This window comes from Oncorhynchus masou, chromosome 32 (assembly GCF_036934945.1).
Source record: "Oncorhynchus masou masou isolate Uvic2021 chromosome 32, UVic_Omas_1.1, whole genome shotgun sequence".
NCBI lineage: Eukaryota > Metazoa > Chordata > Actinopteri > Salmoniformes > Salmonidae > Oncorhynchus > Oncorhynchus masou.
Window position 1 is genome coordinate 16,316,688 of NC_088243.1, and position 72,089 is coordinate 16,388,776.

General features: G+C 45.6%; 1 protein-coding gene and 1 long non-coding RNA gene across 2 annotated transcripts; one reads left to right on the forward strand and one right to left on the reverse strand.

Annotated features, from left to right (window-relative positions):
• Nucleotides 1-5,752: 5,752 nt before the first annotated feature.
• Nucleotides 5,753-14,484, reverse strand: LOC135526927 (uncharacterized). Its single transcript, XR_010453367.1, has 3 exons — nucleotides 14,323-14,484; nucleotides 7,049-7,150; nucleotides 5,753-6,625 (listed from the first exon to the last, which is right to left on the reverse strand). It is a non-coding gene; the product is annotated as an uncharacterized LOC135526927 (long non-coding RNA).
• Nucleotides 14,485-41,862: 27,378 nt separating this feature from the next.
• LOC135527155 (uncharacterized) lies at nucleotides 41,863-42,912 on the forward strand. The gene has a single exon (XM_064955796.1). The coding sequence runs from the start codon at nucleotides 41,863-41,865 to the stop codon at nucleotides 42,910-42,912; it is 1,050 nt and encodes a 349-aa protein (XP_064811868.1).
• The last annotated feature ends 29,177 nt before the right edge of the window (nucleotides 42,913-72,089 follow it).

Here is a 72,089-nt window from a genome sequence, read left to right on the forward strand (position 1 = left end):
CCCTGTCTCTCTCTCTCTCTCTCTCTCTCTCCCTCTCTCTGTCTGCTGGAGCATCCAACCCTCCAACCCCCTGTTATCACAGTTTCTCTCTCTCTCTCTCTGTCTCTCTCTCTCCCTGTCTCTCTCTCTCTCTCTCTCCCTCTCTCTGTCTGCTGGAGCATCCAACCCTCCAACCCCCTGTTATCACAGTTTCTCTCTCTCTCTCTCTGTCTCTCTCTCTCCCTGTCTCTCTCTCTCTCTCCCTCTCTCTGTCTGCTGGAGCATCCAACCCTCCAACCCCCTGTTATCACAGTTTCTCTCTCTCTCTGTCTCTCTCTCTCCCTCTCTCTCTCTCTCTCTCTCTCTCTCTCTCCCTCTCTCTGCCTGCTGGAGCATCCAACCCTCCAACCCCCTGTTATCACAGTTTCTCTCTCTCTCTCTCTCTGTCTCTCTCTCTCCCTGTCTCTCTCTCTCTCTCTCTCCCTCTCTCTGTCTGCTGGAGCATCCAACCCTCCAACCCCCTGTTATCACAGTTTCTCTCTCTCTCTCTCTCTCTGTCTCTCTCTCTCCCTCTCTCTCTCTGTCTCTCTCTCTCTCCCTGTCTCTCTCTCTCTCTCTCTCTCTCTCTCTCTCTCTCTCTCTCTCTCTCTCTCTCTCTCTCTCTCTCTCTCCCTCTCTCTGCCTGCTGGAGCATCCAACCCTCCAACCCCCTGTTATCACAGTTTCTCTCTCCCTCTATCTTATTCTCTTTCTTTCTGTCTCTCAATTCAATTCAAAGGGCTTTATTGACATGGTAAACATGTCTATTTTGTCAAAGCAAGTGAAATAGACAATAAACAAAAGTGAAATAAACAATAGAAAATTAACAGTAACCATTTCTCTCACAAAAGTTCCAAAGGAATAGAAACATTTGAAGTGTCATATTAGGTCTGTGTACAGTGTTGTAACGATGTGCAAATAGTTCAAGTACAAAAAGGGAAAATTAATGAACATAAATATAGCTTGTATTTACAATGGTGTTTGTTCTTTACTGCTGGTTGCCCTTTTCTTGTGGCAACAGGTCATATTTCACCTAATAGATATGGGAGTTTATCAAAATTAGATTTGTTTTTGAATTCTTTGTGAGTCTGTGTAATCTGAGGGAAATATGTGTCTCTATTATGGTCATACATTTGGCAGGAGGTTAGGAAGTGCAGCTCAGTTTCCACCTCATTTGGTGGGCAGTGTGCACATAGCCTGTCTTTTCTTGAGAGCCAGGTCTGCCTACGGCGGCCTTTCTCAATAGCAAGGCTATGCTCACTGAGTCATAGTCAAAGATTTCTTTAATTTTGGGTCAGTTTATTTGTATTTTTTTATTTCACCTTTATTTAACCAGGTAGGCTATTTGAGAACAAGTTCTCGTTTACAACTGCGAACTGGCAAAGATAAAGCAAAGCAGTGCGACAGAAACAGTAACACAGAATTACAAATGGAATAAGCAAACATAGAAAAAGTCTATATGCAGTGTGTGCAAATGAGGTAGGATAAGGGAGGTAAGAGGTCAGGTATTCTGCCACTGTGTACTCTCTTTTTAGGGCCAAATAGCATTCTAGTGCAAATAGCATTCTAGTTTTTTTGTTAATTCTTTCCAATGTGTCAAGTAATTATATTTTTGTTTACTCTTAATTTTTGTTGAGTCTTATTGTGTTGCTGTCTACAATAGGGTTCCTGTCACTGCAATATGTTGAAAAGAGACAGAGAAAATAGAAAGAGATAGAAAAGAGGAGAGTACGACAAACAGAACGGGTGAAACTGAGAGAAAAGTGAGAAGGTGAGAAAAGAGAGAGAGATACAGAGCAAAAAGAGGATTGAGACAGAGAGGTCATTCACCCTGTCCTCCACAAGACCGTTAATCCCAGCATTCCAGCACCCCCTGACAACCAGGGATCAGAGGTAATGTTAACCCTGGTTCCATCTCCAGGGTTGACTCCCCCGACCCCTCACCCCTGTGATGTCAGACAGGGACCCGAGGTCACAGGAGGTCACACAGGGTCACGGTCAAGACTTCTGTCTGGTTATCATCTTATTGTCGCTGTGTTGTGTGTGTGTGTGTGTTTGTGTGTGCGCGTGTGTGTGTGTGTGTGTGTGTGTGTGTGTGTGTGTGTGTGTGTGTGTGTGTGTGTGTGTGTGTGTGTGTGTGTGTGTGTGTGTGTGTGTGTGTGTCTGTGTGTTTCTGTGATGCTGCTCAACACCATCCTGTCCTCATCTCATCCATCACACTTGGTCCATTCCAGACCGCCCAGCCAGTAAGTAAAGATACGTTTGATGAACCATGTCTGACCAGGGACTAGGACCACCTTCTCAGATGGTGATGGAATGGAAGGGGAGGTGAAGTATGTAGCGCAGGCCGTGATAGAAGTCAAAAATCGCTGTCCATTCATGTCTGAGGACGCCTGGAGATGATGTGGAAACCGGCTACAAGGGGCAATAGTGAGCACTGTTACCTTCAACTAGGTTTGGGTTTTGCTATGGAGATTGGGGATGGGTGCATCTGCCTCTGATTCAAAAGGTTGATTGTTCGAAATGTAACGTTTGGAACAACTTTGAAATTTTACGTTTGAGAAATATGGACGAACGTCTAATTCTGACGTGAGACTGTGAGAGTTTGCAGATGGAGAGATGGTATTTAGAATCGGTCGGTGTCTTTAGGGTGTGTATTATGGGCGTGGGGGGGGTCTGTGGGGGTGGGAGATTGACAGTGCTGTCTGTGTGTGTACAGTCGTGGCCGAAAGTTTTGAGAATGACACAAATATTAATTTTCACAAAGTTTGCTGCCTCAGTGTCTTTAGATATTTTTTTGTTTCTATGGAATACGGAAGCATAATTACAAGCATTTCATTGGTGCCAAAGGCTTTTATTGACAATTACATGAAGTTGATACAAAGAGTCAATAATTGCAGTGTTGACCCTACTTTTTCAAGACCTCTGCAATCCGCCCTGGCATGCTGTAAATTAACTTCTGGGCCACATCCTGACTGATGGCAGCCCATTCTTGCATAATCAATGCTTGGAGTTTGTCAGAATGTGGGTTTTTGTTTGTCCACCCGCCTCTAGAGGATTGACCACAAGTTCTCAATGGGATTAAGGTCTGGGGGGTTTCCTGGCCATGGACCCAAAATATTGATGTTTCGTTCCCCGAGCCACTTAGTTATCACTTTTGTCTTATTGCAAGGTGCTCCATCATGCTGGAAAAGTTATTGTTCATCACCAAACTGTTCCTGGATGGTTGGCAGAAGTTACTCTTGGAGGATGTGTTGGTACCATTCTTTATTCATGGCTGTGTTCTTAGGCAAAATTGTGAGTGAGCCCACTCCCTTGGCTGTGAAGCAACCGCACATGAATGGTCTCAGGATGCTTTACTGTTGGCATGACACAGGACTGATGGTAGAGCTCACCTTGTCTTCCACAGACAAGCTTTTTTCTGGATGCCCCAAACAATCGGAAAGGGGATTCATCAGAGAAAATTATTTTACCCCAGTCCTCAGCAGTCCAATCCCTGTACCTTTTGCAGAATATCAGTCTGTCCCTGATTTTGTTCCGGGAGAGAAGTGGCTTTGTTGCTGCTCTTCTTGACACCAGGCCAGCCTCCAAAAGTCTTCGCCTCACTGTGCGTACAGATGCACTCACACCTGCCTGCTGCCATCCCCGAGCAAGGTCTGTACTGGTGGTGCCCCGATCCCACAGCTGAATCAACTTTAGGAGACGGTTCTGACTCTTGTTGGACTTTCTTGGGCGCCCTGAAGCCTTCTTCACAACAATTGAACCACTCTCCTTGAAGTTCTTGATTATCCAATAAATGGCTGATTTAGGTGCAATCTTACTGGCAGCATTATCCTTGCCTGTGAAGCCCTTTTTGTGCAAAGCAATGATGACGGTATGTGTTTCCTTGCAGGTAACCATGTTTGACAGAGGACGAACAATGATTCCAAGCACCGCCCTCCTTTTGAGGCTTTCTGTCTGTTATTGGAACTCAATCAGCATGACAGAGTGATCTCCAGCCTTGTCCTCGTCAACACTCACACCTGTGTTAACGAGAGAATCACTGACATAACCATTAGACACAGTAGGTCAGAAGGGGTCCTGGGGTGCACTGTACTGCACATACTGTATGTTCCTTAAATCCACCACTACCTACACATTTGTTGTCCACTGCCATTGTGAGTCCTTCATTCTGTGCTTTGTTCAATGCCTTTTCACCTCTGGATCAATGTTGCCAGTAATTACCAGGGACGCATAGTCAAATGTTTTTACAGACTTTTATTAATTCCATTTCAGTATAAGAACATTGATATTAAACACAATGAAAGTGAAGTTGAATCCAAGAAATGCAAGTCACTCTGTAACAATAAAAAGCTCTGCCGTGTTCTGTAGAGGCGAAGAACAGCAAATATATGACAATCCAAACGCTCCAGCAGTACTGTGTGCGTGTGTGCGTGTGTGTGTGTGTGTGTGTGTGTGTGTGTGTGTGTGTGTGTGTGTGTGTGTGTGTGTGTGTGTGTGTGTGTGTGTGTGTGTGTGTGTGTGTGTGTGTGTGTGTATGTGTGTGTGTGTGTGTGTGTGTGTGTGTGTGTGTGTGTGTGTGTGTGTGTGTTTGTGTGTGTGTGTGTGTGTCTTCCTCTCTGTGTGTGTATTGCAGGGGGAGGTGTAGGGATTATGGTTCCTCACTCTGCTCCGCTCCCTTCTCGCTTCCTCTCTCCCATCCCTCTCTGCCCTGCTCCCCTCTCGCTTCCTCTCTACCATCCCTCTCTGCCCTGCTCCCCTCTCGCTTCCTCTCTCCCATCCCTGTCTGCCCTGCTCCCCTCTCGCTTCCTCTCTACCATCCCTCTCTGCCCTGCTCCCCTCTCGCTTCCTCTCTCCCATCCCTCTCTGCCCTGCTCCCCTCTCGCTTACACTCTCCCATCCCTCTCTGCCCTGCTCCCCTCTCGCTTCTTCTCTACCATCTCTCTCTGCCCTGCTCCCCTCTCCCTTCCTCTCTCCCATCCTTGTCTGCCCTGCTCCCCTCTCACTTCCTCTCTCCCAACCCTCTCTGCCCTGCTCCCCTCTCGCTTCCTCTCTCCCATCCCTCTCTGCCCTGCTTCCGTCTCCCTTCCTCTTTCCCATCCCTGTCTGCCCTGCTCCCCTCTCCCTTCCTCTCTCCCATCCCTGTCTGCCCTGCTCCCCTCTCCCTTCCTCTCTCCCATCCCTGTCTGCCCTGCTCCCCTCTCGCTTCCTCTCTACCATCTCTCTCTGCTCTGCTCCCCTCTCCCTTCCTCTCTCCCATCCCTGTCTGCCCTGCTCCCCTCTCGCTTCCTCTCTCCCATCCCTGTCTGCCCTGCTCCCCTCTCCCTTCCTCTCTCCCATCCCTCTCTGCCCTGCTCCCCTCTCCCTTCCTCTCTCCCATCCCTGTCTGCCCTACTCCCCTCTCGCTTCCTCTCTCCCATCCCTGTCTGCCCTGCTCCCCTCTCGCTTCCTCTCTACCATCTCTCTCTGCTCTGCTCCCCTCTCCCTTCCTCTCTCCCATCCCTGTCTGCCCTGCTCCCCTCTCCCTTCCTCTCTCCCATCCCTGTCTGCCCTGCTCCCCTCTCGCTTCCTCTCTACCATCTCTCTCTGCTCTGCTCCCCTCTCCCTTCCTCTCTCCCATCCCTGTCTGCCCTGCTCCCCTCTCGCTTCCTCTCTACCATCTCTCTCTGCTCTGCTCCCATCTCCCTTCCTCTCTCCCATCCCTGTCTGCCCTGCTCCCCTCTCGCTTCCTCTCTACCATCTCTCTCTGCTCTGCTCCCCTCTCGCCTCCTCTCTCCAATCTCTCTCCGCGGCGGGGCATTTATCAGACCGCTAAGTGGCTATAACAAAAGCAATGCTCCTTGGGAGAGGACCTGACAGCAGTTTTCCCCGTATCGATCGCCTGCGCTCGCTCCGAATGCTCCAGTTTATGGCAAAAGAGTTCACGACACCTGCAGTCACAAAGTCAATACCGTGATAAATACTCCCCCTCCGCTGGTCCCTTGTCCAGCACTTTACCAGGCATTTGCCCTGACAGTTATTTCTCCTCAGTAAATCCACTGAGAAAAGGAGGAAGGAGGGGGAGAAAGAGACTCCACGGCTGAATTTATGAACCCAGGTTGTCCAAGTTGACTTCATTTAAAGACGAGTTATAAACACAATGGGGTCAGTGCTAGTGGAGAGGATTTCCTGGTGAATGTATTGTTTTTAATCCATGGCTCTGGGGAGCAATGATTCTTAGTCAGTGAGTTTACGGGTATGTAAAATGTGTACAGTATATGAGCATGTTCAGACATACGCACACAGAGAGAGAGATAGAAAGAGAGAGGGGCATTTGAATGCTATGCACTCACAGACCTACAGTACGTTAATCCTTTGTTGAATATGTAGCCTAAGCTATTTTACTGTAGGTGTTAATGTTTGGTAGGCTGTTCAATTTCTGGTAGTTTTCTCTCTTACTCAACAGATTTTTTATATATCTTGTTGTTTTTCCTTGAATTTGAATAATTAAAAGTGGATTAAAATCAGGGATTAAGCGTGAGCTGTCATATGTGTCTGCTTAATGTTGTAGCGCAGGGCCAAGATCCATCTTCAACATGTTCACGGTATTACACCAAGTCAAAGATCCCTGTGCAACCAGATGAGGAAATATGAAGAAGGTTTTGTTATGTGGAAGAGGTCTCTGTCTTATTACTAATCCAACATGTTAAGTCCTTTTACAGTTAAAAGTACCTATGTCTCCCGCTGCATATGCAACAAAACACATCAATCAAAGTAGCAAATTATGTGGACGGAAATTGCGACCCCACTATTAATGAATTATCTTCCAATTTATCTGGTCAAAAAATATTATAAATCTAGTGAGATTCAAATTTGTCAATAATAGGTTCATGTTTAGAATTGAGTGGCAAATCATTTTGTTTAGCATAACTCCTAAATCCAATTACAAATGTTACAAATATATAAAAAAGTGATTTATGTACACATTCACTAAGATCACACTCTCTTTTCTTGTCATTACTCTAAAAAGGAACGTTTCTAAATGTTTTACCTTGCTGTCATCATGTGGTCGTCGACAGGATGAAACGTTGGTCTTCTAGAGTCGTCTGTCCTCCATTGCAGAGGCGATCTCCTTCTCCTCCAATCGGATTCCCTGGATAAATAAAGATGACGTAATATCAGTCTCTGTCATGTTGTTATCCATACCTGTGCTCATCTCCCGTTCAAGATGCTGACAGAGAAATCAGCAGTTAGAGACCCTGAATGTATCCCAAATGGCACCCTGTTCCCTAAGGGCCCTGGTCAAAAGTAATGCACTACAGACACTGTCCGTAGCGACAGCCCTGACGGTCTGAACAGGTCCATGTGATGTCAGGATGTGTTTTAGCCCAGAGGGGAAGGGAAGCTAATGGCAGGCAACAGATCAGTGGCTTTCTAGTGGCTTTAAATCCACTATGAGGATGGTAACTACCTGGAAAACGATCTGCTGAGTGGAGATGGCCTCCCCTACGGGAGCCAGAGAACAGCACCATGGGACAGAAGGGGGAGATAGGGGAGACAGAGGGGGGACAGAGATGAGAGGGGGGTGGGAGGGAAGGGAAGGGGGGAAGGGAGACAGAGGGGGAACATAGGGGATGCAAGGGAGACAGAGCAGGGACAGAGGGGAGAGCGGGACAGGAGGGAGGGGAGACAGAGAGAGGACAGAGGGGAGAGGGGGACGGGTGGGAGGGGAGACAGAGGGAGGACAGAGGGGAGAGGGGGACAGGAGGGAGGGGAGACAGAAGGAGGACAGAGGGGAGAGGGGGATGGGTGGGGAGGGGAGACAGAGGGAGGACAGAGGGGAGAGGGGGACGGGAGGGAGGGGAGACAGAGGGAGGACAGAGGGGAGAGGGGGACGGGTGGGTTGGGGAGACAGAGGGAGGACAGAGGGGAGAGGGGGACGGGAGGGAGGGGAGACAGAGGGAGGACAGAGGGGAGAGGGGGACGGGAGGGAGGGGAGACAGAGGGAGGGGAGAGGGGGACGGGTGGGGTGGGAGGGAGGGAAGGGAGACAGAGGGGGAGTAAGGGAAGAATGATTTAGAGATTTAGAGGTTGAGAGTAATAGAAGAAGAAGCATGATTTAGAATAAGGGAAGAATAAGATTTAGAATAAGGGAAGAAGGAGTTGGAGATTTAGGGTAAGGGAAGAAGAAGGATGTAGAGATTTAGAGGAAGGGAAGAAGAAGGATGTAGAGATTTAGAGTAAGGGAAGAAGAAGGATGTAGAGATTTAGAGTAAGGGAAGAAGAAGGATGTAGAGATTTAGAGTAAGGGAAGAAGAAGGATGTAGAGATTTATAGGAAGGGAAGAAGAAGGATGTAGAGATTTATAGGAAGGGAAGAAGGATTTAGAGGAAGGGAAGAAGAAGGATGTAGAGATTTAGAGGAAGGGAAGAAGAAGGATGTAGAGATTTAGAGAAAGGGAAGAAGAAGGATGTAGAGATTTAGGGTAAGGGAAGAAGAAGGATGTGGAGATTTAGAGGAAGGGAAGAAGAAGGATGTAGAGATTTAGGGTAAGGGAAGAAGGGTAAGGGAAGAAGAAGGATGTCTCCCCCTGCCTCACCCCATTCTGTCTGTCTGTCTGTCTGTCTGTCTGTCTGTCTGTCTCCCCCTGCCTCACCTTCTTCTGTCTGTCTGTCTCCCCCTGCCTCGCCCCCTTCTGTCTGTCTGTCTGTCTGTCTGCCTCCTCCTGCCTCACCCCCTTCTGTCTGTCTGTCTCCCCTGCCTCACCCCCTTCTGTCTGGGTGTCTCCCCCTGCCTCACCCCCTTCTGTCTGTCTGTCTTCCCCTGCTTCCCCTGCTTCCCCCCTTTCTGTCTGTCTGTCTGTCTGTCTGTCTGTCTGTCTGTCTGTCTGTCTGTCTGTCTGTCTGTCTGTCTCCCCCTTCCTCACCCCCTTCTGTCTGTCTGTCTCCCCTGCCTCACCCCCTTCTGTCTGTCTGTCTCCTCCTGCCTCACCTTCTTCTGTCTGTCTGTCTGTCTGTCTGTCTGTCTGTCTGTCTGTCTCCCCTGCCTCACCCGCTTCTATCTGTCTGTCTGTCTGTCTGTCTGTCTGTCTGTCTGTCTGTCTGTCTGTCTGTCTGTCTGTCTGTCTGTCTGTCTGTCTCCCCTGCCTCACCCCCTTCTGTCTGTCTGTCTGTCTGTCTCCTCCTGCCTCACCCCCTTCTGTCTGTCTGTCTCCCCTGCCTCACCCCCTTCTGTCTGGCTGTCTCCCCCTGCCTCACCCCCTTCTGTCTGTCTGTCTTCCCCTTGTTCCCCCCCTTCTGTCTGTCTGTCTGTCTGTCTGTCTGTCTGTCTGTCTGTCTGTCTGTCTGTCTGTCTCCCCCTTCCTCACCCCCTTCTGTCTGTCTGTCTCCCCCTGCCTCACCCCCTTCTGTCTGTCTGTCTCCCCCTACCTCACCCCCTTCTGTCTGTCTGTCTGTCTGTCTGTCTGTCTGTCTGTCTGTCTGTCTGTCTGTCTGTCTGTCTGTCTCCCCCTGCCTCACCCCCTTCTGTCTGTCTGTCTTCCCCTGCTTCCCCCCTTTCTGTCTGTCTGTCTGTCTGTCTGTCTGTCTGTCTGTCTGTCTGTCTGTCTGTCTGTCTGTCTGTCTGTCTGTCTCCTCCTGGCTTAAAACAAAATATCAAAAATAACTTTCTCTCACTGGATTCAATGCTTATGCTTGTCCACATCATCTCCCAACATCCTCAGACATGGATGGATGTCAAGTACTGACATATCGTGGCCTCCCGGATGGCGCAGTGGTTAAGGGTGCTGTACTGCAGCGCCAGCTGTGCCACCGGTCTTAACCGGACGCAACCGGAAGGTCCGTGGGGCTACGCACAATTGGCCTAGCGTAGTCCGGTTTAGGGAGGCCTTGGCCGGTAGGGATATCCTTGACTCATCGCGCTAACCAAGGTTGCCAGGTGCACAGTGTTTCCTCCGACACATTGGTGCTGCTGGCTTCCGGGTTGGATGCGCGCTGTGTTAAGAAGCAGTGTGGCTTGGTTGGGTTGTGTATCGGAGGATGCCTGACTTTCAACCTTCGTCTCTCCTAAACCATAGGCATAGACTTTCACACCCCTCCATAATATTTAGAAACTATTTCCATATCTTACTCACAAACAGTTAAGCCAACAGCTCATGTTTATAATAGTGAACATGCTTCTGCCTCATGTCTGTGTCCATATCACCAGAACGCCCCTGCAGTAGTCCCCACTACGGAGGGCCAGCTTTTCCAACCAGCAACCCAACCTCTCTTCTAATCCCCTCATTTTCTTCTCTTCCTTTTTTCTCCCAGACCTGAGAATGCCATTTCCAGAAGAGAGTGCCTAGTCGTGTTCTCTCGCCCCCCGCGCTATCGTTCGCTGCCCCTGTCTGTCATCCCACTATCCCACGGACAAAGAGAGGAAGAGAGGAAGAGAGGAAGAGAGGAAGAGAGGGGGAGATATGTGTTGTGTTGCAGGGCAAGGGAAAGCGTGAGGAGAAGGGGTGATGAGGAGGCAGGAAGAGGGAGGAGAGGAGGGAGTACAGCCTGATTGGTTAACGCCCAGGAGGAGTGATTAAGACATGTTATCTTTACCAGGTGCTCAGAGAGGAGAGGAGCGGAGAGGTGAGAGTCCTCCACTTGGTGCTCCTGAGTGGTGCAACGGTCTAATGCATTGCATCTCAGTGCTAGAGGGGTCACTACAGACACCCTGGTTTGATTCCAGGCTGTATCATAACCAGCTGTGGAGTCCCATAGGGTGGTGCGCAATTAGCCCAACGTCGTCCGGGTTTGTAAATATTTTTTCCACCACTACAACAACCTACTACCACACCTCAGCACTATAAAGCTAGATTACTAAATGCAACACTAGAACACTTTCCCTTTGTAATTAGTGTGGACAGCCTTTCTCTCTCCTCTCGCTCTCTTCCTCCCTCTCTCTTTGTCCGTCTCTCTCCCTCTCTCTCTCCCCGCTGTGTGGTGAAACTATTCCCCTACTAGGTGTGTCTCTGGGTTTATAAGGAGCATGCAACATTTTTTGTGGTTTTCACATGGCAATTAAAATTGTCTACCAGCACTGGGTGGCAGGGTGTGCTACGATGGGCAAATGAGAGAAAGAGTGAGAGAGAGAGAGAGAGAGAGAGAGAGAGAGTGCGAAAGAGAGGGATAGAGAGAGAGGGAGAGAGAGGGAGAGAGAGAGAGGGAGAGAGAGAGAGAGAGAGAGAGAGAGAGAGGGAGAGAGAGAGAGAGAGAGAGAGAGAGAGAGAGAGAGAGAGAGAGGGAGTGCGAAAGAGAGGGATAGAGAGAGAGGGAGAGAGAGGGAGAGAGAGAGAGAGAGGGAGAGAGAGAGAGAGAGAGAGAGAGAGGGAGAGAGAGAGAGAGAGAGAGAGAGAGAGAGAGAGAGAGAGAGAGAGGGAGAGAGAGAGAGAGAGAGAGAGAGAGTGAGAGAGGGAGAGAGAGAGGGAGAGAGAGGGAGAGGGAGAGAGAGAGAGAGAGAGAGAGAGAGAGAGAGAGAGAGGAGAGAGAGGGAGAGAGAGAGAGAGAGAGAGAGAGAGAGAGAGAGGGAGAGAGAGAGAGGGAGAGGGAGAGAGAGAGAGAGAGAGAGAGAGAGAGAGAGAGAGAGAGAGAGAGAGAGAGAGGGGAGAGAGAGAGAGAGAGAGAGGGAGAGAGAGAGAGAGAGAGAGAGAGAGAGAGAGAGAGAGAGAGAGAGAGAGGGAGAGAGAGGGAGAGGGAGAGAGAGAGAGAGAGAGAGAGAGAGAGAGAGAGAGAGAGAGAGAGAGAGAGAGAGAGAGAGAGAGAGAGGGAGAGAGAGGGAGAGAGAGGAGAGGGAGAGAGAGAGAGAGAGAGAGAGAGAGAGAGAGAGGGAGAGAGAGGGAGAGAGAGGGAGAGAGAGAGAGAGAGAGAGAGAGAGAGAGAGAGAGAGAGAGAGAGAGGAGAGAGAGAGAGAGAGAGAGAGAGAGAGAGAGAGAGAGAGAGAGAGAGAGAGATTGTTCCTTTCTCTTCTTGTCTGCAGGCTGTGCCAGACATAATTAATGGCCTCAGACAGAACAGGAACAGGTATGTATTAAAAACAATATTGGGATCCAACAGCTCGGAGGTCCTCACACTATTACGAGGAGCTATTCAGACAGGCCCTGTCCAATCCAACAAAGACTGTGAGGGAATAAAAAGGATGGGGCTCGTGCCTTGTGTGGTAGTTTACATCAACTAGCTGCATAAACTCTGCAACCATAAGCGCTCCAATTACCCATCTGTGATTGTCTGTAGGAGACATGATATATGGGCCTATCAGTAGCAGAGAGCCTCAGTCCCACCTCAGAAATAGTAGAACACCACCCAGTTCTTCAGGACCACATGGTGTATTAGTGCACGTTGACTATGTTGGATTTTACAGACCGTTAGAGGAGGCTCTAATAAAGAGACTGATAGAGGAAAGGACATAAACCACACAGATGACGGAGGCCATTAAGTGTTTATCTGCTATAAATGTCCACATCAACACTTTGTGAGCCTGCCTGCCTCTCTCTCTCTCTCTCTCTCTCTCACTTCTTCTTCTTCTCTCTCTCCCCTCTCTCTATGTGTCCGTGTGCAGTGTGAGTGTTGAATAGCTAATCTATGGAACAGCTGCACCTAGTGTCTGGAATCAAGTACACTCTGAAAGGCAAGACATTAACCAAAATGGATGACAGCATATAGGAGTGGATCTCTGTGAGTTTGTACGCATTTCATTTTCCAGGCATAACATCTCAGTGTCCTTTAGGTTTTGAGACTGCGGCATGGTAGTAAAGTGACAAATCTCTTCATGTACCCACCCAGTCTTTAATTGCTCTTAGAAACTCCCTGCACTACTTCCTGGACCCGACCTGTCATCTTAACTCAACACAGAGTGCAGGTAAAACAAAGAACGCGAAATCAAAAGGGAACAAAAAGAAAGAAGCCAGTAGGTCACTATGAGAGAAAGTGTCTAGACGTTTATTTGTGTCTCAGGTCTTTGTAGACTGGGGCTGGGTGGCCTACTGTCTGGTGGGGTGGGGGTTGAGAGGTGAAGAGAGGAAATTGAGGGGGTTGGATCAAGGTGCATGAGGAGAGGAGAGATAAATGAGAGAGGGTGCGTGAGGGGAACAGGAGGATGAACAGAAGAGAGGGGAAGAGAGAAAATGGCAGAGAGAGAGAGAGAGAGAGAGAGAGAGAGAGAGAGAGAGAGGTGCAGGGTGGGGGGCCTACCGGCTGGATCAAGGTGTGGTCCCTCCCTCTGTACTTTGATGTGGGTGACTGTCAGGCTTCAGTGGCTCCTGATGCCTCTTGGCTGCCTCATTGTCTGCTGCTGCAGCCCAGCAGGTAAACCTGGCCTGGGCCTCACCCCCACACCGCTACACACACAACACACTCTCCCTCCCTTCATGCTTTCCTCCCTCGCACCCTGCTCTTACCGACGGGGGGGGGGGGAGATATAAAAAAAAATTAAGTGCATGAGAGAGAGAGAGAGAGAGAGAGAGAGAGAGAGAGAGAGAGAGAGAGAGAGAGAGAGAGAGAGAGAGAGAGAGAGAGAGAGAGAGAGAGAGAGAGAGAGAGAGAGAGAGAGAGAGAGAGAGTCTTGTTGATCGGCCGCCAATGTTCACATCTCTCTTGTTACCAAAAAATGAGCACCCCGGTAATTTCAGAGGTATTACGCCTCAGGCTGTCAGCCTGCAAACCAGCACATTATAAAATCTCAAGTTTAAGTCAGGTTGCACTAACAAAAAAAATGAAGAAAAAAGCTTCAGTGCTGGGTTGTGACCTGCTGTCTGTATACACACGTTCTCACACAAACTCACACACACTACACACACACACTCTCTGTCTGTCTCCCCCACTTGAGTAAATGCAGCATGTCCTTGTTCCAATCACAGGTTCGTTTCTTGGCAGTTCTAGTCCTATTATCAAGCCGCAGATGGCCATGGGAGAAGTTAGTTCTTGTTCTATTTACTCAGTTCACGCCTGTGATTCCCTGCTGGATCCCCTGATCCTCGATACAATCTGGGCTCTGGGAGGTAGAGTTTTATACTGTATGTGGGCTTCCGCTTTTAGAAAGAGGACAGAGAGAGAGGGAGCGGAGAGCGAGAGAGAGAGAGAAAGAAGGAAGGAAACTGTGTTTGTCTGTCCCTCCTCTCTGTGAGAATGAACTGTATATGGCAGACAGACGAGCCAACAGCAGACCTGCATACAGTACCTGGCTGTCAGACATGACACCAACCCCAGGTTATAAACATGAAGCATGGATCAGGTTAAAGAGTTATGTGGCTGGGGGCCAGACAGACAGACAGTATATAAGTGAAGGTAGATGCCCCACCTGCTGTCCTGTCCTCTCCAGCCATCATTCCTCAACATGTTAAACACTGGCAAGCCTGGACTCCTGCTTGCCTCCCCTGATCCCCTCTTCTTCTGCTCATGTTCCTTCCTTCTGGACATGAATGATGTTCGCTGACACTCAGTTGGCCAATTCCACGTTTACATTTCCATCCCTCCCTCTCTTCCCACAACCCCACCCCTCTACCCCCTCCCTCCCTCTCTCCTTTTCTTTCCCCTTCCTTAAAGATGGCTGTAAGATGAAAGAAAGCCGTGGCCCTGGCCTTGCCTTATCACAGTCTTTAGAGCTTGTGTGAAAACTTGGCAGCAACTCGGTTCAGGAGAAATAGCATTGGGGATTAGAGTTCTGAGGACAAACCTGACTATTCACACTTGGCATTAGGCAAGACAGCCTCAGCACAAGAAGGATAGTTTTTTATTCCTTCAATTTAACTTTAATTACTCAAATCTCTGTGAGGGCACACAAGAAAAGCCCAGGCATTTGTGTCTGGAAGATTAGCCGACTGCCCTGCCAAGTCCGCACGGCGCTGCTTCGTTAGATAAAATTCAAATTCAAATCCGGGCTAAAGACAGTGCAGCTGTCACCCCCCTGGCCTGCAAAGCCCCCCTTGGATCAGAAATGAGCTGTCCTCCCTCTGCCTGCTTCTCTTCTCCTCTCCTCCGTCTCTTCTCCTGAGGAACCTAATCCCACTCTCCCAGCTGACTGTCAACGCTAAAAATAAAGCCATAAAAAGCCTCTGAAATAATTAGTCATTAAAAATTACAAATATTTTTTGCTGCTCGATCGTCCCTGTCTCCTCTGCTCTGTTCGGTTAGACTGTCAGGTGGCAGTGTGGCGTCATAGGTGTCAGGGGTGCCTCCTCTCTCTGTTGCAAAGCAGGAAAGTCTATTTCCTCCCTGATTCATGTCTTCATCCACATGGAGAGAAGGAAAATAAGTATAGAAGGAGGAAAGGAGGCATGTGCTGGCAGTGGTATCAGGCCAAACACACACACACACTCTCTCTATCGCTCTCTCTCTCTCTCTCACACTCCTGGTTTACGACAGAAGAGGTCCCTTAGAAAAAAATTACAAAGTGCTTTGAGCGCCAAGAAATGTATTTTTCTCTCTTTGTTGTCGGAGGGAGATGTGTGGGAATGAGCTGAGGTTACTTGTTGACATTAACGCTATGAGAGATACAAGGCCTCATTGGGTGTTTGCGTAATCTTCTCAAAGTAGCACTTTTTCACTTTCCACCCCCCTCTCCCTCTTTCTTTCAAATCTGACGTGTATTTAATCTCTCAGTGCTGAAATCCCCACAAGTTGTGTGTCTTTCTGGGCAATTGACTATGCGAACACCTGCAATGTCTTAGATAAGTAGCTAGTCTTATCTCCTTTGGGAGAGGACCCCATTATCCTGGGCTTTGAGGGCAGATACCCCCAGTGTGCCACGGGCTACCAACGATAATCCATGACACCACACAGCCAAATCCTGGTAAAGTGATCCTAAACTGACAACACCTCTATCCTCTGGACTAGGTTAAGCCATGTCTATTAGCTATGATTGGATAAGGGTTTTTTCAGCCTACACTGCACGGCCATATAAAGAATGTAATTGGCCCTGCCATCGTTAGGGTTATCATCCTGTTTAAGCCAAGGAGATGTGTTGACGTCTGGGGGACACTGGGGTCCACACCTCCCTCTACATGGGCCACAACCCCTCTCCAACAGGGCCTCAACCCCTCTCCTACAAGGGTCACCACCCTCTCCTACAGGGGTCACCACTCGTCTCCCACAGGATCTATAACCCTCTTCTACAGGGGCCACCACCCTTCTCCTACAGGGTCTACCATCCTCTCCTACAGGGGTTACCACCCTCTCCTACAGGGTCTACCACCCTCTCCTACAGGGGCCACCACTCCTCTACCACCCTCTCCTACAGGGGCCACCACCCCTCTCCCACAGGGTCTACCACCCTCTCCTACAGGGGCCACCACTCCTCTCCTACAGGGTCTACCACTCAAATCAAATCAAATTTTATTTGTCACATACACATGGTTAGCAGATGTTAATGCGAGTGTAGCGAAATGCTTGTGCTTCCAGTTCCGACAATGCAGTAATAACCAACGAGTAATCTAGCTAACAATTCCAAATCTACTACCTTATACACACAAGTGTAAGGGGATAAAGAATATGTACATAAAGATATATGAATGAGTGATGGTACAGAGCGGCATAGGCAAGATGCAGTAGATGGTATCGAGTACAGTATATACATATGAGATGAGTATGTAAACAAAGTGGCATAGTTTAAAGTGGCTAGTGATACATGTATTACATAAAGATGCAGTAGATGATATAGAGTACAGTATATACGTATACATATGAGATGAATAATGTAGGGTATGTAAACATTATATTAAGTAGCATTGTTTAAAGTGGCTAGTGATATATTTTACATAATTTCCCATCAATTCCCATTATTAAAGTGGCTGGAGTTGAGTCAGTGTGTTGGCAGCAGCCACTCAACGTTAGTGGTGGGGCCACCATTCCTCTCCCACAGGGTCTACAACCCTCTTCGGGCGGCAGGGTAGCCTAGTGGTTAGAGCGTTGGACTAGTAACCGAAAGGTTACAAGTTCAAATCCCCGAGCTGACAAGGTACAACTCTGTCGTTCTGCCCCTGAACAGGCAGTTCACCCACTGTTCCTAGGCCGTCATTGAAAATAAGAATTTGTTCTGCCCAGTTAAATAAATAAAAAATAAAATAAAAATTCTACAGTGGTCACCACCCTTCTCCTACAGGTTTATAACACTCTCCTACAGGGTCTACCACCCTCTCCTACAGGGGCCACCACCCCTCTCCTACAGGATCCATTACCCTCTCCTACAGGGGCCACCACCCATTCCTACAGGGGCCACCACCCTCTCCTGCAGGGGTCTACCACCCTCTCCTACAGGGGCCACCACCCCTCTCCTATAGGATCTATTACCCTCTCCTACAGGGGCCACCACCCCTCTCCCACAGGGTCTACCACCCTCTCCTACAGGGGCCACCACTCCTCTCCTACAGGGTCTACCACTCAAATCAAATCAAATTTTATTTGTCACATACACATGGTTAGCAGATGTTAATGCGAGTGTAGCGAAATGCTTGTGCTTCCAGTTCCGACAATGCAGTAATAACCAACGAGTAATCTAGCTAACAATTCCAAATCTACTACCTTATACACACAAGTGTAAGGGGATAAAGAATATGTACATAAAGATATATGAATGAGTGATGGTACAGAGCGGCATAGGCAAGATGCAGTAGATGGTATCGAGTACAGTATATACATATGAGATGAGTATGTAAACAAAGTGGCATAGTTTAAAGTGGCTAGTGATACATGTATTACATAAAGATGCAGTAGATGATATAGAGTACAGTATATACGTATACATATGAGATGAATAATGTAGGGTATGTAAACATTATATTAAGTAGCATTGTTTAAAGTGGCTAGTGATATATTTTACATAATTTCCCATCAATTCCCATTATTAAAGTGGCTGGAGTTGAGTCAGTGTGTTGGCAGCAGCCACTCAACGTTAGTGGTGGGGCCACCATTCCTCTCCCACAGGGTCTACAACCCTCTTCGGGGCGGCAGGGTAGCCTAGTGGTTAGAGCGTTGGACTAGTAACCGAAAGGTTACAAGTTCAAATCCCCGAGCTGACAAGGTACAACTCTGTCGTTCTGCCCCTGAACAGGCAGTTCACCCACTGTTCCTAGGCCGTCATTGAAAATAAGAATTTGTTCTGCCCAGTTAAATAAATAAAAAATAAAATAAAAATTCTACAGTGGTCACCACCCTTCTCCTACAGGTTTATAACACTCTCCTACAGGGTCTACCACCCTCTCCTACAGGGGCCACCACCCCTCTCCTACAGGATCCATTACCCTCTCCTACAGGGGCCACCACCCATTCCTACAGGGGCCACCACCCTCTCCTGCAGGGGTCTACCACCCTCTCCTACAGGGGCCACCACCCCTCTCCTATAGGATCTATTACCCTCTCCTACAGGGGCCACCACCCTCTCCTGCAGGGGTCTACCACCCCTCTTTGGCAGAGGGTTTTCCTTTCCCAAACAGGTAAATCCTCCAACCCTTATGTGGTTCTGTAAAATCACAAGCTCATCATGCCATAATGGAGGAGAACAACATTAAGCTACACTACACACACAGCTAGACCTGCCTAGCGCTCTGCTGCAACTGGTTATTTAGTTGGCTCGTTCCATGTGTGCAGTAATTGATTGGCATCCTGGAATTAGAGGAGGCTTGCAGTGCTGAGGGGAGAGCTGGCATGGGCCTCATACATTAACTATCTGGCACGGCTCAGCCTGCCAACTGATTTACTTTCAAAGGGCCCAGACCCGAGCCTGATTAAAACCAACCGGACAGATGTAAGGGCCTGGAAGGCCCCCGTAGGCGTCCTCGCAGAGCGCCGGTAAGGAGAGCCGCGACGTGGTGAACTGGATGAAGTCATGGCACGCCAACCTAATTACGGGATGCAGACCAACCAAGGGAGCTTGACTTAAACCAGCCAATCAGATCAGGACATGAGGAGGACGTGGGTGGGACTAAACTATACTCCTTGTATCAGTGTGGTTTGTAGTGAAGAACAGTAGAACCACATCGACAGGCAGGCACATAAAGGGAAGAAAGTTGTCAGGAAGCAGGAAGAAAATAATCCATGGGAAGAGTGACAAAATTACATAGAAGTTTTATTACTGCCTTGCTCTGAGTTCTAACAAGCTACGTCCAGGTTTTTACCCCCCATCCTCCCTTCCCTTCCTCTGAGTTCTAACAAGCTACATCCAGGTTAATAACCCCTCCTCCTCCCTTTCCCTCTCTCCCTTCTTCCTTCCCTTCCTCTGAGTTCTAACAAGCTACATCCAGGTTAATAACCCCTCCTCCTCCCTTTCCCTCTCTCCCTTCTTCCTTCCCTTCCTCTGAGTTCTAACAAGCTACATCCAGGTTAATAACCCCCCCTCCTCCCTTCCCTTCCTCCCTCCTTCCTTCCCTTCCTCTGAGTTCTAACAAGCTACATCCAGGTTAATAACCCCCTCTCCTCCCTTCCCTTCCTCCCTCCTTCCTTCCCTTCCTCTGAGTTCTAAAAAGCTAGAGCCAGGTTAATAACCCCCCCTCCTCCCTTCCCTTCCTCCCTCCTTCCTTCCCTTCCTCTGAGTTCTAACAAGCTAGAGCCAGGTTAATAACCCCCCCTCCTCCCTTCCCTTCCTCCCTCCTCCCTTCCCTTCCTCTGAGTTCTAACAAGCTAGAGCCAGGTTAATAACCCCCCCTCCTCCCTTCCCTTCCTCCCTCCTTCCTTCCCTTCCTCTGAGTTCTAACAAGCTAGAGCCAGGTTAATAACCCCCCCTCCTCCCTTCCCTTCCTCCCTCCTTCCTTCCCTTCCTCTGAGTTCTAACAAGCTAGAGCCAGGTTAATAACCCCCCCTTCATCCCTTCCCTTCCTCGCTCCTTCCTTCCCTTCCTCTGAGTTCTAACAAGCTAGAGCCAGGTTAATAACCCCCCCTTCCTCCCTTCCCTTCCTCCCTCCTTCCTTCCCTTCCTCTGAGTTCTAACAAGCTAGAGCCAGGTTAATAACCCCCCCTCCTCCCTTCCCTTCCTCCCTCCTACCTTCCCTTCCTCTGAGTTCTAACAAGCTAGAGCCAGGTTAATAACCCCCCCTTCCTCCCTTCAATTCCTCCCTCCTTCCTTCCCTTCCTCTGAGTTCTAACAAGCTAGACCCTGGTAAATAACCCCCCTTCCTCCCTTCCCTTCCTCCCTCCTTCCTTCCCTTCCTCTGAGTTCTAACAAGCTAGACCCAGGTTAATAACCCCCTTCTCCTCCCTTTCCCTCCCTCCCTTCCTCCCTCCTTCCTACCCTTCCTCTGAGTTCTAACAAGCCAGACCCAGGGTAATACCCCCCCCCTCCTCCCTTTCCCTCCCTCCCTCCTTCCTTCCCTTCCTCTGAGTTCAAACAAGCTAGACCTAGGGTAATACCCCCCCCCCCTCCCTTTCCCTCCCTCCCTCCCTCCTTCCCTTCCTTTGAGTTCTAACAAGCTAGAGCCAGGTTAATAACCCCCCTCCTCCCTTTCCCTCCCTCCCTCCTTCCTTCCCTTCCTCTGAGTTCTAACAGGCCAGACCCAAGTTAATAACCCTCCCTCCTTCCTTTCCCTTCCTCCCTCCTTCCTTCCCTTCCTTTGAGTTCTAACAAGCTAGAGCCAGGTTAATAACCCCCCCTCCTCCCTTCCCTTCCTCCCTCCTCCCTTCCCTTCCTCTGAGTTCTAACAAGCTAGAGCCAGGTTAATAACCCCCCCTCCTCCCTTCCCTTCCTCCCTCCTTCCTTCCCTTCCTCTGAGTTCTAACAAGCTAGAGCCAGGTTAATAACCCCTCCTTCCTCCCTTCCCTTCCTCCCTCCTTCCTTCCCTTCCTCTGAGTTCTAACAAGCTAGAGCCAGGTTAATAACCCCCCCTCCTCCCTTCCTCTGAGTTCTAACAAGCCAGACCCAGGTTAATAACCCCCCCTCCTCCCTTTCCTCCCTCCCTCCTCCCTTCCCTTCCTCTGAGTTCTAACAAGCTAGAGCCAGGTTAATAACCCCCCCTTCCTCCCTTCCCTTCCTCCCTCCTTCCTTCCTTCCCTTCCTCTGAGTTCTAACAAGCTAGAGCCAGGTTAATAACCCCCCTCCTCCCTTCCTCTGAGTTCTAACAAGCCAGACCCAGGTTAATAACCCCCTCCCTCCCTTTCCTCCCTCCCTCCTTCCTTCCCTTCCTCTGAGTTCTAACAAGCCAGACCCAGGTTAATAACCCCCCCTCCTCCCTTTCCCTCCCTCCCTCCTTCCTTCCCTTCCTCTGAGTTCTAATAGGCTAGAGCCAGGTTAATAACTCCCCTCCTCCCTTCCCTCCCTCCTTCCCTCCATCCTTCCTTCCCTTCTTCTGAGTTCTAACAAGCTAGAGCCAGGTTAATAACTTCCCTCCTCCCTTCCCTCCCTCCTTCCCTCCCTCCTTCCTTCCATTCTTCTGAGTTCTAACAAGCTAGAGCCAGGTTAATAACTCCTCTCCTCCCTTCCCTCCCTCCCTCCTTCCCTCCTTCCCTCCCTCCTTCCTTCCCTTCTTCTGAGTTCTAATAAGTTAGAGCCAGGTTAATAACCCCCCCTCCTCCCTTTCTCTCCCTCCCTCCTTCCTTCCCTTCCTCTGAGTTCTAACAAGCTAGAGCCAGGTTAATAACCCCCCCTCCTCCTCCCTTCCCTTCCTCTGAGTTCTAACAAGCTAGAGCCAGGTTAATAACCCCCCCTCATCCCTTCCCTCCCTCTTTCCCTCCCTCCTTCCTTCCCTTCTTCTGAGTTCTAACAAGCTAGAGCCAGGTTAATAACTCCACTCCTCCCTTCCCTCCCTCCTTCCCTCCCTCCTTCCTTTCCTTCCTCTGAGTTCTAACAAGCTAGAGTCAGGTTAATAACCCCCCTCTTCCCTTTCCCTCCCTCCCTCCCTCCCTCCCTCCCTCCCTCCCTCCCTCCCTCCCTCCCTCCCTCCCTCCCTCCCTCCCTCCCTCCCTCCCTCCCTCCCTCCCTCCCTCCCTCCCTCACGCCTTCCTTCCTTCCTTATCTCCCTCCCTCCCCCTCACCCCTTTCCCAGGGAGGGGATAATGATTAATATCTGCCTACCTTGTCACCTAATTCATTATGGAATAGCGGTTAATTTGATTTGATACTTTTAAAAAATACAATTCAGTAATACATTAGATTGTTTCAGGCTATCAAAATAATTCTCCAATTATTACGGTTACTCAACCAAGTATCTTTTTTTCTCTTTTCGAGCGGCAGTTGGTCTGACTCGGAATACATTAGCTGCTACAACTCCATCCCGCCGTAGCCGCTGCCAATTGAAGGAATAAGAAATATACTGTCTGCACGATTACACCAGAAATGTTATTACTGGTGATGTGGGGCAGCCCCGCAGTACAGATCCAAACAGCCTGTAGATTGATGTGTGATTGGCGCAACATGACGCCTTAAATGGTTTTGATTATGTCCTTGTAGAGGGAAGAAAAAAGAGAACAGATCAGATTTCTTTTTATGCTAATAGCCCGGGCCCTGTGTTTAGAACCTCCTTTAATTAGTAACATGGTTGAGCAACTCTGCCCTTCTTGTCACATCAAGGCGCACTGGGCCCCGACTTGGACGTGATATGACACACACACACGCACACACTGTGACATACACAGACACAGACACACACACCCTCCTACACACTGACACACACACCCACCATCCCTCCCTTCTTCCTCCTAATCCCTACTACACCCTCCAGGCATTGATAAGAAAGGGAAAGCTATCACAGAGATGGGAGATATGGACTCTCGCCTTTAACACTGGAACATCTACAGACAGAAAGAGACAGAAAGAAATACAGTCAGCTCATAACTCACAGATGAATACTGTTTAAAGGGAAAGAAAACATCTCCTTAATAGGGCAAGTGGTCTTCCTGACAGCGTACCTGAGCAGGTTCAACTTTGGGCTATATGTCAGGGCATACGGTCAGTAAAACTCCTGGCCCTTCTGAACCTGTAAATGATCTCTCTTGATGGTGTTTACCTCTCAGAATTCATGTAGGTTATTTGTTGTTGTTGTTGTCATTTTTGTTGTTATTTTGCCTCGTGGTATGTCTGTTGTCCCTACATAACTTACAACATAATCAATGTAATTGTAAGCTGTGGGATTTGTAGCATATTACAGCTAACAAACGTCCATAAACTGTTTGTTACTGTATCATAGCTTGGCAACACCACTTGCGAAACAGCCCAGACTTTGGGAAATCTGGACAGAAAAACTTGGGAATATGGGGGCATCACGGGGGTTAGCGTCTGGGATGTAAAAGTGTTTGGTGAGGGAGGGAAGGAGGGAGAGTGAGAGAGAGAGAGTGAGAAAGAGAGGGAGAGAGAGAGAGGGGGGAAAAGAGAGGGAGAGAGAGACAGAAAGAGAGAGAGTCATAGAGAGACAGAGGGAGAGAGAGAGGGAGAGATAGAGAGAGAGAATTTGAGGTCAAAAGTTTACTGTTTCAAATCAAATTATATTTGTCACATGACCCGAATACAACAACCTCACGGTGAAATGCCTACCTACTAGACCATTAACCAACCATGCAGTTTTAAGGAAATGCCTTAATGTTTTTAAAAGGAAGAGACAAGAAAAACAAATAATTAAAGAGCAGCAGGAAATAACAATAGCAGGGCTATATACTGGGGAACCGGTTCAGAGTCAATGCATCAATGAATGTGCGGGGAGCATCAGTGTCGAGGTAGTTGAGGTAATTTGTACATGCAGGTAGGGTTATTAAAGTGGATATGCATAGAGGATAACAGAGAGTGGCAGCAACGTGGGGCGGTGGTAGAATTTATTTTTACATTTCATTTTCTTTATTTAACTAGGCATGTCAGTTAAGAACAAATTCTTATTTTCAATGACGGCCTAGGAATAGTGGGTTAACTGTCTGGGTAGCCATATGATTAGCTGTTCAGGAGTCTTATGGCTTTGGGGTAGAAGCTGTTAAGATGCCTCTTGGACCTAGATTTGGTGCTACGGTACCGCTTGCCTTGCGGAGGCAGAGAGAACAGTCTATGACTTGGGTGTCTGGAGTCTTTGACAATTTTTATGACCTTCCTCTGACACCGCCTGGTATAGAGGTCCTAGATGGCAGGAAGCTTGGACCTGGTGATGTACTAGGCCGTACGCACTACCCTCTGTAGTGCAACCCATCAAGATGCTCTCGATTGTGCAGGTGTAAAACCTTCTGAGGGTCTGCGGCCCCATGCCAAATCGTTTCAGTCTCTTGAGGGGGAATAGGATTTGTCGTGCCTTCTTCACAACTGTCTTGGTGTGCTTGGACCATGTTAGTTTGTTGGTGATGTGGACGCCAAGTAACTTCAAGCTCACAACCTGCTCCACAACAGCCCCGTCGATGAGAATGGGGGCGTGCTCCATCCTTCTTTTCCTATAGTCCACAATCAGCTCCTTTGTCTTGATCACATTGAGGGAGAGGTTGTTGTCCTTGCACCAAACGGACAGGTCTCTGACCTCCTCCCTATAGGCTGTCTCATCGCTGTTGGTGATCAGGCCTACCACTGCTGTGTCATCAGCAAACTTAATGATGGTTTTAGAGTTGTGCCTGTCCATGCAGTCATGAGTGAACAGGGAGTACAGGAGGGGACTGAGCACGCACCCCTGAGGGTCCCCCAAGTTGAGGATCAGTGAGGTGGATGTGTAGTTACCTACCCTTACCACCTGGGGGGTGGCCTGTCAGGAAGTCTAGGATGCAGTTGCAGAGGTAGGTGTTTAGTCCCAGAGTAATCCGTCTGGCCCAGCGGCCTTGTGAATGTTGAGCTGTTTAAAGGTTTTACTCACCTCAGCTACGGAGAGCATCCAGAACAGCTGATGCTCTCATGCATGTTGCAGCGTTACTTGATTTAGCTCAACTGGTAGGCTCATGTCACTGGGCAGATTTCGGCTCTGCTTCCCTTTGTAGTCTGTAATAGTTTGCAAGCCCTGCCACATCCGACGACTGTCGGAGCTGGTGTCGTACGATTCAATCTTCGACCTGTGTTGACGCTTTGCCGGGATTTCTTATAATATTCCGGGTTAGAGTCCTGCTCCTTGAAAGCAGCAGTTCTACCCTTTAGCTCAGTGCGAATGTTGCCTGTAATCCATGGATTCTTGTTGGGGTATGTACGTACAGTCACTGTGGGGACCACATCCTCAATGCACTTATTGATGAAGCCAGTGACTGATGTGGTGTACTCATCAATGCCATTGGAAGAATCCCAGAACATATTCCAGTCTGTGCTAGCTAAACAGTCCTCTACTTTAGCATCTGCTTCATCTGACCACTTTTTCATGGACTGAGTCACTGGTGCTTCCTGCTTTAATATTTGCTTGTAAGCAAGAATCAGGAGGATACAGTTAGGATACAGCCTCTGGATGAGCGTTTTCCTGTTTCCCTATGGCGAAATACAGCTCATTGAGTGCGGTTTTAGTGCCAACATCACTCTGTGGTGATATGTTGACTACTACGAAAAATACAGATGAAAACTCTCTAGGTAGATAGAGGGGTCTACAGCTTATACTCTACCTTAGACGAGCAAAACTTTGAGAATTCCTTAGATATCGTGCACCAGCTGTTGTTTTCATAAATGCATAGGACCCTACCCCGTGTCTTACTAGAGGCTGTTGTTCAATCTTGCCGATAGAGTGTATAACCCGCCAGCTGTATGTTCTTAATTTCGGCGTTCAGCCACAACTCGGTGAAACATAAGATATTATAGTTTTTAATGTCCCGTTGGTAGGATATATGTGCTTTCAGTTCATCCCATTTATTTTCCAGCAATTGAACGTTAGCTAGCAGAACGGAAGACAAAGGCATATTAACCACTAGTCACCTGGTCCTTGCAAGGCACCTATTTTGTCTCGAAATCTCTGTTTCCTTCTCCAGCAAATCACGGGGATCGGGCCTGGTCGGGTGTCTGCAGTATATCCCTCACATCCTATGTTGAACATAATAAATGGCTCTCTATCCACCGGATGTGTACCAAACTCACTAAAAGTGGCAGTAATAAAGCCTCTTGAAAAAGCCAAACCTTGACCCAGAAAATATATAAAACTATCGGCCTATATCGAATCTTCCATTCCTCTCAAAAATTTTAGAAAAGGCTGTTGCGCAGCAACTCACTGCTTACCTGAAGACAAACAATGTATACGAAATGCTTCAGTCTGGTTTTAGACCCCATCATAGCACTGAGACTCCACTTGTGAAGGTGGTAAATGACCTTTTAATGGCATCAGACCGAGGCTCTGCATCTGTCCTCGTGCTCCTAGACCTTAGTGCTGCTTTTGATACCATCGATCAACACATTCTTTTGGAGAGATTGGAAACCCAAATTGGTCTACACGGACAAGTTCTGGCCTGGTTTAGATCTTATCTGTCGGAAAGATATCAGTTTGTCTCTGTGAATGGTTTGTCCTCTGACAAATCAACTGTCAATTTCGGCGTTCCTCAAGGTTCCGTTTTAGGACCACTATTGTTTTCATGACACACAGCTGTACATTTCAATGAAACATGGTGAAGCCCCAAAATTGCCCTCGCTAGAAGCATGTGTTTCAGACATAAGGAAGTGGATGGCTGCAAACTTTCTACATTTAAACTCGAACAAAACAGAGATGCTTGTTCTACGTCCCAAGAAACAAAGAGGTCTTCTGTTGAATCTGACAATTAGTCTTAATGGTTGTACAGTCGTCTCAAATAAAACTGTGAAAGACCTCTGCATTACTCTGGACCCTGATCTCTCTTTTGAAGACCATTTTTTCCATCTACGTAACATTGCAAAATCAGAAACTTTCTGTCCAAAAATGATGCAGAAACATTAATCCATGCTTTTGTCACTTCTTGGTTAGACTACTGCAATGCTCTACTTTCCGGCTACCCGGATAAAGCACTAAATAAACTTCAGTTAGTGCTGAATACGGCTGCTAGAATCCTGACTTGAACCAAAAAATGTGATCATATTACTCCAGTGCTAGCCTCCCTATACTGGCTTCCTGTTAAAGCAAGGGCTGATGTCAAGGTTTTACTGCTAACCTACAAAGCATTACATGGGCTTGCTCCTACCTATCTCTCTGATTTGGTCCTTCCGTACATACCTACATGTACGCTACGGTCACAAGACGCATGCCTCCTAATTCTCCCTAGAATTTCTAAGCAAACAGCTGGAGACACGGCTTTCTCCTATAGAGCTCCATTTTTATGGAACGGTCTGCCTACCCATGTCAGAGACGCAAACTCGATCTCAACCTTTAAGTCTTTCCTGAAGACTCATCTCTTCAGTGGGTTATATGATTGAGTGTAGTCTGGCCCAGGAGTGGGAAGGTGAACGGAAAGGCTCTGGAGCAACGAACCGCCCTTACTGTCTCTGCCTGACCGGTTCCCCTCTTTCCACTGGGCAGCTCTAACCCTATTACAGGGGCTGAGTCACTGGCTTACTGGGGCTCTCTCATACCATCCCTGGGAGGGGTGCATCACCTGAGTGGGTTGAGTCACTGATGTGATCATCCTGTCTGGGTTGGAGCCCCCCCTTTGGGTTATGCCGTGGCGGAGGTCTTTGTGGGCTATACTCAGCCTTGTCTCAGGATGGTAAGTTGGTGGTTGAAGATATCCCTCTAGTGGTGTGGGGGCTGTGCTTTGGCAAAGTGGGTGGGGTTATATCCTTCCTGTTGGCCCTGTCCGGGGGTATCCTCGGATGGGGCCACAGTGTCTCCTGACCCCTCCTGTCTCAGCCTCCAGTATTTATGGTGCAGTAGTTTATGTGTCGGGGGGCTAGGGTCAGTTTGTTATATCTGGAGTACTCCTGTCCTATTCGGTATCCTGTGTGAATTTAAGTGTGCTCTCTAATTCTCTCTTTCTTTCTCTCTCTCGGAGGACCTGAGCCCTAGGACCATGCCTCAGGACTACCTGACATGATGACTCCTTGCTGTCCCCAGTCCACCTGGCCGTGCTGCTGCTCCAGTTTCAGCTGTTCTGCCTTATTATTATTGGACCATGCTGGTCATTTATGAACATTTGAACATCTTGGCCATGTTCTGTTATAATCTCCACCTGGCACAGCCAGAAGAGGACTGGCCACCCCACATAGCCTGGTTCCTCTCTAGGTTTCTTCTTAGGTTTTGGCCTTTCTAGGGAGTTTTTCCTAGCCACCGTGCTTCTACACCTGCATTGCTTGCTGTTTGGGGTTTTAGGCTGGGTTTCTGTACAGCACTTTGAGATATCAGCTGATGTACGGAGGGCTATATAAATCAATTTGATTTGATTTGATTTGATAGATGGTTTCATTTTATTTTTGGCAGTGAAACGAGGATACTCAGGCAAGAAAAAGACCTCACCCAAATGTATAGCCTCATTGGAAAATATAATTGGACTGTTGGAATGTGAATCACATTTTTATTTGGTTTACCCCCATTTAACCCCATTTTTATTTGGTTTACCCTATTTTGGGAATACCTGCCCTAGAGCACACAAAAAACTATACATACCTTGACCTAAACTTTAGCGCCTCAGGTAATTTAACACAAAGCTGTGAACAATCTGAGAGACAAAGCAAGAAGGGCCTTCTATGCCATCAAAAGGAACATAAAATTCTACATACCTATTAGGATCTGGCTAAAAATACTTGAATCAGTTATTGAACCCATTGCCCTTTATGGCTGTGAGGTCTGGGGACAATATGTGACCAAATGGAGACTCTGCATGTAGAATTCTGCAAAAATATCCAATACCCGCTAACTATCAAAATCCAGAAAATAGTTGTTAAATTCTATAACCACCTAAAAGGAAGCGATTCCCAAACAACAAAACCATCACCTACAGAGAAATGCACCTGGAGAAGAGTTCCCTAAGCAAGTTGGTCCTGGGTCTCTGTTCACAAACACAAACAGACCCCACAGAGCCCCAGGACAGCAACACAATTAGGCCGAACCAAATGGTAGGAAAACTAAAATATTTTCCTTTTGTGTGTACTTTGAGCCTGTTCGTGACAAGTGGGGGCTCGTCCGGGATATTGAACGTATTGGTTTGGGAGAACGTGGCTGTAAAACGGCTGTGTTACAGATTTACGAATTGGTCCCTGAGACTTACCGCCAACGATTTAGAACTGGTTCCTGAGACTTACCGCCAACGATTTAGAACTGGTCCCTGAGACTTACCGCCAACGATTTAGAACTGGTCCCTGAGACTTACCGCCAACGATTTAGAACTGGTCCCTGAGACTTACCGCCAACGATTTAGAACTGGTCCCTGAGACTTACCGCCAACGATTTAGAACAGGTCCCTGAGACTTACCGCCAACGATTTAGAACTGGTTCCTGAGACTTACCGCCAACGATTTAGAACTGGTTCCTGAGGCTTACCGCCAACGATTTAGAACTGGTCCCTGAGACTTACCGCCAACGATTTAGAATTGGTCCCTGAGACTTACCGCCAACGATTTAGAACTGGTCCCTGAGACTTACCGCCAACGATTTAGAACTGGTCCCTGAGACTTACCGCCAACAATTTAGAACTGGTCCCTGAGACTTACCGCCAACGATTTAGAACTGGTCCCTGAGACTTACCGCCAACGATTTAGAACTGGTTCCTGAGACTTACCGCCAATGATTTAGAACTGGTTCCTGAGGCTTACCGCCAACGATTTAGAGCTGGTTTCTGAGGCTTGGGGGCGTTCAGAGAGATTTGGGCCTCGCTCACCGAGATACTTTGGTTCACGGGCAGAGTTCTATTCAGCTAGGGTTGAGCCTGACTCCCGTGGTAAAGCTGACTTTGGTCAAGAGTGTCACTACTGTCAAGGTTCAGGTCATTGGAAAAACGAATGTCCGGTTCTTAGGGCAAACGGTAAATTTAGTACGTGTGCTTACGTTAAATCTAAGCCTACGGCGTTAGCTGCGCCTGTTCCACATCAGTTCACTCCTGACACATTGTCTCATATGCCAATATGGGCATGTGAAAGCCCATCTTGACCCAGACTATTTACCTTTCATTACGGAGGGTTTTGTGTCTATGTTAGGAAGTAAGGACCTAGTGCAAGTGAAGATCTTGAGAGACACAGGTGCCTCTGAATAGTTTGTGTTGGAGTCTGTGTTACCCTTTTCTGCTGAGACTGATTCGGGGAATAGTGTTCTAATTAGGGGAATAGGTTTCAACACTCTGTCAGTTCCATTGCATAAACTGATGTTGGATTGTGGACTGGTGAAAGGTGAGGTTGTTGTGGGGTGCGTCCTTCGTTGCCTATTGAGGGCATCAACGTTATCCTTTGGAATAACTTGCCTGGTGAGCGTGTGTGGCCTGTCGTGTTTCCATCTCTAGTGGTTTCCATAAAGCCGTCAGTTGTTGGGATTCCTGATGAGTGTACAGTTTCCCAGAGGTGTTCTCTGCGTGTGCAGTGACGCGTTCCATGAGCCTTGGCGAACTGGTCGCTGCGCCGACTAATGACAATACCACAAATCTGTAACCCGCTCAGGTCTAATCAATGTGCAACGGACTGACCCCACATTAGAAGAGTTGCCTGACCAAATTGTGCCTGTGGAACAGTTGGGAGATGTCGCCCATGGCTATTTTCTCCAAGAGGATGACCTGATGAGAAAGTGGGTGTCTCATGGTAGTTGTTTTCTGGGGGAGGCGATTAGTCAGGTTGTTGTACCAGTTATGTTTTGTGAGTTGGTGTTGACAACTTCTCACAATGACGTTGCTGGCCACATGGGTGTGAGGAAAACCTACAATCACATATTAAGACATTTCTTTTGGCCTAGATTAAAGAGGGATGTTTCTGATTTCATCAAAACTTGTCACACCTGTCAAATAACTGGTAAACCTAATCAAGCTACTGAGCTGGGTTTCCTATTCCTGTACCTAGCCAACCTCTTGAGTATCTGATCATTGACTGTGTGGGTCCTTTGCCTCCTTCTAAAAGGCTAGCAGTTACCTGTTCACTGTAATGTGTCAGACCACTAGGATTCCTGCTGCCTATCCTCTCCGATCTATCACAGAAATCCCTAAGGTCATTCAGAGTGATCAAGGATCTAATTTCACCTCTAATCTGTTTGGTCAGGTTCTCCAACAGCTCCATATTAAACACAATTTGTCTAGCGCTTTGTCAAAGTCAAGGAGCTCTGGAACGTTTCCATCAAACACTTAAGTCTTTGTTGAGATCTTATTGTACTGAGATGGATAAGGATTGGGAGGAGGGGTTGCCTTGGTTACTGTTAGCCGCTAGGGAGGTTTCACAGGAGAGCACGGGGTTCAGTCCAAATGACCTTGTGTTTAGACATAGGGTGCATTGACTTCTATCTGTTCTCCAGGATGACTGAGTCCAAGCCCCCTCAGTCCTTGTTATCGTATGTGTGTGATTTCCGGCGTCGCTTGTACGCCACTGGTGAAATGGCTAAAGAGAAGCTATCATCTTCACAGGAGAGGATGAAAGGCATATTTGATCGCCGAACTGAGCCTCGTAACTTTAGTCCAGGTGACCAGGTTCTTGCTCTTCTGCCAATTGTTGGTTCTCCTTTTCAATCCAAGTTTCAAGGTCCATATACAGTGATGCGCCAGTACACTGAGCAAAATTATCTAGTTGCCACTCCAGAACGGAGGAAAGCACACCAGCTGTGCCATGTAAATCTGTTAAAACCCTATTATGCACGTTCCTCTGAGACTGAACAGTGGGAGTCGACAGAGGACGGTAAAAACCTGTTCTTTTGGCTGATACCGTTATTTCGCTGGGTTCTTGTCATGCTTGGTCCGTGCATGAGGAGGAAGATGTTCCTGGTCCGGACGACTGCATACTGCAGGGTAGATTGAAAAATTCAGAGACACTGGATATTTTAGAGAGCCTTCTCACTCATCTACCTGTTGATGGGTGGAAAGAGATGGTTGGTCTGATTCAGAGATTTCCAGGTTTGTTTTCTGATACACCTACACGTACAACCTTAATAGAACATGATATTGACATTGGAGATGGTGACCATTCATCAGCGGTTCTATAGAGTTTCTTCAGAGAAACTGATTTGTCTAGATGCTGAGGTCAGGTACGTGCTGGAGAGTAAGATAGCAGAGCCTTCTTTCTCCAGTTGGGCTTCTCCCTACCGTAAGGTAAACAGTGTCACAAAGCCAGATTCATTTCCGCTTCCTCGGATGGAGGACTGCATTGATCAAGTCTGCGCAGCTAAGTTTGTGAGCAAATTTGACCTGTTAAAGGGCTATTGGCAGGTGCCACTGATGACTAGGGCATGTGAAATCTCTGCCTTTATTACACCCTCTGTACTCGTATTCGGTTATGGGTTTCGGTCTGCGTAATGCACCTGACACTTTTCAGCAACTTATGAACAGGGTTGTTGTAGGTCTGACCGGGTGCGCTGTTTATCTGGACGATGTAGTGATATTCAAGCTTTGTTCTTACGACTGGCTGCGGGTCGCCTCACGATCAATCTGGCTAAATGTTAGTTTGCTGAGGCAACCATTACATACCTTGGAAAGGTGGTTGGGCAGGGTGAAGTGCGTCCTGTTCGGGCTAAAGTGGTGGCTATTGATGCTTTTCCATCGCCAACTACTAAAAAGGAACTAATGCGTTTCTTGGGCATGATTGGTTATTACCATAGTTTTTGTGAAAAACTTATCTACTGTGTTCTCTCCCTTGACAGATATGCTGAAAGCTAAGGCTGTTTATGTTTGGTCTACTCGTTGTCAACAGGCTTTTGAAGATGCAAAGAGGTTGCTTACCTCAACTCCGGTGCTGGCTGCTCCTCGCGTGGATTTGTAATTTACCTTGCAGGTGGATGCTAGTCATGTGGGGGCAGGTGCAGTTTTACTCCAAGCAGATGTGTCTGGGGTTGAGAGACCTGTTAGTTTCTTTTCCAAAAAGTTTAACGATTATCAGTAGAACTATTTGGTCATTGAAAAAGAAGCGCTAGCACTCATTTGGGCGCTACAACACAGTGTACGTCGGGTCGGGGTTAGTACCTATTGTGGTCTACACCGATCATAACCCTCTCACTTTTTTTAGGTCCATGATGTGTCCTAACCAGAGGATAATGAGATGGTGTTTATGTTTACATTCATTCCATCTCGATGTGCGCCACATCCGGGGGACTGAAAACATGATTGCTGATGCGCTCTCTCGTGCGCCCTGTTCCTAAATGTTTACATGAATGACCATTGTTTGGTATTGTCATGTTCTCTCTGGCCTGTCTGTTCCCTCCTGGTTTTGTTTTCTTCTTTCCTCTTAAACGTTGCTTCCTGTTCACAAAGTTTGCTGAGGTCTGGAAGGGAGGAGGTTGGGTGGGGCAGAGTACGTTGTTCTGGGGTCCTTGTTGGTCCCCGGTTTTATGGGGGGGATGTGTGATGACCCTCCCACTCTGTCTGCCGTATTCTCTATCTTTGCTCTTGTTTCCTTATTAGGATGCCGGTGGGCGGAGTTGGGAGGGTCATCAGCTACATGGGAAACACCTGGGCCCGGGTGTGTCCCAGGATAAATAGACCTCCTCCACATTCATTGGAAAAACTCTCTCCATGCAGTGACCTTTACAGACTTTGTTGTGTATCTCGGTGGCCTTTTGGTTGTTTGCTTTGGCACCTTTCAACAGCCTGCATTATCACATTCATGCAAAACACTCACTTACACTACTGATTACTGATTACACACACCATTGTATATTGTACTTAGTGTACTTTATTTAATAAATATAGATTTTATTACTCCTTATCTCCATGATGTCTCTTTTGGTACAGGCTTTGAGCCGGTTTGTGACAATTACTTGACACATTGGAAATAATTAACAAAAAAGCACAGCAAACTAGAATGCTATTTGGCCCTAAAAAGAGAGTACACAGTGGCAGAATACCTGACCACCGTGACTGACACAAACTTAAGGAAAGCTTTGACTATGTACAGACTCAGTGAGTATAGCATACCATATTACAGACACATATTTACCTCAGATTACACAGACCCACAAAGAATTTGAAAACAAATCAAATGTTGATCAACTCCCATATCTACTGGGTGAAATACCACAGTGTGCCATCACAGCAGCAAGATTTGTGACCTGTTGCCACAAAAAAAGGGCAACCAGTTAAGAACAAACACCATTGTAAATGCAACACATATTTATGTTTATTTATTTTCCATTTTGTACTTGAACTATTTACCCATCATTAAGCCACTGTATATAGACTTAATATGACATTTGAAATGTCTTTATTCTTTTGGAACTTTTGTGAGTAATGTTTACTGTTCATTCTGATTGTTTATTTCACTTTTGATTATTATCTACTTCACTTGCTTATGTTTCCCATGCTAATAAATGCCTTGTACACTACCCCTTGTATATATCCCAAACGGCACCCTATTCCCTAAATAGTGCACACTCTGGGAAAGCAAAAAGTCACAAAAGAGACTGATGCATAGACTGTCTCTCAAATGACACCCTATTCATACAAACTAGGATGCCTCCCTGACACATTTTTACACTTTTCCATCTCAGGTGCAGATTTAAACCTGTGTCCTAAATGATAAATAATACATTATTTTAAGTTTTAACCCTTTGCTGCTTGGATAGAAGTGATGAATTACCACCTGTCCTACCTTATTTCACCCTACCTGTCTGTCAGGGATTCATACCTGTCCAACCTGTGCTCAGATGAACACCATGTCCCAGATCTCTCTCTCACATGCAAGTGGAGTCATGATTCTAGAAGCCTTCTGAGGTTAACTTAGATGCTAGAGGCCTCTCTGCTCTCTGTCATTCCACATTCTACATTCCATTCCAGGGTTCTGCTTCTCAGAGTTCTATACATGGCTGGGATCAGCTGCATACATGTTACATGACTGTGTATTCACCCTTAGCTCAGGTAAAGGACAGGTTTCCTTATGTCTCTGCCTGCCTGCCTGCCTGCCTGCCTGCCTGCCTGCCTGCCTGCCTGCCTGCCTGCCTGCCTGCCTAATAATAAAATCAACATTTAACTTTAATCAATTATTTACTCCTTCTTCTGATGCTAATTCAATGTTACAGGTCTAACAACTGTAGAATGATGTCCACTTGAGATGACAGGCATTTCCCTGGACACGACAGTCAACAGTCAACGGTTGAGGAATCCTGAAGAGACGTTGTCTACCTTTGTAAAAAACCCTCTCTCTGTGTGCGTTTAGAATGATAAGGTCACACACTCCATTACCTGCCAGCTGTAACATCAGAGCTCTGTTGACATTGACAGCTTTAATTTGACCACAGAGAGGTTCTCCGTTTTCCAGGCTTTGTCCAGTGGGTCTGAGGCCTAATGTTGGTGCCGGAAGTGCCCCAGGGTATGTACTGTCTGTTAATACTGAGTGCAGGGGGCAGTTTCATGAGCTTCACTGCTATGGATCTCATCGTTTAAACTTTGATGCAGTGGAGGATTGTTTTTGACAATGACAGTTGACTTTAATTCCCTACGTTTTATCTGCTAGAGGTTCTTCTCCTAACATTACTATTCCTGTTATTCTTTGCCAGTCTAACATTATCATGATTTATAGAAGATTCCATTTGTTTTCAGTTCCAAGACGCTGGAATCAAGGCAGTACTTCATTTTGGTTTATTGGAAGTATTCCCCTTGTCAGTTAAATGTATTTAAGTATATTTTTAAATAAAAATAGTTTCCAAAGCAACAGATTTCATCGTTCTCTATGTCAGTGATGAATCTCTCTTTTTGCATAGTGACTCGCTAGAGAAGAAACATGTAGCATTTGCTTTCCTCTCCACCACCTTATTTCCTTTATAGGAAAATCTATACTGGGACTGGGCTCTATGAATCTGATTACTGTATCTTTCCTTTGAAACTAGCCCATCTGCACTGCATTGCATTCACAATTGTGGTTTGACATTTAATTAATATGTCAAAAAATATGTTGGGCATTATTTGAAGTTTCCCCTGGAGTATTTGCCCACAAGTCAGGAATGTTCCCAGCCATTAAATCCTAACCACGCCCTCCTTCGTTCTCTTCTCTTCTCTGCTCTCTCTGTTCTGCTCTATATGCTCTGCTCTCTCTTTTCTGCTCTCTCTGCTCTGCTCTCCCTGCTCTGCTCTACACGCTCTGCTTTCTCTGTTCTGCTCTCTTTCTCTGCTCTCTCTGTTCTGCCTAGTCTGAGGACACCAGTTATACACTAAGTGTACAAAACATCAGGAATACCTGCTCGTTCCATGACATAGAATGTCCATATGAGTCCAGGTGAAAGCTGTAATCCCTTATTGATGTGACCCTTATTGAGGGCTCCCAAGTGGTGCAGCTGTCGAAGGCACTGCATCTCAGTGCTAGAAGGGTCCCCACAAACCCTGGTTCGATCCCGGGCTCTATCACAACTGGCCGTGATTGGGCGGCGCACAATTGTCCGAAGTAAGAGAAGGTTTAGCCGAGGTGGGCCATCATTGTAAAATAAGAATTTGTTCTTAACTGACTTGTCATTAAAAAAAGGTTAATTAAATTCACTTCAGTCAGTGTAGATGAAGGGGAGGAGACAGGATTGTTAAGCCTTGTGACATTTGAGACATGGATTGTGTATGTGTGCCATTCAGAGGAGGGATGGGCAGGACAAAATATTTAAATGACTTTGAACGGGGTATGGTAGTAGGTGCCAGGCACACTAGTTTGAGTGTGTCAAGAACTGCAACGCTGCTGGGTTTTTCACACTCAACAGTTTCCTGTGTGTATCAAGAATGGTCCACCACCCAAAGGACATCCAGCCAACTTGACACAACTGTGGGAAGCATTGGAGTAAACATGGGAATGCTTTCGACACCTTGTAGTGTCCATGCCTGGACAAATTGAGGCTGTTCTGAGGGAAAAGGGGTCCTCCTAATGTTTTGTACAAGGTGTAGATCCCTTGCTGGAAAAGTTGAAGTGCAACTCAAATCTCTCACCCTGTTGGTGTTACAGTCAGTGCATTATGAAACAAGCTGTTGAGGAGTTCTATATCCAAAGCAGACCGGTGAGTGGCGAGGTGTGGTTATATAAGGTTGGCTAGAGATTTTCTTTCTCTCTCTCTCTCTCTCTCTCTCTCTCTCTCTCTGTCTGTCTCTCTCTCTCTCTCTCTCTCTCTCACTCTCTCTCTCTCTCTCTCTGTCTCTCTCTCTCTCTCTCTGTCTCTCTCTCTCCCTCTCTCTCTCTCTCTCTCTCTCTCTCTCTCCCTCTCTCCCTATCTCTTTCTCTCTCTCTCTCTCTCTCTGTCTCTCTCTGTCTCTCTCTCTGTCTCTCTCTCTCTCTCACTCTCTCTCTGTCTCTCTCTCTCTCTGTCTCTCTCTCTCTCTGTCTCTCTCTCTCTCTCTCTCTCTCTTCTCTCTCTCTCTCTCTCTCTCTCTCGCTCCATCTCGCCCTGTCGTTTCACTCTCCCACACGCACACACACATACACTGCAATTTCAATGAGCTCTTACATACACTAGATGGAAGAAACACACACAGGACACAATACACAAAAACATGATTTCTCACCTATGTCTGAATAAGGTAACAATACAGTGGCGGTCTATCAGAGAAACACAAAGGTCTTATGAAGCACCCTGCAGTTACAAAGATTCAACACAAAAATAATGTGAAGTGGTGAATGACGTAATATGATGTATGCCATGAGAACTGAGCATAATTGAGCTGTAGTCGGATTGCACTGTGCTTTGCAAAAGTATTCACCCCCCTTGGCGTTTTTCCTATTTTGTTGCATTACAACCTGCAATCTAAATGGATTTTTATTTGGATTTCTTATAATGGACATACACAAAATATCCAAATTGGTGAAGTGAATTGAAAAAAATGAATGTTTAAAAACATCCTAAAAAAAGAAAAAGGGAAAAGTGGTGCATATGTATTCACCCCCTTTGCCATGAAGCCCCTAAATAAGATCTGGTGCAACTCATTTTTTATTTATTTATTTATTTCACCTTAATTTAACCAGGTAGGCAAGTTGAGAACAAGTTCTCATTTACAATTGCGACCTGGCCAAGATAAAGCAAAGCAGTTCAACACTTACAACAACACAGAGTTACACATGAAGTAAAATAAACATACAGTCAATAATACAGTAGAAAAATTCTTCATAGATGGGCTATGTACATGTGAAGTAATCTGTGAGCTGCTCTGACAGCTGGTGCTTAAAGTTAGTGAGGGAGATATGAGTCTCCAGCTTCAGTGATTTTTGCAGTTAGTTCCAGTCATTGGCAGCAGAGAACTGGAAGGAAAGGTGACCAAATGAGTAATTGGCTTAGGGGGTGACCAGTGAGATATACCTGCTGGAGCATGTGCTACGGGTGGGTGCTGCTATGGTGACCAGTGAGCTGAGATAAGGGGGGGGGCTTTACCTAGCAAAGACTTATAGATGACCTGGAGCCAGTGGGTTTGGCAGCGAATATAAAGCAAGAGCCAACCAACGAGAGCGTACAGGTCGCAGTGTTGTATGGCATTGAAGCACGTCTGGAGGGTTGTTAACACAGTGTCCAAAAAAGGGCCTGAAGTATATAGAATGGTGTCGTCTGCGTAGAGGTGGATCAGAGACTCACCAGCAGCAAGAGCGACATCATTGGTGTATACAGAGAAGAGAGTTGGCCCAAGAATTTAACCCCGTGGCATCCCCATAGAGACTGCCAGAAGCCCTGAAAACAGGCCCTCAGATTTGACACACTGAACTCTATCAGAGAAGTACTACCTTCAGAATTACCTTCAGAAGTCACATAATTAGATAAATAAAGTCCACCTGTGTGCAATCTAAGTATCACATGATCTGTCACATGATCTGTCACATGATCTCAGTATATATACACCTGTTCTGAAAGGCCCGAGAGTCTGCAACACCACTATGCAAGGGGCACCACCAAGCAAGCGTCACCATGAAGACCAAGGAGCTCTCCAAACAGGTCGGGGACAAGTTGTGGAGAAGTACAGATCAGGGTTGGGTTATAACAAATATCAGAAACTTTGTACATGTCACGGAGCACCATTAAATCCATTATTAAAAAATGGAAAGAATATGGCACAACAACAAACCTGCCAAGAGAGGGCAGCCCACCAAAACTCACAGACCAGTCAAGGAGGGCATTAATCAGAGAGGTAAGAAAGAGACCAAAGATAACCCTGAAGGAGCTGCAAACCACCACAGTGGAGATTGGAGTATATGTCCATAGGGACGGATCGTTCACCTTCCAGCAGTACAATGATCCTAAGCATACTGCTAAAGTAACACTTGAGGGGTTTAAGGGGAACATTTAAATGTCTTGGAATGGCCTAATCAAAGCCCAGACCTCAATCCAATTGAGAATCTGTGGTATGATTTAAAGATTGCTGTAGAGCAGCAGAACTCACCCAACTTGATGGAGCTGGAGCTGGAGCAGTTTTCCCTTGAAGAATGGGCAAAAATCCCAGTAGCTAGATGTGCTAAGCTTATAGAGACAAACCCCAAGAGACTTGCAGCTGTAATTGCTGCAAAGGTGGCTCTACAAAGTATTGGCGCTCAAGTTTTCTGTTTTGTCTTATTTCTTGTTTGTTTCACAATGCAACATATTTTTAATTTCAAAGTGGTAGGCTTATTGTGTAAATCAAATGATACAAACCCCCCAAAGAGAGAGAGAGAAGAGGGGGAGGGTAGAAAGAAAGCAAGAAAGAAAGAAAGACAAAGGGAAGAGAGACACAAGGCTAAAGTGGTTTTCCAGGTACAGTATGAAGGCTCTGCGGGATGTTTGTTGGATCGTCCTTAGTCAGATATCAGCACATCCTCAGGAAGGACAGTGCAGCACAGAGCTCTCTGGGGCTTGCAGGGTTGGTGTTTTCTAATCGTTACCAAGCGACCAAGTTACATAGCAGCTCCTCAAGCCTGCAAGAGGTTATTTGATTACTGCTTGGCACGTTGATAATGGCTTTATGGCTGTGATTGTTAGTGAAAAATGTATGGGCTGAAAAAATAACACTTTCAGTGCTAACCATATCAATGGACATATGCACACATGCACACACACATGCACACACACACACACACACACATGCACACACACACACAAACACACACACCATCTCTCTTTCTTGACAGTCCTGGTTGCTGTTGTTTTAAATTCAACCCACCTCTTTGGTCACAGTAACTTTTAGTTTAACCTCCATGTGACTTAAACATATTTCTTTTTAAGTGAGCATCTCAGTCAAGACGTCCAGGGGCCTCCCCACAGCCCGACTCCCCAAGCCTTAAAACCCTCCTCTTATGTTCTGGGAGATTGAAAGTGTCCAGCGTATTATTCAAATGACACACAGAGACAGCCTCACCAGCCTCTCTCTCTTCTCTCAGTCTTTCTCTCTCTCTCTTTGTCTCTCTCTCTCCCTTTCCGTTTCCCTTTCACATTATTTTTGAGGACAACTGCAGGCAGGAGAGGAGGATATGAATCCCGGTTGCAGGCACTTCTTCTTCATCCTCAGCCTGATTTGAATAAAGAGCTTTGAATTAAGTGGACAGGGCCTCGTCAGAAAAGCAGCGGTGTGTCTTTAAGAAAAAACACCATGCCAGTGTAAATTATTTTGATTGACATTATGAGAAAATGTCCTCCCTAGCTGATTTAATTTCGAGTGCCAGGGGGCATCATCGGGGGCCAGGTAATGGGTCTTTCTTTTGGGGGGGGTTGATCTCCCCTCTGTCTCCCCGTGGTACGGTCCACCCGTGCACATTGGGCCAGAGGGCAGAGGAACAAAGACAACTGTCTGTGAGCTCACCGGTTCTCCCTCTCCTTCTGAAAACAAAGCCTCCGGAATGGGCATCCAAAGTGTGAAAATGTATTTCGAAGCTCATTTGATGTTAAGTCTTTAGTGTCAAGAGTGGCATATTCATTGATAAAAAAACAAGTGGGAAGGGGAGAGGGGAAAGAGGGAGAAGAGAGGGAGAGAAGCGGGTGCATCTTCTGACAAACAGCATGCTGTCCTTCCTTGGATGGAGGAGAGAGGATGAAGGGAGGAGAGAGGAGAAGAGAGGAGGGGAGAGGACATGCGAGGGGAGGAGTTGAGAGGGGGAGAGGAGAGGAGGGAGGAGAGAGGATGGAGGAAGGAGAGAGAATGGAGAGAGCAGAGGGGTGGATGGGGTTTCAAATGGACTGAGGGATTATGCGGAGAGGGCTTAATGAGAAACAGATACAGCTGCCAGCTGACTAGCCTGTCAAACAGGAGCCATTCAGCACCGACTGACTCTCACTATCATCATCCCCACTGACTGACACTCACTATCCTCATCCCCACTGACTGACTCTCAATATCATCATCCCCACTGACTGACACTCACTATCATCATCCCCACTGACTGACACTAACTATCATCCCCACTGACTGACACTAACTATCATCCCCACTGACTGACTCTCAATATCATCATCCCCACTGACTGACATTCACTATCATCATCCCCACTGACTGACTCTCAATATCATCATCCCCACTGACTGACTCTCAATATCATCATCCCCACTGACTGACACTCACTATCCTCATCCCCACTGACTGACTCTCAATATCATCATCCCCACTGACTGACACTCACTATCCTCATCCCCACTGACTGACTCTCAATATCATCATCCCCACTGACTGACACTCACTATCCTCATCCCCACTGACTGACACTCACTATCCTCATCCCCACTGACTGACCCTAACTATCATCCCCACTGACTGACTGTCACTATCATCATCCCCACTGACTGACACTAACTATCATCCCCACTGACTGACTGTCACTATCATCATCCCCACTGACTGACTCTCACTATCATCATCCCCACTGAATGACACTCACTATCCTCATCTCCACTGACTGACACTCACTGTCCTCATCCCCACTGACTGACTCTCGCTATCATCATCCCCAAATGACTCCCCATCATACAGAAACATCCCCAACTGCATCCACCTTTAAACCCCATCAGGTTTCACTTTCAATATGGTAAACTCAAGCACTGACTCATCACACAGCATCACTCAGCCACCATCACCCCCAACCACCTCCACCCCCACCTCAGATATGCAGCTCCCCAAGCGCCTCCACCATCCTCCCCAACCCCTCTCCATCAACCTCAAACCCCATCACCCCAGGACACCACCATCATCCCCACCCCTGGACACCACCATCCTCCCCAACCCCTCTCCATCAACCTCAAACCCCATCACCCCTGGCCACCACCATCCTCCCCACCCCTGGACACCACCATCCTCCCCAACCCCTCTCCATCAACCTCAAACCCCATCACCCCGGGACACCACCATCCTCCCCAACCCTCTCCATCAACCTCAAACCCCATCACCCCTGGCCACCACCATCATCTCCAACCCCTCTCCATCAACCTCAAACCCCATCAACCCTGGCCACCACCATCATCTCCAACCCCTCTCCGTCAACCTCAAACCCCATCACCCCGGGCCACCACCATTCTCCCCAACCCCAACCCTCTCCATCAACCTCAAACCCCATCACCCGAGGACACCACCATCATCCCCAACCCTCTCCATCAACCTCAAACCCCAACACCCCGGGACACCACCATCCTCCCCAACCCCTCTCCATCAACCTCAAACCCCATCACCCCGGGACACCACCATCCTCCCCAACCCTCTCCATCAACCTCAAACCCCATCACCCCTGGCCAACACCATCATCTCCAACCCCAACCCTCTCCATCAACCTCAAACCCCATCACCCCGGGCCACCACCATCCTCCCCAACCCTCTCCATCAACCTCAAACCCCATCACCCCGGGCCACCACCATCCTCCCCAACCCTCTCCATCAACCTGAAACCCCATCACCCCGGGACACCACCATCATCCCCAACCCTCTCCACGTCAACCTCAAACCCCATCACCCCGGGCCACCACCATCCTCCCCAACCCTCTCCATCAACCTGAAACCCCATCACCCCGGGACACCACCATCCTCCCCAACCCTCTCCACGTCAACCTCCATTCAGGCCAATTCGTCCATCATCCCCAGGTAGGGCCAGGACGATTTCATCAGGTAAAGCTCTTGGACCTTGTTAGAGACTGTAACTAGCATGCATATATACACACACACACAAACACAGAAACGTACACACAGGTGCTTTTTAGTCAGAAAAATGCTGGCCCTTGAAAGCCACATCATCATCACAACACATTTTGGTGAACATAACAATAGAGCTGTATGTCTTTACCATGAAAGCAGCCAGGCTTCTATTTCAAAAACCCTGCTGTGCTAAACCACTACATGAAAGCAGCCAGGCCTCTATTTCAAAACTCCCGCTGTGCTAAACCACTACTGCCCACCAGATCTATATACTGTATGTTCCAAATGGCACCCTATTCCTTTCATGGTGCACTACTATGACCAAAGCCTTATGGGTCCTGTTCAAAAGGAGTGCAGTACATAGGAAATAGGGTGCCATTTGGAACGCATTCCTTAATGCTTTCTTGGCTATTTCAGATGTATTTACAACAGTATGAGAGATCCCACGGAGAATACATGCATGCCACTATCCACACTACTAGCTGTAACTATACACACAAAATAGGAAATTGTTGTTAACAGAATAGGTTCCATCTACACTTTGAAAACACCTTTTAGTTACTACTTATTGTCCACACAATAGAGAGAAAGTATCTCATTTGAAAATCACACATGCCAACGGAAGGGAATAATTTCATTTGTACAGAAAATACCTTAAATTGTCTCAAAATGAAAAGCCCTCAGGCTAGTTATATCAGCATACAATAGACCTTAATCCAATGAAACCCCATCTATATACACACACACTTGCACACGCATGCACGCACACAAACACACACACACACACACACATAGCTCACAAATTCTTTGTTACCTTATCCTCTGGATAATCTCATTTTTTCTCTTTTTCAAACTTCTTTAGATTCAATGTATTTTTTGTTTGATCTTAGTTCCACTGACATGATGTATCACGACCACAGCTAAATGCAGCTACGCAATCAAACATATTGTAAAATGTATTCTTTTCTTCTTTAACCCGGGGAGCGGAGGGTATTGGTCTCCTCTTAAGGATCGGACCCATTTTTAAAGTTTCCACAAAAAAAACGACATACCCAAATCTAACTGTCTGTAGCTCAGGCCCTCTGACGCAAGGATATGCATTTGGGTACCAGTTGAAAGGAAACACTTTGAAGTTTGTGGAAATGTGAAAGGAATGTAGGATACTATAACACAATAGGTCTGGTAAAAGATAATACAAAGAAAAAAACAACCGTTATTTGTAATTTTAATTGTACCATCATCTTTGTAATGCAAGAGAAAGGCCATAATGTATTATTCCAGCCCAAGTAGCAATTTAGATGGCAGCAGTGTATTTGCAAAGTTTTAGACTGCTCCAATGAACCATTGCATTGCTGTTCAAAATGTTGTATCAAGACTGCCCAAATGTGCCTAATTTGTTTATTAATAACATTTCATGTTCAAAACTATGCACTCTCCTCAAACAATAGCATGATTTGATTTCACTGTAATAGCTACTGTAAATTGGACACCGCAGTTGGATTGACATGAATGTAAGCTTTCTGCCAATATCAGATATATGTCTATGTCCTGGGAAATGTACTTGTTATTTACAACCTCATGCTAATCGCATTAGCCTACATTAGCTCAACCGTCCCACAGGGGACCCACCAATCCTGAAGAAGTTTTAACTTACAGTTGGGATGGAGATGATACGTTACTTAGATGGACTACATTTTGTCTTTCATAAGGTTTAACCTTTTACTGCAGTGAGCTAAATCAGGGTCACACGGAGTGTTTATTGGTAGTTTTAAACAAATCTACTTTGAAACAAAAGTTTATACCTCACACACATGGTTATGGGCTTAAAAAAACAAGACACCTGTACCATATCAGATATAGAGTTGAAATCTATTACATTTTGAGTTTGCATCCCAATATTAAACTTTATATATACTTCACAGAAGACTGAAATATAACAAAACCGTTTGACATAGAAACACCTGATTTTCGATTTAGAAAAAAATGTTTATTAATTATTAATAAATTAATATTATTGATTAATTTATTAATTAGAGGTGGAACAGTGTGCTTGAAAATACTATTTATTTGTTGGAATACTTTTTGTTAAATAATAAGCTGGATGGTTATGTGAAACAAATAACCTCAGAATGACAACCATAAACATTGTATGGGCTTTCCTGTGCTTTTCAGCGTATCTCATCAATAGAAGACGTCCAAGACCACTCTGTATCTCCAAAGTCAGAAGCCTTCATCTCAAATGGCACCCTATTCCCTCTATAGTGCACTACTTTTGAGCAGATCCATATGGGCCTTGGTCTAAAGTAGTGCACTATGTAGTGAATAGGTTGCCTTTTGGGATGCAGTCAAAGAATGATGTACTGTTATTTTCTCTGGTACTTCATATGGATGTCTGTGTCCTATAGTCTATTGAGAAAACTGTGATTTGACTTGATAAAATGCCCATCATCAAGGTTTACAGGGCATAATGGCCATATTGTTCATTGTCATGAGAAATGGACAGAATGCCTAGCCGGAGATATTATACTGTGTCAAGATGATGATGAAATAGTTTTAAATATAACTACTACTCTAACCTTCACAGATTTGCATGGCTGTCTTTTCTTTCCCTTTAGTGATTTGGTTCATATTTGATTGATTTGATTACCTTAAGACAGTGACTGTCCAGTTAATTGTTATCCAAATTACCCTTAAACGAAAGATGGCCCATATTGTAAGTCATACAATTTATCCTCAGAGTTGTGTGCACAAACACCTATACGGGTTTAAAATCATTCCTCAATAAAAACGCTCCCATTTATCATGTAAAATGCACAATTTCTGCTACTTGGGGATGTAGGAATACCTGAAAGTATGACATTTTGAGGAGAGAATTCCAGATTTCAATGTAGATTTATGCATTGTCTCTATAATGAAGTCTTCAGGACAGAGCAGAGTGGGTAGATAAAGGGCTTGTTTGTATTAGAAATCACTCCCCATCGCAAACACTTCACCCTCTCCTCTATTTTCTCTCCCTCTGAACCCTCTTTTCTGAACACCGTTCCCCACTTAATTGACTTTGCATAAGAGAGACTCTCTAAACTGGGATAATATTGTAAAATGAAACCCCTAAACTTTGCACAGGGAAATTGAGTGACACTAGAAAACCAACATGCACAGGGAGAAGAAAAGCTAAGCAATGCAGACTAAACCTTACCCATGCCCTCTCAACCTAATATCTGTCTGTGTGTCTGCCTGCTACTGTACTTGTGGAAGTCCTAACTAAATAGAAAAGTGTATCAAGCATTGGCATCAACTGCTTTGTAGAATAGCCTCTACAATACACATGGATTCATAAAATTATTAACGAGTAATTGATAAAAGTCAAATATGTCAGATCATCATAATAAGTAGGCCTAATCGCCACTTAGGCACCAATGTGGCCAATAAGAACAAGGCTTCAGTCGATCCATAAGTGAAGTGTTGAACACTGAGATTCATGAGGACTGTGTGATCAGTCACGTGCTTCTCTAATTGTTTCTGTTGTTTTGTGGGGTTTCTCTAAGTACCCCGGTATTGGATCCAGCTAAACCTCCTTTCCCATTCTGGCACACAGCCTCTCTATCCAGCCCAGCCAATGATTATTTAACCAGGGCCCACATTGTTGATTTTATTATATAAGTCAATAATCTTTTTCATTCCCAAGATTTGTCTAATCTTCCTCCTAATTACAAATGAGAATTATCCACATAACAGTCCTAAATTTCCAAATGAAGACCTTGGTTTCCTGGCGACGGTAAATCAGCCTGGCTGGCAAATACCACTGTGGAGTGCCTGATGCACAACAGCTTTTTCTCCTCCTCCTCCTCCTCCCTTCTCTCCTCCTCCTCCTCCCTTCTCTCCTCCTCCTCCTCCTCCCTTCTCTCCTCCTTCTCCTCTCTCCTCCTCCTCTCTCCTACTCCCCCTCCCTTCTCTCCTCCTCCCTTCTCTTCTCCTCCCTTCTCTCCTCCTCCTCCTCCTCCTCCTCCTCCTCCTCCTCCCTCTCTCCTCCTCCTCCTCTTCTCTCCTCCTCCTCCTCCTCCTCCTCTTCTCTCCTCCTCCTCCTCCTCCTCTCTCCTCCTCCTCCCTTATCTCCTCCTCCTCCCTTCTCTCCTCCTCCTCCTCTCTACTCCCTTCTCTCCTCCTCCTCCTCCCTTCTCTCCTCCTCCTCTCTCTCCTTCTCCTCCTCCTCCTCCTCTCTCCTCCTACTCCCTTCTCACCTCCTCCTCCTCCCTTCTCTCCTCCTCCTCCTCCTCCTCCTCTCTCCTCCTCCTACTCCTCTCTCCTCCTCCTCCTCCCTTCTCTCCTCCTCCTCCTCCCTTCTCCTCTTCTCTCCTCCTCCTCTCCTCCTCCTCCTCCCTTCTCCTCCCTTCTCTCCTCCTCCTCTCTCCTCCTCCTCCTCCCTTCTCTCCTCCTTCTCCTCCCTTCTCTCCTCTCTACTCCTCCTCCCTTCTCTCCTCCTCCTCCTCCCTATTCTCCTCCTCCTCCTCCTCCTCCCTTCTCTCCTCCTCCTCCTCTCTACTCCTCCTCCTCCCTTGTCTCCTCCTTCTCCTCCCATCTCTCCTCTCTACTCCTCCTCCCTTCTCTCCTCCTCCTCCTCCCTTCTCTCCTCCTCCTCCTCTCTACTCCCTCTTTCCTCCCTTATATCCTTATTCTGTGATTATCCCCCTCAATTGTCCGCTTCACAGAAAAGGGGAAATGAGGAAAAAGGAAAAACACATCAAGGAGACTCCAGCGTTGGCTTGCTCATCTCTCTCTGGCTCACACACTCATACTCACATACACACATTCTCTATGCATCTCTCTCACACACACACACATATTCTCTCTCTCTCTCTCTCACACACACACACACACACACACACACACACACACACACACACACACACACACACACACACACACACACACACACACACACACACACACACACACACACACACACACACACCCACACACGTTGGCCTTGGTGGGTTGTGATCAGCAGCATTAATAACAATTAGTGTTGTAAGTGTTGAGGTGGGGCTGAGCCTTTTCCACTGTCTCCTACCATCAGCCACCAGGCAGCTATGAGGCATCTTTGAGGCTGGGCTGCATGGGAGAATATTGGCCCTGAGTCACTGAACATCATTAGGTGGCGTCGGCGTGAAACAGCTTCAATTAGCCCAGAAACAGACATGGAGGTGAGAACTGTCCAAATGTTGGGGGAGAGACAGAGAGTGTTTCTCGATATGCATTCTACCTCCACACTCTCATGCTCCGAATGCACTCTCCGACCATATTCTCTTGAGTACGTTCTTGTGTGAGAAGCACTCGCACTCCCGCTACTGTATTACCTCACGCTGCATCTTCCTATTCACTGAACCTTCTTCCAGCCAGGACAAAGGCAACAATAGATGAAACACGATATGCACAAAGCAAACGATTTACTTCATGATAATCAGCTAGATATGTGAATAGTAATAATAAACTAGCTAGCCAGCTAGTTAAACAGTCAAAAATGACCTAAAACTCATGTTACGCAAGGTAGATGTACATTTTTCATGGGTAGCTAACAATTCTTGGTGGCTAGCTAGCTAATAATTGTTTCTGTCTATCTGGCCAGTAAACAGTTCTAGTAGCTAGCCAGTGAACCCTTTTGACTTATTATGGGCTTTCTATCTACAATACGTAGGCAGGTAAACATGCCAAAATTAACACAGCATGTATTTATTTACGTATCACGATAAAATATTGCAGTCAGTCAACAAATGAGATGTGAATAGGCAACATTTAATTTCAGAATCGGTGTGTATTTTCTCTCACTTCAGCTCAAATAATGTAATGCAAAATGGAGTCAAACCGACCCTCCCGTGCTCCAATTTACAAGCTCAGAGCATTTTGAAAAAACACTCAGAGAGAGAGAGAAAGGGAGCAAGGTGAATGAAATATGATGAAGGGAGGGAAGGGAAGAGAAAGAGGTGAGGTGGAAGGGATTAATGTGAGTAACATAGAGACCATGATGCCTGCAACTCTGTCAACTTTAGACAAAGCCAGAGAGAGAGCAGACCTTGAAGCTACCTAGCTAGCTAACAGATCAGGGATGGCTTACTAAAGTTATCTAGAATGAAGAAGTAGTTATCAAACACTCTAAATTAATCAGAAACAGACATTTCTATCAGGAACATTTGTGATGTTTAACTTTCCAAATGTTCCTTTTCCAAATGTGTATATTTCCGGTACATGATGTCATGGAATAAAAAAATGTAATACAGATATTTTACTAATTCAATTAAATAAAAATGACATATTGCTCAACCTCTTTAGGTGGTCTGTAAGTTGTCAATGAAACCAGTGTTTAAATATAGAGTGGTGATTGGACATGTTTTGTTCAAAAGCAGACATGGTGTTTGGCTAGTACAGTGCCTTCAGAAAGCATTCATACCCCTTGACTTATTCCACATTTTGTAGAGTTCCGACACAAATTCAAAGTGGATTACATGTATTGCTTTCTCACCCATCTACAGACAATACCCCATAATGACAAAGTGAAAACGTGTTTTTAGAAATGTTGGCAAATTTATTGAAAATGAAATACAGAAATAATGTATCTCATTTACATAAGTCGTCACTCCCCTGAATCAATACTTTGTAGAAGCAACTACAGCTCTGAGTGTTTCTGGGTAATTCTCTAAGAGCTTTCCACACTAGATTGTGCAACATTTTCCCATTATTATTTGAAAATTGTTCCTCAAACGCTATCGAATTCGTTGTTGATCATTGCTAGACAACCATTTTCAGGTATTGCAATAGATTTTCAGGTAGAGTTAAGCCACCCAGGGAACATTCACAGTATTCTTGGTAGGCAACCAGTGTAGATTTGGCCCTGTGTTTTAGGTTATTGTCCTGCTGTACTCAGTAATGTGTTGTATTATATTTGCCCCAAACATAACACTTTGTATTCATGACAAAAAGTGAATTGCTTTGCCACAATTTTTGTGGTATTACATTAGTGCCTTGTTGCAAACAGGATACACTTTTTGGAATACTTTTATTCTGTAAAGTCTTTCTTATTTTTCCTTTGTTAATTATGTTAGTTTTGTGGAATAACTACAATGTTGTTGATCCATCCTCAGTTTTCTCCTATCACAGCCATTAAACTCTTTAACTCTTTTAAAGTCACCATTGGCCTCATGGTGAAATCCCTGAGCGGTTTCCTTCCTCTCTGGCAACTGTGTTAGGAAAGACGCATGAGTCTTTGTCGTGACTGGGTGTATTGATACGCCAGCCAAAGTGTCATTAATAGTCACCATAGTAAAAGGGATGTTCAATGTCTGCTTTTATATACCCATCTACCAATAGGTGCCCTTTGCGAGGCATTGAAAAACCTCCCTGGTCTTTGTGGTTGAATCTGTGTTTGAAATTCACTGCTTGACTGAGGGACCTTACAGGTGTCAAATACAGTTTTCAACAGTTGGCAGTATGTGTGGGGTACAGAGATGAGGTATTCAGTCAAAAATCATGTTAAATACTATTATTGCACACAGAGTGAGTTCATGTAACGTATTATGTGACTTGTTAAGCAAGTTGTTTTACTCCTGAATTATTTAGTCTTACCATACAAAAGGGGTTGAACCCTTATTGACTAAAGACATTTCAGCTTTACATTTTTTATTCATTTGTAAAAATGTCTAAGAACATGAATCCACTTTGACATTATGGGGTATTGCATGTAGGCCAGTGACAAAACATCTCAATTGAATCAATTATACATTCAGGCTGTGACACAAAAAAAATGTGGGAAAAGTCAAGGGGTGTGAAAACTGTATTTGCCACATTGCAATCAGACGGTGTTAAGAGTGACATTGTCATGGGTATGAGCAATGTTCCCCATCCTCACTACCTGCTCAGCCAGTGAGACAAACAACTCACATCTCTGCTCTTGAAGCCTGAGAGAGGGAAGATGAAAAAAAGAAATGCTCTCTCTCATCTCCATCCTTCATCCCTTCATTCCTTCCTTGGTACTACTAGGTCCCTTCTCAAATCCAAAGTTGATGGCAACAAGGGTAGAAATAAACAGATTTGAAAAAGCAATTAACATTTCCCTAAAGCTCAGAAGCTGATTTGCATTTGATTCCAAGATCATGTTTTATTTATCAGTAATGACAACCAATCAGAAGAGAAATGAATCAATGAAGGCGCTAGCAGGAGCAATATCCGGCCATCTGGGGGTCGCGCTTGTCCCTCCGCCCCTGGCACACACACACATGCACCCACATACACACACACACAACTCCCAATCCTACCCACACCACACACACACTCCTGTACCACCCCCCATGCCCAACTACCCACTACCCCCTCCCCTCTTGCGCTGGGCTTGTCATAGGCCCATATTTAGGTGACTGATTTTTCTCCCATTGAGCTCTAAGGAAGTCCATATGGCCTGGATCAAAGGTGTTGCTGGGTGCATGGTTCTGCTTTATTGCCAGCCGCTGCTGTTAATTAGAAAACAAGATCAGAGGCAGTATTAAAATCCAATTAAATTGATATGAACAGATTGCCAAGTGATGTTCGCTAATGTATAATTGAGCACCATGCAAATTTCAGTGGCTGCCTTTTGTTTTTTCGTGTCCCTCTGTCTATTTCTCCCGTACAGAATGTGCAATGGAGCTTGAATGTTTTTTTCTTCCTCTTCCTGTTTTTTCTTCCTCTTCCTGTTTTTTCTTCCTCTTTTTCTTCCTGTTCTCCGGCTAAAGGTAAACAAGTAAATGCCAGGAGACTGAGGTATTACTTTCATCCGTTAAGTGACATTGATATCCTACACATCTTGCACTTGTGCTCAGGAGCGCCGAGGAGAAGGAGGAGGGCGGGCAGGAGGCTGCAGTATGTATCCCAAGATCCTCTGCTTCCCTGGCAGAGAGAGAGGGGTGAAGGAGGGGGGATGGGGGGATGCCGGCGCATAGAGACCCATAGTACGCCTGCTTGTCTCGACATGCTTGCTGGAAATGTGTGGAAGGGCCAGGCATCAAAAACATTTGTTGAGCTGAGGAAGGGCCAGGCATCAGAATAATCAGTCAGATTTTAGATCCATACTATAAATGTGTGATATTGTGAGTTCCTTAGCGACCATAGGAATATATTTAAAAAGGAAATTGCTCTGTTCAGATAGAGATATTATAATTTATATTGTATAAAATAACAGTACAGTAGTTATGTCATGGGCTTACTCGCTGACAGCCTGATCTCATCAACGTCTTTAGTTAAAACAGGTCACCCAGGTTACAGGATTGGACACATTTCGGATTAGGGATTATATTCGGGTAATATAAAGCACAGCCCTAGATGTCATATATTACATATTCAGACAAATAAACATCAATGGTCAAACACTGCTTTAGCTGACCCTAAACCAGTCAGTCCAGAGGCCTACCCAGCAGACGTCAGGTTTCTGTGTTGTGTTGAGACTTGTGACACATTTGGTTTGAACATTTTGATCATTCAGCGGACTCTCTTATACATAGTGATTTACAGTCAGTGCATTCAACTAAGGTAGGGAAGACAACCACATTAGACACCTGAAACCTGAATATCCAAGATGTGTCTGTTGAAGTTAGACTGAAACAATGCTGCCTTATTTACACTCTAATAGGGTGTGTGCATGGGCGGATTGCATGGGCGGATTGCATGGGCGGATTGGCCATTTGGCAATTCTGGCAAATGCTCGATGGGCCGGAATATCCTTTTGTTGGGTGGTCTGGTCCTGTTAAGATTTGTTAAAATGATTTTTGTGAAATTTCTCTGTCATAATAATATATTTCAGCATTTGCCAGATCAGTGGGGAACGGCCGCCCCCTACCAAGATGGGCTGGCCTGGTTTTCTGATAGGCTGAGCTGAGCTCCTGCAGAAATGCACATTCAAAGTCAAACGTGCATTAGCAGAGCTGCTCTGACTCTGTGTCATCAGTGAGCCAAGATCATGGAGAAGCTTTAAAAAATTACAGGTGCTACCGAAAAAGGTTCTTGAGGCCACATTGCTAGTTTATGAGCTGTAGTAATGAGTGACTGTGGTGTCAGATGACATTACATCACCACTGCCACTGGAGGCTGGAAAGTCCCACCTATTTCCCACCTGTTTCCCACCTGTTTCCTTCGCTGAAAGGCACATGACTTCTTGGCAGAAAGATACGCATACTGTCAATCAAAGCACAATGCTGGAAATCAATACGCATCAACATTAACTAGTCCCGGTATCATTCTATGACAAACACATAAGTTTTATATTGAATTCAATAGGATAAAGCTAAGAGAGGGAGAGAGACAGAGATACTGCCAGTTCCTTAATGTAGCCATTGGCTGTATTATGCAGACAAAACATGAATAAAGAGTCTATTGACGCTCCCGTGCGTCAAACTAAGTAAAGTAATAAACATATACAGTGGGGCAAAAAAGTATTTAGTCAGCCACCAATCGTGCAAGTTCTCCCACTTAAAAAGATGAGAGAGGCCTGTAATTTTCATCATAGGTGCACTTCAACTATGACAGACAAAATGAGAAAAAAAATCCAGAAAATCACATTGTAGGATTTTTTATGAAATTATTTGCAAATTATGGTAGAAAATAAGTATTTGGTCAATATCAACAATTTATCTCAATACTTTGTTATATACCCTTTGTTGGCAATGACAGAGGTCAAATGTTTTCCGTAAGTCTTCACAAGGTTTTCACACACTGTTGCTGGTATTTTGACCCATTCCTCCATGCAGATCTCCTCTAGAGCAATGACGTTTTGGAGCTGTTGCTGGGCAACACGGACTTTCAACTCCCTCCAAAGATTTTCTATGAGGTTGAGAACTGGAGACTGGCTAGGCCACTCCAGGACCTTGAAATGCTTCTTACGAAGCCACTCCTTCGTTGCCCGGGTGGTGTGTTTGGGATCATTGTCATGCTGAAAGACCCAGCCACGTTTCATCTTCAATGCCCTTGCTGATGGAAGGAGGTTTTCACTCAAAATCTCACGATAGATGGCCTCATTCATTCTTTCCTCTACATGGATCAGTCGTCCTGGTCCCTTTGCAGAAAAACAGCCCCAAAGCATGATGTTTCCACCCCCATGCTTCACAGTAGGTAGTGTGTTCTTTTGGATGCAACTCAGCATTCTTTGTCCTCCAAACACGACGAGTTGAGTTTTTACCAAAAAGTTCTATTTTGGTTTCATCTGACCATATGACATTCTCCCAGTCTACTTCTGGATCATCCAAATGCTCTCTAGCAAACTTCAGACGGGCCTGGACATGTACTGGCTTAAGCAGGGGGACACGTCTGGCACATGTATGTTTCTGTGTGTTTCTGATGGTAGGCTTTGTTACTTGGGGCCCCAGCTCTCTGCAGGTCATTCACTAGGCCCCCCCGTGTGGTTCTGGGATTTTTGCTCACCGTTCTTGTGATCATTTTGACCCCACGGGGTGAGATCTTGCGTGGAGCCCCAGATCGAGGGAGATTATCAGTGATCTTGTATGTCTTCCATTTCCTAATAATTGCTCCCACAGTTAATTTCTTCAAACCAAGCTGCTTACCTATTGCAGATTCAGTCTTCCCAGCCTGGTGCAGGTCTACATTTTTTTTCTGGTGTCGTTTGTCAGCTCTTTGGTCTTGGCCATAGTGGAGTTTGGAGTGTGACTGTTTGAGGTTGTGGACAGGTGTCTTTTATACTGACAACAAGTTCAAACAGGTGCCATTAATACAGGTAACGAGTGGAGGACAGAGGAGCCTCTTAAAGAAGAAGTTACAGGTCTGTGAGAGCCAGAAATCTTGCTTGTTTGTAGGTGAACAAATACTTATTTTCCACCATAATTTGCAAATAAATTCTTAAAAATCCTATAATGTGATTTTCTGGATTTATTTTTCTCATTTTGTCTGTCATAGTTGAAGTGCACCTATGGTGAAAATTACAGGCCTCTCATCTTTTTAAGTGGGAGAACTTGCACAATTGGTGGCTGACTAAATACTTTTTTGCCCCACTGTACCTATGAAAATCTGTCAGTTAAAACTAGGGATATTTTCTGCACGTGCTGCGTCTCAGTCCATGTTATCCACCGATGAGACCTTCACCGATGAGGCATTCACCGATGAGGCATCCACCGATGAGGCATCCAACGATGAGACATCCACCGATGAGACATCCACCGTTGAGGCATTCACCGATGAGGCATCCACCGATGAGACTTCCACCGATGAGGCATCTACCGATGAGACATTCACCGATGAGGCATCCACCGATGAGGCATCCACCGATGAGGCATCCACCGATGAGACATTCACCGATGAGGCATCCACCGATGAGGCATCCACCGATGAGGCATCCAACGATGAGGCATCCACCGATGAGGCATTCACCGATGAGGCATCCACCGATGAGACATTCACCGATGAGGCATCCACCGATGAGGCATCCACCGATGAGACATCCACCGATGAGACATCCACCGTTGAGGCATCCACCGATGAGGCATCCACCGATGAGACATCCACCGATGAGGCATCTACCGATGAGACATTCACCGATGAGGCATCCAACGATGAGACATTCACCGATGAGGCATCCACCGATGAGACATTCACCAATGAGGCATCCACCGATGAGGCATCCACCGATGAGGCATCTACCGATGAGACATTCACCGATGAGGCATCCACCGATGAGGCATCCAACGATGAGACATTCACCGATGAGGAATCCACCGATGAGACATCCACCGATGAGGCATCTACCGATGAGACATTCCCTGATGAGGCATCCACCGATGAGGCATCTACCGATGAGACATTCCCCGATGAGACATCCACCGATGAGACATTCACCGATGAGACATTCACCGATGAGACATTCACCGATGAGACATCCACCGATGAGACATTCACCGATGAGACATTCACCGATGACGCATCCACCGATGAGGCATCCACCGATGAGACATTTCGAAAATGAATCTTCTCATGAAAACGTCTACAGCGTCCATAGCTCTACGACCCCCACAAATGTCACGGGACTCATCTAAAGGTAACCCATATAATTGAATGGGGGTACAGAGGTAGTAAATAAGGGGGTAAATATGTGTCCTATTTCCTGAACTTTCTTATCTCCTAGATATAGGACAGACACTTCAAAACATTATTCATTATAATTTTGGGGGGGCCGTCTTTTTTGCAGTCCCTAATCTAAAGTGAGTGCTATTTATACTTTATAAATACTTTATACATTTCTGAGTGACCAGTGTAATTTCTCACAAAAACATGGGAATGCCATTGGTAGACATTATTGCAGTACCCGGTAAAACAAACAAGCTGTCACATTCTGACCTTAGTTCCTTTGTCATGTCTTTGTTTTAGTTTGGTCAGGGCGTGAGTTGGGGTGGGTAGTCTATGTTCTTTTTTCTTTGTTGTGGTTTTGTGTTTGGCCTGGTATGGTTCTCAATCAGAGGCAGGTGTTGTTCGTTGTCTCTGATTGAGAATCATACTTAGGTAGCCTTTTCCCAGCTGTGTTTTGTGGGTGATTATTTCCTGTTTAGTGTATTTTTCATTCATCTTACGGGACTGTTCGTTTGTCGTTTGTTGTTTTGTTCAGTGTTCAGTTATTTTATTAAAAATATGAACACTTACCACGCTGCGCTTTGGTCTTCACCTTCTTCCACCACAGACGATCGTTACACAAGCACACAACACAGAATGTTTAATGAACTACATATGAGAGAATGAACGAGTGCCAAGAGTGGCTACTTTGAAGAATGTCAAATATAAAATATATTTAGGTTACTACTGCACATGATTCCATATGTGTTGTTTCATAGTGTTGATGTCTTCACTATTATTCTACAATGTATAGAACTTTAAAATTAAGAAAAACCCTTGAATGAGTAGGTGTGTCCAAACTTTTGACTGGTACTGTATACATGTGTGAATAACTAGCTTAGTAACATTTACAAATGTGGGAGTAATGATTAATAAATGGAGAGCAAACAGTTTGAAATTCCTTATAAATGCTATATAAATGGTTTATTATGGACCCTTAAAACAAAGAGTTACCCTAGGAGATTGCTGGGCCCAGCACAGGTCCCCTGGTCTTCTGGTCCCAGTGATGCTTGGCTTAGCACAGCATTTCCCAAACTCGGTCCTCAGGACCCCAAGGGGTATACATTTTGTTTTTTTCCCTAGCACTACACAGCTGATTAAAATAATCAAAGCTTGATAATGAGTTCATTATTTGAATCAGCTGTGCTGTGCTAGAGCAAAAAAACAAAACGTGCACCCCTTGGAGTCCCCAGGACTGAGTTTGGGAAACGCTGGCATAGCAGCACAGACAGCTGCTTCTGCTGCAGTCAAGTGCAATGGAGAAAAGAAGAAAACAGAGAGGCCTCCGACTTAGCATGAATTTTTGTCCCAGTCCGCCCGGCGTGCGTGCTTGCTTGGGTCTCTAAACAAACACAGTGAATCCTTGGCTATTTACAGCACACCTTCCCCACCATCAGTTCCAGCTTCAGGTGTGACTTTCACATCATCTGACAAATAGAGTCCTGCCGCGGAATCTGACATTGCCTACCCAGCTGTACTGTAATCCACAGCAATCCCAACTCAATAACTCCTTCTGGCTGACATTGAACAAGCACTGTTTCTAATTATTGAATAACCTCAATCACATGCATTGTTGACTTCTCCATCATTTGAACCACAGAAACAGACAAAGTGAATAGTGGTTATAGATGAGGGGACATAATGGTAAACTAGGCTATGAGTGACTGCGATCTCTCTCCAAACAACCCCTAATCAGTCACCATGATCCCAATATCCTGCTCCTTTAATGCTGCCTGTCGTGTTGTATGGGAGGAAGGGCGCCGGAACGTTTTCCCGATCGCTAGGAACGTCATAGACACAAACACAGATATATATATATATACACGTATAGAGAGAGGGAGAGAGAGAGAGGGAGGGAGAGAGAGAGAGAGAGAGTGTGTGAGAGAGAGAGAGAGGGGGGGAGAGAGAGAGCGAGAGAGAGAGGGGGGGGGGACAAGTGGGTGCAGCTGGTGGCCTTTGTCTCTTCCTGTCCCTCCTCCACGACTCCCAACTGAAAGGTCCTCGGAATTTTGTGTGACACGCCGGGATAAAATTCCCGCTAAAAGCCGTTCCTATATAATGACATGCTAATGTCATTGTAAGGAAGTAAAAGTGGAGAGATCGGAAATTGAGCCAATTCTCCACCATAAATAGGGTGGCAGAATAGGGGGGAGATATTCCCCTCTTTTTATTGAACAGTGATAAAAACCTGAATAAATCCCAATAAAAGGGGATGTGAGATGTGTGAGGAGGATGGAGGATGGAGGGTGGGTGGGGGTGTAGGGTGCTGTAAGAATGTGCCGGTTAGGTGGGGTTGGGTTGGGGAGGGGAGCAGTTAGGATGGAGGGTGGTTAGGTGGGTGTGGGGAGGGGGAGGGGGAGGGGAGGGGAGAGCAGTTAGGATGGAGGGTGGTTAGGTGGGTGTGGAGAGGGGGAGGGAGGGGAGAGCAGTTAGGATGGAGGGTGGTTAGGTGGGGTTGGATTGGGTTGGGGAGGGGAGGGAGGGGGAGGGGAGAGCAGTTAGGATGGAGGGTGGTTAGGTGGGTGTGGGGAGGAGAGGGGAGGAGAGGGGAGGGGAGAGCAGTTAGGATGGAGGGTGGTTAGGTGGGGTTGGGTTGGGGAGGGGAGGGGAGAGCAGTTAGGATGGAGGGTGGTTAGGTGGGGTTGGGTTGGGTTGGGTTGGGGAGGGGAGGGGAGGGCAGTTAGGATGGAGGGTGGTTAGGGGGGGTTGGTTAGGGGAGGGGAGAGTTGTTAGGATGGAGGGTGGTTAGGTGGGTGTGGGGGGGGGGTGAAAGCATAGGGGTCGGATGCAGATTGTTGAGGTATTGTGTGAAAAGATTAAGCCTCGTCTCTGTGATTTAGGTTGCAGCCCATAGTCCAACAAAGGTTTACAGTCTAGACCTTTCCTTTGTCCTGGTCTCCTTTCTTTCCTTATGTCACCTTATGGCCTTATCAACAAGGGGATGGATTAGCCTCAAAAACATGAGAGCGCTAATGTTACAACAACATAAGGTCCCTGCCCCTAATATCCTGTTCGGTAGCAATGCCTAGTTTACATGATATGGTATCTGGTACAAACCTTCGACACCTAGAAAAACATTCATTACATTAGCCTACATTTTTATTTATTCATTTATATGGGACAATGCACATTACTTTACACAGCTACTATACACATACTCACTAAAACAATACAAAATACAAATACATCATTCTAACAACAACAACAACACTATCATCAACTGTTGACTTATATAAGAGGAACCACAGAGAACTCAGGTGTACAGGTTTGGATAGATTTGAGCCATGTTCTCAATGTTCTCAACTCAACTTTCTCAAGTCCATGGGCATTGCATTCCAGTATTTTGTAGCTCTAACAGAGAAGGCAGATTAACTGACTTTACTGTGTGGAAAAGGGTCTTGAAGACAAGCATTGCATCGACATCCTGCTTAAAGCTATCCAGACTAAATCAATTATGTTTGTAAATGATATGACAATGGAAGTAACTGTTTGGTTTGTTATCAAAAATCTTAAGTGTTTGTTTGTGGAGTGATTCAATTGGTTTCAGAATAGTAGCTCCTGCTTTTGACCAGCATGTGAGGCAGTACCTCAGATGTGAGAAGATCATAGCATGCCTATATAGTCTGACGGCCTCCAGAGGAAGGAAAGTTCCTATATAATTAAAGTTGGATAATCCAAACCTGACCGTGTTAACCACCTTTTTCACATGTTTCTTAGATGTCAAATTGGAGTCCAAAATTACCCCGAGATACCTGAAGTTAGACACAACTTTCAGCTGGTTGGGAAGAATCAATGGATTTCTTAGAGAAGTACATACAAACATACAAATAGTCTTGTCAATATTTAAATGCAGGCAAGAATTAATCATCCATTTTGAAATATGTACCATAGCTTCAGTTAACTTGTTAACAACTAGTTCATTATGTTTTGAGTGTACATACAACACTTACAAACATGTTAACTTGTGGGCAAGCAAGTGGGAGATCATTCTCGCTTTCGCCTGCAACATCAGTTCTGTTATACTCAAAGACAACATTTTTACAGTTTAGGAAACTTTAGAGTGTTTTCTATCCTAAGCTGTCAATTATATTTATATTCTAGCATCTTGTTCTGACAAAATATCCCGTTTACTACGGGAATGTTTTTTCCCAAAAATGAAAATACTGCCCCCTAGTCACAACAGGTTAAATTGCTCAACAATTCCATGTGATAACTACAATGTGTAGACTTTCCAAGATACAGTTTATGTCGTCCTATCATCAGTAATCATGTCTCAGACGCCAACTGAACTGACATCATATTCATTAAGTCCCAATGCTTATTTTCAACTGGTTGGATTACCGAAATATGGTTCCATTTCCCATCTTTTGATTTCCTCAGAATCTATATGTTAACAAAGTGCTTTTTCGAGAGTCAACTCTATAGAGTAGAGAGAGAGAAACGGGGCAAAGGTATTTACGAGGGTCATAAACCTCCCCCATCAAGCCAAGGTCATGACACCTTGATGATATTTTTGGTCTCGCTGTGACATTAGGTGCTGTAGGTGTCCTGGAGGGCAGGTAGTTTGCCGCCAGTAATGTGTTGGGCAGACCGCACCACCCTCTGGAGAGCAATGCTGTTGCAAGCAGTGCAGTTGCTGTACCAGACGGTGATACTTGCCGTCAGGATGCTCTCAATTATGCATCTGTAGAAGTTTGTGAGCCTCCCTACGTGAGCCTCCCTCCCTACGTTCACCACATTGTCTGTCTGGGTGGACCACTTCAGATTGTCAGTGATGTGTACGCCGAGGAACTTGAAGCTTTCCACCTTCTCCACTGCGGTCCTATTGATGTGGATAGGGGCATGCTCCCTCTGTTTTTTCCTGAACTCCACAATCAGCTCCTTTGTTTTGTTGATGTGGAGTGAGAGGCTATTTTCCAGACACCACTCTCCCAGTGCCCTCACTTCCTCCCTGTAGGCTGTCTCGTCATTGTTGATAATCAGGCCTACAACTATTGTGTCGTCTGCAAACTTGATGATTGAGTTGGAGGCGTGTGTGAACAGGGAGTACAGTCATGGGTGAACAGGGAGTACAGGAGGGGGCTGAGCTCACACCCTTGTGGGGCCCCTGTGTTGAGGATCAGTGAAGTGGAGGTGTTGTTTCCTACCTTCACCACCTGGGGGTGGCCCATCAGGAAGTCCAGGACCAAGTTGCACAGGGTGGGGTTCAGACCCAGGGCCCGAGCTTAAAGATGAGCTTGGAGGGTACTATGTTGTTGAATTCTGAGCTATAGTCAATGAACAGCATTCTTACAAAGGTATACCTTTTGTCCAGATGGGATAGGGCAGTGTGTAGTGCCTAATATTGACCCTTGTGGGACCCCAATGTTATAGTAAAAAGAGTTCGGCTGAGTGTCCCCCAAACAAAACTTTTGACTTTTGTTTGTCAGATAGGGATACATCCAACTAATAACTTCAGTGGACACATTAACGGTGGATAATTTGGATAGCTGGACCTCATCATTCACAGAATCAAAGGCCTTTTTAAGATCTAAAAAGACAGTGTCGACTTCACCACCTACATCCAGTTTGTATTTAATGCACTCCAGAAAATAGCTGTTGGCTGTTTGAGTAGAATGGTTAGTTGTGAACCCAAATTGCATTTGATGTGTGGAGTTGCCCTGAATGAGGTGATCAGTCAGATGATCAACGACCCATCGTTCAGCTACTTTTGATGACACTGGAAGAATGCTTATACTGTAGCTCAGACATTTTCCACCAGTGTTGGGTCACCAGATTTTAAAACAGGTATCATTGCAGCAGTGATACTTGTTTTAAAATCAGACAAAACCATATTTGATGGACAGACTAACTAGATGTACAATAGGGGCAATCAGAGAATACTTAGTCTCTTCAGGAATAGTGTCCAGACAAATACATCCTTTATTCAAGAGCTTCTGAAGAAGGTAACATTACTGTCCATTACTGATGCTGACATTTCAGGAATTCTGAATATTGGTTTACTATTATCTATGGGAGTGAGAACTGTGGTCTTGGTTGAAAATCTTTGAGCCAGTTTGATGACAGAGTCAATAAAAACATTGTCGGTGTCCCTTCCACGGGACGTTTGAGCTAACGTAGACTCATGCGATTAGCATGAGGCTGTAAGTAACAAGAACATTTCCCAGGACATAGACAAATCTGATATTGTCAGAAAGCTTAAATTCATGTTAATCTAACTGCACTATCCAATTTGCAGTAGCTATTATAGTGAAATAATACCGTGCTATTGTTTGAGGAGAGTGCACAGTTTTGAACATGAAATATTATTATTAAACAAATTAGGCAGTCTTAGGCAGTCAAATTTGGGCAGTCTTGATACAACATTTTGAACATAAATACAATGGTTCATTGGATCAGTCTAAAACTTTGCACAACTCTGCTGCCATCTAGCTGTCAAAATATGTATATTGCACCTGGCATGGAAAAATATGTTATGGCCTTTCTCTTGCATTTCAAAGATGATGGTACAAAAAAATACAATAGAACGGTTGGTTCATTCTTTGTAATATATTTTACCAGATCTATTGTGTTATATTCTCCTACATTCCTTTCACATTTCCACAAACTTCAAAGTGTTTCCTTTCAAATTGTACTAAGAATATGCGTATCCTTGTTCTGGTCCTGAGCTACAGGCAGTTAGATTTGAGTATGTCATTTCAGGAGGTCTAAGGTGGTGGACATGAAATCAGTCTTGAATTATAATCCCATTAACCTTTAATTCAGGATGTTTTTTGGACTTTTTACATATTCTCCCTATATAGTGCACTGCCATTGAAATGTTGTGCACTTTAAAGGGAATAGGGTGCCATTTGTAATGTAGACACATCTATAGCCAGCTATATACAGCCGGCAGCAACAGCACAGGGCTGTTGTTATTATACGTATAACCACACTTATCTTATCACTGCTACACTCTCCAGCAGAACAGAACAGGCCCTCAAACCACTGGCAAAAGAACATGCTACAATATGAAAGGATTAAATAGCAGATGAGAAGTATTATGCAATGAGGAGGAGGAGAGGAGAGAGAGAGAAGGGGAGAGATGGGGAGATAGAGTGAGAGAGAAACAGACAGAGAGGAGAGAGAAAGAAAGAGAGAGAGAAAGCGAGAGAGAGTGCGACAGAGGAAATACATAGAAATAGAGTGAGAGAGAGCAACAGAGAGAGAGACAGAGAGAGATGGGGAGAAGGTTAAACAAGGATATGTTTATTCCCTGTAGAGCAGATATGTCACTGTACATTACAAAAGCACACAGATTCCCAGGCCTCCGACGTAGCATGCATTTAGAGGACATACCACTGTAGCATAAATGTCCAGCCATTCCCACTAAATTATGCAGGGGGAAATTTCCCCTTTATTAAACTAATCTTTTGCCTGGCCAGATGGTTATGTAGCCACACAGCAGAGGAGAGGGACAGAGGGAGAAGGAGAGAGAGAGAGAGAGAGAGAGAGAGAGAGAGAGAGAGAGAGAGAGAGAGAGAAAGAAGAGTGCAGGAGACACCTCACCCTGCTCCACTTCCTCAGGCCACTTTGTGTGTGTGTGTGTGTGTGTGTGTATGTGTGCATGTGTATGTGTATGTGTATGTGTATATGTGTGTGTGTGTGTGTGTGTGTGTGTGTGTGTGTGTGTGTGTGTGTGTGTGTGTGTGTGTGTGTTTGTGACAGAGAGAGATAGAGCGAGAAAGACAGAAAGAGAGAGAGAGAGATGTTATATCCATCAACGTCATAAGATGTGAACATGTGAACATGTGAAAGTGTTCCCTGCTCCACATCTGCCTTATCTAAAAGACAACCCACGTCAACCTTGGTCAGACTCTTACTCACTAACTCATTAGCTTGGAATGATCTCTCACTCTGACCCTCTTTCAACCCTCTCTGAACCCTGTCTCCACACTTCCTCAAAACACTGACGTGACAGTATGGCAGTGCAGAAAATATACTACATGACCAAAAGTATGTGGACACCTGCTCATCTACATCTCATTCCAAAATCATGGGCATTATATGGAGTTGGCACCCACCTTTGCTGCTTTAACAGCCTCCACTCTTCTGGGAAGGCTTTCTGCTAAATGTTGGAATATTGCTGCGGGGACTTGCTTCCACTTAACCACAAGAGCATTAATTAGGTCGGGTACTGACGTTGGGCGATTAGGCCTAGCTTACGGTCGGCATTCCAATTCATCCCAAAGGTGTTCTATGGGGTTGAGGTCAGCGCTCTGTGCAGGCCAGTCAAGTTCTTCCATACCGATCTCGACAAACCATTTCTGTATGGACCTCGCTTTGCACACATTGTCATGCTGAACAAGAAAAGGCCTTCCCCAAACTGTTGCCACAAAGTTGGAAGCACATAATCATCTAGAATATCATTGATGCTGTTTCGTTAAGATTTCCCTTCACTGAAACTAAGGAGCCTAAGCCAAACCATGAAAAACAACCCCAGACCATTATTCATCCTCCATCAAACTTTACAGTTGGCACTATGCATTCAGGTAGGTAGCGTTCTCCTGGCATCTACCAAACCCATATTCGTCCATCAGACTGCCAGATGGTAAATTGTGGTTCATTACTCCAGAGAAAGCATTTTCACTGCTCCAGAGTCCAATGGCAGCGAGCGTTCAAATCAAATCGAATCAAATTGTATTGGTCACATATACATATTTAGCAGATGTTATTGCGGCTGTAGCCAAAATGCTTGTGTTCCTAGCCCCAACAATGCAGTAGCATCTAACAGTGCACCTGTACTGACCGCGCCTTCTGAATAATAGCAGAGTGAACAAGCATTGGCTCGAGTGGTTGAAGTGCTGTAGGTGTCCTGGAGGGCAGGTAGTTTGCCGCCAGTAAAGTGTTGGGCAGACCGCACCACCCTCTGGAGAGCACTGCTGTTGCAAGCAGTGCAGTTGCTGTACCAGACGGTGATACTTTCCGTCAGGATGCTCTCAATTATGCATCTGTAGAAGTTTGTGAGCCTCCTTACGTTGAAGAGGCGCTGTTGCGCCTTCTTCACCACACTGTCTGTGTGGGTGGACAATTTCAGATTGTCAGTGATGTGTATGCAGAGGAACTTGAAGCTTTCCACCTTCTCCACTGCAGTCCTGTTGATGTGGATAGGGGCGTGCTCCCTCTGCTGTTTCCTGAAGTCCACGATCAGCTCCTTTGTTTTGTTGACGTTGAGTGAGAGACAATCTTCCAGGCACCACTCTCCCAGTGCCCTCACTTCCTCCCTGTAGGCTGTCTCGTCATTGTTGGTAATCAGTCTACAAACTTGATGATTAAGTTGGAGGCGTGCGTGGCCATGCAATCATGGGTGAACAGGGAGTACAGGAGGGGGCTGAGCACACACCCTTGTGGGGCCCCTGTGTTGAGGTTCAGCGAAGTGGAGGTGTTGTTCCTTACCTTCACCACCTGGGGGCGGCCCATCAGGAAGTCCAGGACCAAGTTGCACAGACCAGGTTCAGACCAGGACGAGGTTCAGACCCAGGTCACCGAACTTAAAATGAGCTTGGAAGGTACTATGGTGTTGAATGCTGAGCTATAGTCAATGAACAGCATTCTTACATGGGTTTACCTTTTGTCCAGATGAGATGAGGGCAGTGTGCAGTGCAATGGCAATTGTATCAACTGTGACTCTATTAGGGCGGTAAGCAAATTGAAGTGGGTCTAGGGTGTCAGGTAAGGTAGGTGATATGATCCTTAACTAGCCTCTCAAGCACTTAATTTAGTTCAGTTACCTTTGCTTTCTTGGGTACAGGAACAATTGTGGACATCTTGAAGCAAGTGGGGACAGCAGACTGGATTAGGGAGAGATTGAATATGTCCGTAAACACTCCAGCCAGCTGGTCTGCGCATGATCTGAGGACGCGGCTAGGGATGCTGTCTGGGCTGGCAGCCTTGTGAGGGTTAACACTTAAATGTCTTACTCACATCATTCACGGAGAAGGAGAGCCTTAAACGGGAGAAAAAGTCTGACTCACATCATTCATGGAGAAGGAGAGCCTTAAACGGGAGAAAAAGTCTTACTCACATCATTCATGGAGAAGGAGAGCCTTAAACGGGAGAAAAAGTCTGACTCACATCATTCACGGAGAAGGAGAGCCTTAAACGGGAGAAAAAGTCTGACTCACATCATTCATGGAGAAGGAGAGCCTTAAACGGGAGAAAAAGTCTGACTCACATCATTCATGGAGAAGGAGAGCCTTAAACGGGAGAAAAAGTCTGACTCACATCATTCACGGAGAAGAAGAGCCTTAAACGGGAGAAAAAGTCTGACTCACATCATTCATGGAGAAGGAGAGCCTTAAACGGGAGAAAAAGTCTTACTCACATCATTCACGGAGAAGGAGAGCCTTAAACGGGAGAAAAAGTCTGACTCACATCATTCACGGAGAAGAAGAGCCTTAGACGGGAGAAAAAGTCTGACTCACATCATTCATGGAGAAGGAGAGCCTTAAACGGGAGAAAAAGTCTTACTCACATCATTCACGGAGAAGGAGAGCCTTAAACGGGAGAAAAAGTCTGACTCACATCATTCATGGAGAAGGAGAGCCTTAAACGGGAGAAAAAGTCTTACTCACATCATTCACGGAGAAGGAGAGCCTTAAACGGGAGAAAAAGTCTGACTCACATCATTCACGGAGAAGGAGAGCCTTAAACGGGAGAAAAAGTCTGACTCACATCATTCATGGAGAAGGAGAGCCTTAAACGGGAGAAAAAGTCTGACTCACATCATTCATGGAGAAGGAGAGCCTTAAACGGGAGAAAAGTCTGACTCACATCATTCATGGAGAAGGAGAGCCTTAAACGGGAGAAAAAGTCTGACTCACATCATTCATGGAGAAGGAGAGCCTTAAACGGGAGAAAAAGTCTGACTCACATCATTCACGGAGAAGAAGAGCCTTAAACGGGAGAAAAAGTCTGACTCACATCATTCACGGAGAAGGAGAGCCTTAAACGGGAGAAAAAGATGATTTTTATATCCAAAATACCTCCATTTGGTTGGCGCGTTATGTTCAAAAATCCACAGGCTCAAGCGGTCATGACCAGGCAGACGAAAATTCCAAATAGTATCCGTAAAGTTTGTAGAAACATGTCAAACGTTTTTTATAATCAATCCTCAGGTTGTTTTTACAATATATAATCAATAATATTTCAACCGGGACTGTAGCTTCTTCAATAGGAGAGAGAGAGAAATGTCTGCTCCAAGCTGTTGCGCATGCAAAACGCTGCTGGCGCCCAGCCATCCAGTGACGCGATGTGATCTTTCTCGCTAATTTTTTCCAAATAAAAGCCTGAAACTATGTCTAAAGACTGTTCACACCATGGGGAAGCCATAGGCTAGGCACAATACTGCCCCCTTTGGATGAATTGCGTGCCCAGAGTAAACTGAAAAAAAACTGTCAGAAATTGCTAATATATGCATATAATAATAGTTATTGAATAGAAAACACTCTAAAGCTTCTAAAACCGTTCGAATTATGTCTGTATGTAAAGCAGAACTCACAGGGCAGCCATTCTCCCAAACTCTCTCTCTCACCAAAGAAAGTTGCTCCAACTTTGACGTCATCGCCCCCACCCTTCCCAACCAGCTACGGATCTCGGAACAGTTTCTATTTCTTCAGCGCGCTCTCGTCTTTCAATGAGACATGGAACGGAGAAAATAGCACGAGCTTTGACCGCTTGGCGGGCAAAATACTGAGGTGTCACGAGTTTTTAGGCACGCGCTTGGCAAAAAGGGTCTCTTTGTTCCAGCTCGCCTGAGGAGAATTCCTTTCGTTTGATTTAATCGCCAATTGTTTTGTACGTTAATAACATCCTAAAGCTTGATTCTGCACTTAGTTTGACCAGTTTAGTCGACATATAATATGTAATTTTGAAGTTTTGATGCGCAATTGTTCGTGATCAGAAGTCCTTTTTGGGGTAATTCACCTGAAGATGTTAGCATTTGCTAATACAAAGACACACCAACTGAAACCAAACGTTATATTAGGTAAGTATAACTCCTTCCACGACATTCTGGTCGAAGACCATCAATGGTAAGGGAATATTTATGTTATAAAATTGTATTTCTGTCGACTCCAACATAGCAGAGAAATAATGCTAATGTCTGAGCGCCGTCTCAGATTATTGAATAGTGAACGAATTCTGTAACGTTAAAAATAAATGTAACACAGCGTTTGCATTAAGAAGAAGTGTATCTTTCTAAATATATGTAGAACATGTCTATTTAGTCAAAGTTTATGATGTTTATTGCTGTTATCTGGCGTTAGCTGTCGGAGCTATTTATAATTTCTCCGGACATTTCTGTTGCATTTTTGAACATGGCTCAATGTAAACAGAGATTTATGGATATAAATAGCATATTATTGAAAAAAACATAAATGTACTGTGTAACATGTGCTATTACTGTCATCTGATGAAGATTTTCAAAAGGTTAGTGAATTATTTTTCTTTTAATCCTGCGTTTGTGATTGTGCTATTTGCATAGCAATGTGGCTACATATTGTATGCTTTCCTAGTGGTGGTTTAACATAAATATGTGCTATGTTTTCACTGTAAAACATTTTAAAAATCTGACACGCTGGGTAGATGAACAAGGTGTTTATCTTTCATTTAAGGTATTGGACTTGTTAATGTGTGGAGGTTAAATATTTCTAAGAATATTTTTGCATTCCATGCGCCACCGTTTGAGCTGAACGGGGGGGGGGGTGTAGTTCCCATTTGGGAACCTATAGGCCCATATGGTAAGGGACATAGGCAGCTGTGAGGAGGAGGGTTTATTCTCCAGGTCTTTAAACGTTTTCAAGAACTTCTTGGGGTTAGACCCACTGAGAGAGAACTGCTCCTTAAAGTAACTAACTTTGACCTTCCGGATATCCTGAGTGCAATTATTTCTCATTTACCTGAACAAGAGCCAGTCAGCCTGAATATGCGTGTGCCAAGCCTTTCACCAAATGAAATTCTTGAGGTGGAGTAACTCTGCAAGATCACGGTCGAACCAGGGGCTGAACCTGTTTTTAATTCTCATTTTCTTTATGGGGGCGTGTTTGTTGACAACACCACTGAAAATATCAAAAAATTATGTCCAAGTATTTTCGACAGAGGGGATCAAGCTGATTCTATATCATTTTACAGATTTACCATTTTTCTTGAGCTACATTGTTGTTTAAGGGCTCGTAAGTAATCATTTCACTTTCCGTTCTACACCTGTTGTATTCGGCATGTAACAAATACAATTAGATTTGACTTGAAATGGAACCTTATTTCCTTTTTAGTGCACTTTAGTGCCTTTGGACCATTGCCCATAGGGCCCTTGTCAAAAGAAGTGCACTTTATAGGGGATAGGCTGTAACCTGGGACACTACCACTGACTTTTATCACTATGTTGTTGTGATTGTGAAACTGCATAAAGGCAGGAATCAAAAGGTAGAAAGAGAACAATGGAAAATCATGTGGAATATGACAATGTGATCTGGGCGGGTTGTGTGTTCTGACAAGGCTTCAGTGTGAATGACAACTACATTAGTACACTATTACAACTACACATCACACATACAACAATCTAACCACGCTGTATCAGACAAGCATTAGTCAACACCCTATCAATGGCTTATATTAGACTATAAACGCAACGATACAATGAACCGCAAACATTTAAACATTTAAAACATTGAACATGAGAAGGATAAAAAAAAATCTTCCACAATAATACAATTCATCCACAATCACATCGTATTTCCAGTCGAGATTTAAAACTGTTGTAATACTCATTCAGTTATTTGCATTGGGCTACAGTCCTGCTGTCACTAATTGGTGTCAACACACACACTCACATACACGTTCACACACACACACACACACACACACACACACACACACACACACACACACACACACACACACACACACACGTTCGCACACACACACACTTTCACACACATACTTACACAAACACACACACACACACAAATGTTCACACACACACACAAATGTTCACACACAAACACACACACGTTCACACACACACACACACACACACACACACACACACACACACACACACACACACACACACACATTCACACACACACATGTTTACACACACACACACACACACGCACGTTCACACACACACATTCACACACACACATTCACACGTTCACACACACAAATGTTCACACACACACACAAATTCACACACACACACACGCACACACACACACACACACACACACACACACACACACACACACACACACACACACACACACACACACACACACACAGACGTTCACATACACACAAGTTCACACACACGTTCACACACATGTTCACACACAAACACACACACGTTCACAGAGACACACACACGTTCTCCCACACACACACACAAGTTCACACACAAACACACCCACGTTCACACAAACACACACACGTTTACACACACACACGTTCACACACACACATTAACACACACGCTTTCACACACGTTCACACGTTCACACATTCATGTTCATACACACACACACAGACGTTTACAAACACACACTTTCACACACATACTTACACAAACACACACACACACACAAATGTTCACACACAAACTCACACACGTTCACAGACACACACACATATTCACACACACACACACACACACACACACGTTTACACACACACACACACGTTCACACACACACATTCACACACACACATTCACACACACACATTCACACACACACACACATGTTCACACACACAAATGTTCACACACACACACACACACACACACACACACACACACACACACACACACACACACACACATTCACACACACACACACACACTCACAAATTCACACACACACGCATTCACACACATTCACACACACACACACACACACATTCACACACAAACACACATGTTCAGAGACACACACACGTTCACAAACATTCACACACACACATTCACACACGCTCACATACACGTTCACACACACACACACACACAGTTTCACACAGACACATTCACCCACACACACATTCAAACACACGTTCAAACACGCACGTTCACACACACATTCACACACACTCACACACACGTTCACACACACGTTCACACACACGTTCACACACACGTTCACACATACACATTCACACACACACTCATTCACACGTTGACAAACGCACACTCACACACACACACACACACACACACACACACACACACACACACACACACACGCTTTCACAAGTTCACACACACATTCACACACACACGTTCACAAATGTTTGCATACACTGTACACATAATAGAGGATGGAATGCCCACATTCACTAGCACACAGACAGCAGTGAAAAATACACGCATGCCTGGAAAAAACATGGAAACGAGAACAATGGCATGTCTCTACCTTGAGAATAGGTTGGGACAGCGTTCAACGTGCGTTCACAATGTGTGTTTGGCTGCTAAGTGATCGGTGGCACAAGCCCCTCTGTTCAGCAGCACTTACACTGCATTGTTCTGGTAAATCCCTCGGTCTCATCCCCACAATGACACAACACAGGCCTGCCCAGATACTGTTCTGGAACTACGCTCCTCTGGAAGAGGCTGGCACGACTGTGTTCAGAGGGAAGGATTGAACAAGGTGCCTCTAAACCGCTAAGCTTCCTTGGCTGCCATCTTAGCTTGTCCAAGGTGATGTGCAGAGAGAGAGAGATAATTTTTATTGTTTATTTCACTTTATATATTCACTTTATATATTATCTACCTCACTTGCTTTGGCAATGTTAACACGTTTCCCATGTCAATAAAGCCCTTGAATAGAGAGAGAGAGAGAGAGAGAGAGAGAGAGAGAGAGAGAGAGAGAGAGAGAGAGAGAGAGAGAGAGAGAGAGAGAGAGAGAGAGAGAGAGAGATACATTCAGTACAGTGGGTCAAACACACAGAAAACTACTCAACGAAGCAACAAAC

What these genes read in the sequence shown, in the direction of transcription:
- LOC135527155 (XM_064955796.1), top strand. Translation starts at nt 41,863, where the DNA reads ATGGTAAACTCAAGCACTGACTCATCACACAGCATCACTCAGCCACCA.